This window comes from Phalangium opilio, unplaced genomic scaffold (genome assembly GCF_054372755.1).
Source record: "Phalangium opilio isolate 3A_F unplaced genomic scaffold, DU_Popi_V2 ptg000002l_1, whole genome shotgun sequence".
NCBI classification, from domain to species: Eukaryota; Metazoa; Arthropoda; class Arachnida; order Opiliones; family Phalangiidae; genus Phalangium; species Phalangium opilio.
In genome coordinates this window covers 16,601,289-16,673,377 of record NW_028324144.1, presented here as the reverse complement: position 1 = coordinate 16,673,377, position 72,089 = coordinate 16,601,289, and the positions used below count along the sequence as shown (strand labels likewise).

Sequence of the window (72,089 nt, the reverse complement as noted above, 5' to 3'; positions counted from 1 at the left end):
AAAATTCTCAAAATAAGCTATTCTGGTCGAGAAACGTCGATTTTGAAAATGGTATTAAAAATCGAGGTATATTTTTATTTATTGATCAATCAAGATGAAATCACTTTTATGGAGTATTTTATAGGTTATTAAGCTGAATTCGGTCAAAAATTTGTCCGGAAAAAAATGCATTCAAAAGTGTACCGAAAAAATCGCATGTTTTTTTTCTTCTAGATACAAAATCCGTGAACACGATTTCTTACTGAAAATTGAATTTGAACAGTTTTTTGAATGAATATCGTTACATTTGCTTGAATTAAAGCAAAAAATACAAAAATAATGGTTTCAGTGGTTATATTTGAAAATAATGAAAAAATTCTCAAAATAAGCTTCTCTGGTCGAGAAACGTCGATTTTGAAAATGGTATTAAAAATCGAGGTATATTTTTATTTATTGATCAATCAAGATGAAATCACTTTTAAGGAGTATTTTATAGGTTATTAAGCTGAATTCGGTCAAAAATTTGTCCAGAAAAAAATGCACTCAAAAGTGTACCGAAAAAATCGCATGTCTTTTTTTTCTAGATACAAAATCCGTGAACACGATTTCTTACTGAAAATTGAATTTGAACAGTTTTTTGAATGAATATCGTTACATTTGCTTGAATTAAAGCAAAAAATACAAAAATAATGGTTTCAGTGGTTATATTTGAAAATAGTGAAAAAATTCTCAAAATGTGCATCTTTGGTCGAGAAACGTCGATTTTGAAAATGGTATTTAAAATCGAGGTACATTTTTATTTATCGATCAATCGAGATGAAATAACTTTTAATGAGTATTTTTTAGGTAATTAAGCTGAATTCGGTCAAAAATTTGTTCAGAAAAAAATGCATTCAAAAGTGTACCGAAAAAATCGCATGTTTTTTTTCTTCTAGATACAAAATCCGTGAACACGATTTCTTACTGAAAATTGAATTTGAACAGTTTTTTGAATGAATATCGTTACATTTGCTTGAATTAAAGCAAAAAATACAAAAATAATGGTTTCAGTGGTTATATTTGAAAATAATGAAAAAATTCTCAAAATAAGCTTCTCTGGTCGAGAAACGTCGATTTTGAAAATGGTATTAAAAATTGAGGTATATTCTTATTTATTGATCAATCAAGATGAAATCACTTTAAAGGAGTATTTTATAGGTAATTAAGCTGAATTCGGTCTAAAATTTGTCCAGAAAAAAATGCATTCAAAAGTGTACCGAAAAAATCGCATGTTTTTTTTCTTCTAGATACAAAATCCGTGAACACGATTTCTTACTGAAAATTGAATTTGAACAGTTTTTTGAATGAATATCGTTACATTTGCTTGAATTAAAGCAAAAAATACAAAAATAATGGTTTCAGTGGGTATATTTGAAAATAATGATAAAATTCTCAAAATAAGCTTCTCTGGTCGAGAAACGTCGATTTTGAAAATGGTATTACAAATCGAGGTATAATTTTATTTATTGATCAATCAAGATGAAATCACTTTAAGGAGTATTTTATAGGTAATTAAGCTGAATTCGTTCAAAAATTTGTCAGGAAAAAATGCATTCAAAAGTGTACCGAAAAAATCGCATGTTTTTTTTCTTCTAGATACAAAATCCGTGAACACGATTTCTTACTGAAAATTGAATTTGAACAGTTTTTTGAATGAATATCGTTACATTTGCTTGAATTAAAGCAAAAAATACAAAAATAACGGTTTCAGTGGTTATATTTGAAAATAATGAAAAAATTCTCAAAATAAGCTTCTCTGGTCGAGAAACGTCGATTTTGAAAATGGTATTAAAAATCGAGGTATATTTTTATTTATTGATCAATCAAGATGAAATCACATTTAAGGAGTATTTTATAGGTTATTAAGCTGAATTCGGTCAAAAAGTTGTCCAGAAAAAAATGCATTCAAAAGTGTACCGAAAAAATCGCATGTTTTTTTTCTTCTAGATACAAAATCCGTGAACACGATTTCTTACTGAAAATTGAATTTGAATAGTTTTTTGAATGAATATCGTTACATTTGCTTGAATTAAAGCAAAAAATACAAAAATAATGGTTTCAGTGGTTATATTTGAAAATAATGAAAAAATTCTCAGAATAAGCTTTTCTGGTCGAGAAACGTCGATTTTGAAAATGGTATTAAAAATCGAGGTATATTTTTATTTATTGATCAATCAAGATGAAATCACTTTTAAGGAGTATTTTATAGGTTATTAAGCTGAATTCGGTCAAAAATTTGTCCAGAAAAAAATGCATTCAAAAGTGTGCCGAAAAAATCGCATGTTTTTTTCTTCTAGATACAAAATCCGTGACCACGATTTCTTACTGAAAATTGAATTTGAACAGTTTTTTGAATGAATATCGTTACATTTGCTTGAATTAAAGCAAAAAATACAAAAATAATGGTTTCAGTGGGTATATTTGAAAATAATGATAAAATTCTCAAAATAAGCTTCTCTGGTCGAGAAACGTCGATTTTGAAAATGGTATTACAAATCGAGGTATAATTTTATTTATTGATCAATCAAGATGAAATCACTTTAAGGAGTATTTTATAGGTAATTAAGCTGAATTCGTTCAAAAATTTGTCAGGAAAAAATGCATTCAAAAGTGTACCGAAAAAATCGCATGTTTTTTTTCTTCTAGATACAAAATCCGTGAACACGATTTCTTACTGAAAATTGAATTTGAACAGTTTTTTGAATGAATATCGTTACATTTGCTTGAATTAAAGCAAAAAATACAAAAATAACGGTTTCAGTGGTTATATTTGAAAATAATGAAAAAATTCTCAAAATAAGCTTCTCTGGTCGAGAAACGTCGATTTTGAAAATGGTATTAAAAATCGAGGTATATTTTTATTTATTGATCAATCAAGATGAAATCACATTTAAGGAGTATTTTATAGGTTATTAAGCTGAATTCGGTCAAAAAGTTGTCCAGAAAAAAATGCATTCAAAAGTGTACCGAAAAAATCGCATGTTTTTTTTCTTCTAGATACAAAATCCGTGAACACGATTTCTTACTGAAAATTGAATTTGAATAGTTTTTTGAATGAATATCGTTACATTTGCTTGAATTAAAGCAAAAAATACAAAAATAATGGTTTCAGTGGTTATATTTGAAAATAATGAAAAAATTCTCAGAATAAGCTTTTCTGGTCGAGAAACGTCGATTTTGAAAATGGTATTAAAAATCGAGGTATATTTTTATTTATTGATCAATCAAGATGAAATCACTTTTAAGGAGTATTTTATAGGTTATTAAGCTGAATTCGGTCAAAAATTTGTCCAGAAAAAAATGCATTCAAAAGTGTGCCGAAAAAATCGCATGTTTTTTTCTTCTAGATACAAAATCCGTGACCACGATTTCTTACTGAAAATTGAATTTGAATAGTTTTTTGAATGAATATCGTTACATTTGCTTGAATTAAAGCAAAAAATACAAAAATAATGGTTTCAGTGGTTATATTTGAAAATAGTGAAAAAATTCTCAAAATGTGCATCTTTGGTCGAGAAACGTCGATTTTGAAAATGGTATTTAAAATCGAGGTACATTTTTATTTATCGATCAATCGAGATGAAATAACTTTTAATGAGTATTTTTTAGGTAATTAAGCTGAATTCGGTCAAAAATTTGTTCAGAAAAAAATGCATTCAAAAGTGTACCGAAAAAATCGCATGTTTTTTTCTTCTAGATACAAAATCCGTGAACACGATTTCTTACTGAAAATTGAATTTGAACAGTTTTTTGAATGAATATCGTTACATTTGCTTGAATTAAAGCAAAAAATACAAAAATAATGGTTTCAGTGGTTATATTTGAAAATAATGAAAAAATTCTCAAAATAAGCTTCTCTGGTCGAGAAACGTCGATTTTGAAAATGGTATTAAAAATTGAGGTATATTTTTATTTATTGATCAATCAAGATGAAATCACTTTAAAGGAGTATTTTATAGATAATTAAGCTGAATTCGGTCTAAAATTTGTCCAGAAAAAAATGCATTCTAAATTGTACCGAAAAAATCGCATGTTTTTTTTCTTCTAGATACAAAATCCGTGAACACGATTTCTTACTGAAAATTGAATTTGAACAGTTTTTTGAATGAATATCGTTACATTTGCTTGAATTAAAGCAAAAAATACAAAAATAATGGTTTCAGTGGGTATATTTGAAAATAATGATAAAATTCTCAAAATAAGCTTCTCTGGTCGAGAAACGTCGATTTTGAAAATGGTATTACAAATCGAGGTATAATTTTATTTATTGATCAATCAAGATGAAATCACTTTAAGGAGTATTTTATAGGTAATTAAGCTGAATTCGTTCAAAAATTTGTCAGGAAAAAATGCATTCAAAAGTGTACCGAAAAAATCGCATGTTTTTTTTCTTCTAGATACAAAATCCGTGAACACGATTTCTTACTGAAAATTGAATTTGAACAGTTTTTTGAATGAATATCGTTACATTTGCTTGAATTAAAGCAAAAAATACAAAAATAATGGTTTCAGTGGTTATATTTGAAAATAATGAAAAAATTCTCAAAATAAGCTTCTCTGGTCGAGAAACGTCGATTTTGAAAATGGTATTAAAAATCGAGGTATATTTTTATTTATTGATCAATCAAGATGAAATCACATTTAAGGAGTATTTTATAGATTATTAAGCTGAATTCGGTCAAAAATTTGTCCAGAAAAAAATGCATTCAAAAGTGTACCGAAAAAATCGCATGTTTTTTTTCTTCTAGATACAAAATCCGTGAACACGATTTCTTACTGAAAATTGAATTTGAACAGTTTTTTGAATGAATATCGTTACATTTGCTTGAATTAAAGCAAAAAATACAAAAATAATGGTTTCAGTGGTTATATTTGAAAATAGTGAAAAAATTCTCAAAATGTGCATCTTTGGTCGAGAAACGTCGATTTTGAAAATGGTATTTAAAATCGAGGTACATTTTTATTTATCGATCAATCGAGATGAAATAACTTTTAATGAGTATTTTTTAGGTAATTAAGCTGAATTCGGTCAAAAATTTGTTCAGAAAAAAATGCATTCAAAAGTGTACCGAAAAAATCGCATGTTTTTTTCTTCTAGATACAAAATCCGTGAACACGATTTCTTACTGAAAATTGAATTTGAACAGTTTTTTGAATGAATATCGTTACATTTGCTTGAATTAAAGCAAAAAATACAAAAATAATGGTTTCAGTGGTTATATTTGAAAATAATGAAAAAATTCTCAAAATAAGCTTCTCTGGTCGAGAAACGTCGATTTTGAAAATGGTATTAAAAATTGAGGTATATTTTTATTTATTGATCAATCAAGATGAAATCACTTTAAAGGAGTATTTTATAGGTAATTAAGCTGAATTCGGTCTAAAATTTGTCCAGAAAAAAATGCATTCTAAATTGTACCGAAAAAATCGCATGTTTTTTTTCTTCTAGATACAAAATCCGTGAACACGATTTCTTACTGAAAATTGAATTTGAACAGTTTTTTGAATGAATATCGTTACATTTGCTTGAATTAAAGCAAAAAATACAAAAATAATGGTTTCAGTGGGTATATTTGAAAATAATGATAAAATTCTCAAAATAAGCTTCTCTGGTCGAGAAACGTCGATTTTGAAAATGGTATTACAAATCGAGGTATAATTTTATTTATTGATCAATCAAGATGAAATCACTTTAAGGAGTATTTTATAGGTAATTAAGCTGAATTCGTTCAAAAATTTGTCAGGAAAAAATGCATTCAAAAGTGTACCGAAAAAATCGCATGTTTTTTTTCTTCTAGATACAAAATCCGTGAACACGATTTCTTACTGAAAATTGAATTTGAACAGTTTTTTGAATGAATATCGTTACATTTGCTTGAATTAAAGCAAAAAATACAAAAATAATGGTTTCAGTGGTTATATTTGAAAATAATGAAAAAATTCTCAGAATAAGCTTTTCTGGTCGAGAAACGTCGATTTTGAAAATGGTATTAAAAATCGAGGTATATTTTTATTTATTGATCAATCAAGATGAAATCACTTTTAAGGAGTATTTTATAGGTTATTAAGCTGAATTCGGTCAAAAATTTGTCCAGAAAAAAATGCATTCAAAAGTGTACCGAAAAAATCGCATGTTTTTTTCTTCTAGATACAAAATCCGTGAACACGATTTCTTACTGAAAATTGAATTTGAACAGTTTTTTGAATGAATATCGTTACATTTGCTTGAATTAAAGCAAAAAATACAAAAATAATGGTTTCAGTGGTTATATTTGAAAATAATGAAAAAATTCTCAAAATAAGCTTCTCTGGTCGAGAAACGTCGATTTTGAAAATGGTATTAAAAATCGAGGTATATTTTTATTTATTGATCAATCAAGATGAAATCACATTTAAGGAGTATTTTATAGATTATTAAGCTGAATTCGGTCAAAAATTTGTCCAGAAAAAAATGCATTCAAAAGTGTACCGAAAAAATCGCATGTTTTTTTTCTTCTAGATACAAAATCCGTGAACACGATTTCTTACTGAAAATTGAATTTGAATAGTTTTTTGAATGAATATCGTTACATTTGCTTGAATTAAAGCAAAAAATACAAAAATAATGGTTTCAGTGGTTATATTTGAAAATAATGAAAAAATTCTCAGAATAAGCTTTTCTGGTCGAGAAACGTCGATTTTGAAAATGGTATTAAAAATCGAGGTATATTTTTATTTATTGATCAATCAAGATGAAATCACTTTTAAGGAGTATTTTATAGGTTATTAAGCTGAATTCGGTCAAAAATTTGTCCAGCAAAAAATGCATTCAAAAGTGTGCCGAAAAAATCGCATGTTTTTTTTCTTCTAGATACAAAATCCGTGAACACGATTTCTTACTGAAAATTGAATTTGAATAGTTTTTTGAATGAATATCGTTACATTTGCTTGAATTAAAGCAAAAAATACAAAAATAATGGTTTCAGTGGTTATATTTGAAAATAATGAAAAAATTCTCAGAATAAGCTTTTCTGGTCGAGAAACGTCGATTTTGAAAATGGTATTAAAAATCGAGGTATATTTTTATTTATTGATCAATCAAGATGAAATCACTTTTAAGGAGTATTTTATAGGTTATTAAGCTGAATTCGGTCAAAAATTTGTCCAGAAAAAAATGCATTCAAAAGTGTACCGAAAAAATCGCATGTTTTTTTCTTCTAGATACAAAATCCGTGAACACGATTTCTTACTGAAAATTGAATTTGAACAGTTTTTTGAATGAATATCGTTACATTTGCTTGAATTAAAGCAAAAAATACAAAAATAATGGTTTCAGTGGTTATATTTGAAAATAATGAAAAAATTCTCAAAATAAGCTTCTCTGGTCGAGAAACGTCGATTTTGAAAATGGTATTAAAAATCGAGGCATATTTTTATTTATTGATCAATCAAGATGAAATCACTTTTAAGGAGTATTTTATAGATTATTAAGCTGAATTCGGTCAAAAATTTGTCCAGAAATAAATGCATTCAAAAGTGTACCGAAAAAATCGCATGTTTTTTTCTTCTAGATACAAAATCCGTGAACACGATTTCTTACTGAAAATTGAAATTGAACAGTTTTTTGAATGAATATCGTTACATTTGCTTGAATTAAAGCAAAAAATACAAAAATAATGGTTTCAGTGGTTATATTTGAAAATAGTGAAAAAATTCTCAAAATGTGCTTCTTTGGTCGAGAAACGTCGATTTTGAAAATGGTATTTAAAATCGAGGTACATTTTTATTTATTGATCAATCGAGATGAAATAACTTTTAATGAGTATTTTATAGGTAATTAAGCTGAATTCGGTCAAAAATTTGTTCAGAAAAAAATGCATTCAAAAGTGTACCGAAAAAATCGCATGTTTTTTTTCTTCTAGATACAAAATCCGTGAACACGATTTCTTACTGAAAATTGAATTTGAACAGTTTTTTGAATGAATATCGTTACATTTGCTTGAATTAAAGCAAAAAATACAAAAATAATGGTTTCAGTGGTTATATTTGAAAATAATGAAAAAATTCTCAAAATAAGCTTCTCTGGTCGAGAAACGTCGATTTTGAAAATGGTATTAAAAATCGAGGTATATTTTTATTTATTGATCAATCAAGATGAAATCACATTTAAGGAGTATTTTATAGGTTATTAAGCTGAATTCGGTCAAAAATTTGTCCAGAAAAAAATGCATTCAAAAGTGTACCGAAAAAATCGCATGTTTTTTTTCTTCTAGATACAAAATCCGTGAACACGATTTCTTACTGAAAATTGAATTTGAATAGTTTTTTGAATGAATATCGTTACATTTGCTTGAATTAAAGCAAAAAATACAAAAATAATGGTTTCAGTGGTTATATTTGAAAATAATGAAAAAATTCTCAGAATAAGCTTTTCTGGTCGAGAAACGTCGATTTTGAAAATGGTATTAAAAATCGAGGTATATTTTTATTTATTGATCAATCAAGATGAAATCACTTTTAAGGAGTATTTTATAGGTTATTAAGCTGAATTCGGTCAAAAATTTGTCCAGAAAAAAATGCATTCAAAAGTGTACCGAAAAAATCGCATGTTTTTTTCTTCTAGATACAAAATCCGTGAACACGATTTCTTACTGAAAATTGAATTTGAACAGTTTTTTGAATGAATATCGTTACATTTGCTTGAATTAAAGCAAAAAATACAAAAATAATGGTTTCAGTGGTTATATTTGAAAATAATGAAAAAATTCTCAAAATAAGCTTCTCTGGTCGAGAAACGTCGATTTTGAAAATGGTATTAAAAATCGAGGCATATTTTTATTTATTGATCAATCAAGATGAAATCACTTTTAAGGAGTATTTTATAGATTATTAAGCTGAATTCGGTCAAAAATTTGTCCAGAAATAAATGCATTCAAAAGTGTACCGAAAAAATCGCATGTTTTTTTCTTCTAGATACAAAATCCGTGAACACGATTTCTTACTGAAAATTGAAATTGAACAGTTTTTTGAATGAATATCGTTACATTTGCTTGAATTAAAGCAAAAAATACAAAAATAATGGTTTCAGTGGTTATATTTGAAAATAGTGAAAAAATTCTCAAAATGTGCTTCTTTGGTCGAGAAACGTCGATTTTGAAAATGGTATTTAAAATCGAGGTACATTTTTATTTATTGATCAATCGAGATGAAATAACTTTTAATGAGTATTTTATAGGTAATTAAGCTGAATTCGGTCAAAAATTTGTTCAGAAAAAAATGCATTCAAAAGTGTACCGAAAAAATCGCATGTTTTTTTTCTTCTAGATACAAAATCCGTGAACACGATTTCTTACTGAAAATTGAATTTGAACAGTTTTTTGAATGAATATCGTTACATTTGCTTGAATTAAAGCAAAAAATACAAAAATAATGGTTTCAGTGGTTATATTTGAAAATAATGAAAAAATTCTCAAAATAAGCTTCTCTGGTCGAGAAACGTCGATTTTGAAAATGGTATTAAAAATCGAGGTATATTTTTATTTATTGATCAATCAAGATGAAATCACATTTAAGGAGTATTTTATAGGTTATTAAGCTGAATTCGGTCAAAAATTTGTCCAGAAAAAAATGCATTCAAAAGTGTACCGAAAAAATCGCATGTTTTTTTTCTTCTAGATACAAAATCCGTGAACACGATTTCTTACTGAAAATTGAATTTGAATAGTTTTTTGAATGAATATCGTTACATTTGCTTGAATTAAAGCAAAAAATACAAAAATAATGGTTTCAGTGGTTATATTTGAAAATAATGAAAAAATTCTCAGAATAAGCTTTTCTGGTCGAGAAACGTCGATTTTGAAAATGGTATTAAAAATCGAGGTATATTTTTATTTATTGATCAATCAAGATGAAATCACTTTTAAGGAGTATTTTATAGGTTATTAAGCTGAATTCGGTCAAAAATTTGTCCAGAAAAAAATGCATTCAAAAGTGTACCGAAAAAATCGCATGTTTTTTTCTTCTAGATACAAAATCCGTGAACACGATTTCTTACTGAAAATTGAATTTGAACAGTTTTTTGAATGAATATCGTTACATTTGCTTGAATTAAAGCAAAAAATACAAAAATAATGGTTTCAGTGGTTATATTTGAAAATAATGAAAAAATTCACAAAATAAGCTTCTCTGGTCGAGAAACGTCGATTTTGAAAATGGTATTAAAAATCGAGGTATATTTTTATTTATTGATCAATCAAGATGAAATCACATTTAAGGAGTATTTTATAGGTTATTAAGCTGAATTCGGTCAAAAATTTGTCCAGAAAAAAATGCATTCAAAAGTGTACCGAAAAAATCGCATGTTTTTTTTCTTCTAGATACAAAATCCGTGAACACGATTTCTTACTGAAAATTGAATTTGAATAGTTTTTTGAATGAATATCGTTACATTTGCTTGAATTAAAGCAAAAAATACAAAAATAATGGTTTCAGTGGTTATATTTGAAAATAATGAAAAAATTCTCAGAATAAGCTTTTCTGGTCGAGAAACGTCGATTTTGAAAATGGTATTAAAAATCGAGGTATATTTTTATTTATTGATCAATCAAGATGAAATCACTTTTAAGGAGTATTTTATAGGTTATTAAGCTGAATTCGGTCAAAAATTTGTCCAGCAAAAAATGCATTCAAAAGTGTGCCGAAAAAATCGCATGTTTTTTTTCTTCTAGATACAAAATCCGTGAACACGATTTCTTACTGAAAATTGAATTTGAATAGTTTTTTGAATGAATATCGTTACATTTGCTTGAATTAAAGCAAAAAATACAAAAATAATGGTTTCAGTGGTTATATTTGAAAATAATGAAAAAATTCTCAGAATAAGCTTTTCTGGTCGAGAAACGTCGATTTTGAAAATGGTATTAAAAATCGAGGTATATTTTTATTTATTGATCAATCAAGATGAAATCACTTTTAAGGAGTATTTTATAGGTTATTAAGCTGAATTCGGTCAAAAATTTGTCCAGAAAAAAATGCATTCAAAAGTGTACCGAAAAAATCGCATGTTTTTTTCTTCTAGATACAAAATCCGTGAACACGATTTCTTACTGAAAATTGAATTTGAACAGTTTTTTGAATGAATATCGTTACATTTGCTTGAATTAAAGCAAAAAATACAAAAATAATGGTTTCAGTGGTTATATTTGAAAATAATGAAAAAATTCTCAAAATAAGCTTCTCTGGTCGAGAAACGTCGATTTTGAAAATGGTATTAAAAATCGAGGCATATTTTTATTTATTGATCAATCAAGATGAAATCACTTTTAAGGAGTATTTTATAGGTTATTAAGCTGAATTCGGTCAAAAATTTGTCCAGAAATAAATGCATTCAAAAGTGTGCCGAAAAAATCGCATGTTTTTTTTCTTCTAGATACAAAATCCGTGAACACGATTTCTTACTGAAAATTGAATTTGAATAGTTTTTTGAATGAATATCGTTACATTTGCTTGAATTAAAGCAAAAAATACAAAAATAATGGTTTCAGTGGTTATATTTGAAAATAATGAAAAAATTCTCAGAATAAGCTTTTCTGGTCGAGAAACGTCGATTTTGAAAATGGTATTAAAAATCGAGGTATATTTTTATTTATTGATCAATCAAGATGAAATCACATTTAAGGAGTATTTTATAGGTTATTAAGCTGAATTCGGTCAAAAATTTGTCCAGAAAAAAATGCATTCAAAAGTGTACCGAAAAAATCGCATGTTTTTTTCTTCTAGATACAAAATCCGTGAACACGATTTCTTACTGAAAATTGAATTTGAATAGTTTTTTGAATGAATATCGTTACATTAGCTTGAATTAAAGCAAAAAATACAAAAATAATGGTTTCAGTGGTTATATTTGAAAATAATGAAAAAATTCTCAGAATAAGCTTTTCTGGTCGAGAAACGTCGATTTTGAAAATGGTATTAAAAATCGAGGTATATTTTTATTTATTGATCAATCAAGATGAAATCACTTTTAAGGAGTATTTTATAGGTTATTAAGCTGAATTCGGTCAAAAATTTGTCCAGAAAAAAATGCATTCAAAAGTGTGCCGAAAAAATCGCATGTTTTTTTTCTTCTAGATACAAAATCCGTGAACACGATTTCTTACTGAAAATTGAATTTGAATAGTTTTTTGAATGAATATCGTTACATTTGCTTGAATTAAAGCAAAAAATACAAAAATAATGGTTTCAGTGGTTATATTTGAAAATAATGAAAAAATTCTCAGAATAAGCTTTTCTGGTCGAGAAACGTCGATTTTGAAAATGGTATTAAAAATCGAGGTATATTTTTATTTATTGATCAATCAAGATGAAATCACTTTTAAGGAGTATTTTATAGGTTATTAAGCTGAATTCGGTCAAAAATTTGTCCAGAAAAAAAAGCATTCAAAAGTGTACCGAAAAAATCGCATGTTTTTTTCTTCTAGATACAAAATCCGTGAACACGATTTCTTACTGAAAATTGAATTTGAACAGTTTTTTGAATGAATATCGTTACATTTGCTTGAATTAAAGCAAAAAATACAAAAATAATGGTTTCAGTGGTTATATTTGAAAATAGTGAAAAAATTCTCAAAATGTGCTTCTTTGGTCGAGAAACGTCGATTTTGAAAATGGTATTTAAAATCGAGGTACATTTTTATTTATTGATCAATCGAGATGAAATAACTTTTAATGAGTATTTTATAGGTAATTAAGCTGAATTCGGTCAAAAATTTGTTCAGAAAAAAATGCATTCAAAAGTGTACCGAAAAAATCGCATGTTTTTTTTCTTCTAGATACAAAATCCGTGAACACGATTTCTTTCTGAAAATTGAATTTGAACAGTTTTTTGAATGAATATCGTTACATTTGCTTGAATTAAAGCAAAAAATACAAAAATAATGGTTTCAGTGGTTATATTTGAAAATAATGAAAAAATTCTCAAAATAAGCTTTTCTGGTCGAGAAACGTCGATTTTGAAAATGGTATTAAAAATCGAGGTATATTTTTATTTATTGATCAATCAAGATGAAATCACTTTTAAGGAGTATTTTATAGGTAATTAAGCTGAATTCGGTCAAACATTTGTCCTGACAAAAATGCATTCAAAAGAGTACCGAAAAAATCGCATGTTTTTTTCTTCTAGATACAAAATCCGTGAACACGATTTCTTACTGAAAATTGAATTTGAACAGTTTTTTGAATGAATATCGTTACATTTGCTTGAATTAAAGCAAAAAATACAAAAATAATGGTTTCAGTGGTTATTTTTGAAAATAATGAAAAAATTCTCAAAATAAGCTTCTCTGGTCGAGAAACGTCGATTTTGAAAATGGTATTAAAAATCGAGGTATATTTTTATTTATTGATCAATCAAGATGAAATCACTTTTAATGAGTATTTTATAGATTATTAAGCTGAATTCGGTCAAAAATTTGTCCAGAAAAAAATGCACTCAAAAGTGTACCGAAAAAATCGCATGTTTTTTTTTCTAGATACAAAATCCGTGAACACGATTTCTTACTGAAAATTGAATTTGAACAGTTTTTTGAATGAATATCGTTACATTTGCTTGAATTAAAGCAAAAAATACAAAAATAATGGTTTCAGTGGTTATATTTGAAAATAGTGAAAAATTTCTCAAAATGTGCTTCTTTGGTCGAGAAACGTCGATTTTGAAAATGGTATTTAAAATCGAGGTACATTTTTATTTATTGATCAATCGAGATGAAATAACTTTTAATGAGTATTTTATAGGTAATTAAGCTGAATTCGGTCAAAAATTTGTTCAGAAAAAAATGCATTCAAAAGTGTACCGAAAAAATCGCATGTTTTTTTTCTTCTAGATACAAAATCCGTGAACACGATTTCTTACTGAAAATTGAATTTGAACAGTTTTTTGAATGAATATCGTTACATTTGCTTGAATTAAAGCAAAAAATACAAAAATAATGGTTTCAGTGGTTATATTTGAAAATAATGAAAAAATTCTCAAAATAAGCTTCTCTGGTCGAGAAACGTCGATTTTGAAAGTGGTATTAAAAGTAGAGGTATATTTTTATTTGTTGATCAATCAAGATGAAATCACTTTTAAGGAGTATTTTATAGATTATTAAGCTGAATTCGGTCAAAAATTTGTCCAGAAAAAATGCATTCAAAAGTGTACCGAAAAAATCGCATGTTTTGTTTCTTCTAGATACAAAATCCGTGAACACGATTTCTTACTGAAAATTGAATTTGAATAGTTTTTTGAATGAATATCGTTACATTTGCTTGAATTAAAGCAAAAAATACAAAAATAATGGTTTCAGTGGTTATATTTGAAAATAATGAAAAAATTCTCAAAATAAGCTATTCTGGTCGAGAAACGTCGATATTGAAAATGGTATTAAAAATTGAGGTATATTTTTAATTATTGATCAATCAAGATGAAATCACTTTTAAGGAGTATTTTATACGTTATTAAGCTGAATTCGGTCAAACATTTGTCCGGAAAAAAATGCATTCAAAAGTGTACCGAAAAAATCGCATGTTTTTTTTCTTCTAGATACAAAATCCGTGAACACGATTTCTTACTGAAAATTGAATTTGAACAGTTTTTTGAATGAATATCGTTACATTTGCTTGAATTAAAGCAAAAAATACAAAAATAATGGTTTCAGTGGTTATATTTGAAAATAATGAAAAAATTCTCAAAATAAGCTTCTCTGGTCGAGAAACGTCGATTTTGAAAATGGTATTAAAAATCGAGGTATATTTTTATTTATTGATCAATCAAGATGAAATCACTTTTAAGGAGTATTTTATAGGTTATTAAGCTGAATTCGGTCAAAAATTTGTCCAGAAAAAAATGCACTCAAAAGTGTACCGAAAAAATCGCATGTCTTTTTTTTCTAGATACAAAATCCGTGAACACGATTTCTTACTGAAAATTGAATTTGAACAGTTTTTTGAATGAATATCGTTACATTTGCTTGAATTAAAGCAAAAAATACAAAAATAATGGTTTCAGTGGTTATATTTGAAAATAGTGAAAAAATTCACAAAATGTGCATCTTTGGTCGAGAAACGTCGATTTTGAAAATGGTATTTAAAATCGAGGTACATTTTTATTTATCGATCAATCGAGATGAAATAACTTTTAATGAGTATTTTTTAGGTAATTAAGCTGAATTCGGTCAAAAATTCGTTCAGAAAAAAATGCATTCAAAAGTGTACCGAAAAAATCGCATGTTTTTTTTCTTCTAGATACAAAATCCGTGAACACGATTTCTTACTGAAAATTGAATTTGAACAGTTTTTTGAATGAATATCGTTACATTTGCTTGAATTAAAGCAAAAAATACAAAAATAATGGTTTCAGTGGTTATATTTGAAAATAATGAAAAAATTCTCAAAATAAGCTTCTCTGGTCGAGAAACGTCGATTTTGAAAATGGTATTAAAAATTGAGGTGTATTTTTATTTATTGATCAATCAAGATGAAATCACTTTAAAGGAGTATTTTATAGGTAATTAAGCTGAATTCGGTCTAAAATTTGTCCAGAAAAAAATGCATTCAAAAGTGTACCGAAAAAATCGCATGTTTTTTTTCTTCTAGATACAAAATCCGTGAACACGATTTCTTACTGAAAATTGAATTTGAACAGTTTTTTGAATGAATATCGTTACATTTGCTTGAATTAAAGCAAAAAATACAAAAATAATGGTTTCAGTGGGTATATTTGAAAATAATGATAAAATTCTCAAAATAAGCTTCTCTGGTCGAGAAACGTCGATTTTGAAAATGGTATTACAAATCGAGGTATAATTTTATTTATTGATCAATCAAGATGAAATCACTTTAAGGAGTATTTTATAGGTAATTAAGCTGAATTCGTTCAAAAATTTGTCAGGAAAAAATGCATTCAAAAGTGTACCGAAAAAATCGCATGTTTTTTTTCTTCTAGATAAAAAATCCGTGAACACGATTTCTTACTGAAGATTGAATTTGAACAGTTTTTTGAATGAATATAGTTACATTTGCTTGAATTAAAGCAAAAAATACAAAAATAATGGTTTCAGTGGTTATATTTGAAAATAATGAAAAAATTCTCAAAATAAGCTTCTCTGGTCGAGAAACGTCGATTTTGAAAATGGTATTAAAAGTCGAGGTATATTTTTATTTGTTGATCAATCAAGATGAAATCACTTTTAAGGAGTATTTTATAGGTTATTAAGCTGAATTCGGTCAAAAATTTGTCCAGAAAAAATGCATTCAAAAGTGTACCGAAAAAATCGCATGTTTTTTTTCTTCTAGATACAAAATCCGTGAACACGATTTCTTACTGAAAATTGAATTTGAATAGTTTTTTGAATGAATATCGTTACATTTGCTTGAATTAAAGCAAAAAATACAAAAATAATGGTTTCAGTGGTTATATTTGAAAATAATGAAAAAATTCTCAAAATAAGCTATTCTGGTCGAGAAACGTCGATTTTGAAAATGGTATTAAAAATCGAGGTATATTTTTATTTATTGATCAATCAAGATGAAATCACTTTTAAGGAGTATTTTATAGGTTATTAAGCTGAATTCGGTCAAAAATTTGTCCGGAAAAAAATGCATTCAAAAGTGTACCGAAAAAATCGCATGTTTTTTTTCTTCTAGATACAAAATCCGTGAACACGATTTCTTACTGAAAATTGAATTTGAACAGTTTTTTGAATGAATATCGTTACATTTGCTTGAATTAAAGCAAAAAATACAAAAATAATGGTTTCAGTGGTTATATTTGAAAATAATGAAAAAATTCTCAAAATAAGCTATTCTGGTCGAGAAACGTCGATTTTGAAAATGGTATTAAAAATCGAGGTATATTTTTATTTATTGATCAATCAAGATGAAATCACTTTTAAGGAGTATTTTATAGGTTATTAAGCTGAATTCGGTCAAAAATTTGTCCGGAAAAAAATGCATTCAAAAGTGTACCGAAAAAATCGCATGTTTTTTTTCTTCTAGATACAAAATCCATGAACACGATTTCTTACTGAAAATTGAATTTGAACAGTTTTTTGAATGAATATCGTTACATTTGCTTGAATTAATGCAAAAAATACAAAAATAATGGTTTCAGTGGTTATATTTGAAAATAATGAAAAAATTCTCAAAATAAGCTTCTCTGGTCGAGAAACGTCGATTTTGAAAATGGTATTAAAAATCGAGTTATATTTTTATTTATTGATCAATCAAGATGAAATCACTTTTAAGGAGTATTTTATAGGTTATTAAGCTGAATTCGGTCAAAAATTTGTCCAGAAAAAAATGCACTCAAAAGTGTACCGAAAAAATCGCATGTTTTTTTTCTTCTAGATACAAAATCCGTGAACACGATTTCTTACTGAAAATTGAATTTGAATAGTTTTTTGAATGAATATCGTTACATTTGCTTGAATTAAAGCAAAAAATACAAAAATAATGGTTTCAGTGGTTATATTTGAAAATAATGAAAAAATTCTCAAAATAAGCTATTCTGGTCGAGAAACGTCGATATTGAAAATGGTATTAAAAATTGAGGTATATTTTTAATTATTGATCAATCAAGATGAAATCACTTTTAAGGAGTATTTTATACGTTATTAAGCTGAATTCGGTCAAACATTTGTCCGGAAAAAAATGCATTCAAAAGTGTACCGAAAAAATCGCATGTTTTTTTTCTTCTAGATACAAAATCCGTGAACACGATTTCTTACTGAAAATTGAATTTGAACAGTTTTTTGAATGAATATCGTTACATTTGCTTGAATTAAAGCAAAAAATACAAAAATAATGGTTTCAGTGGTTATATTTGAAAATAATGAAAAAATTCTCAAAATAAGCTTCTCTGGTCGAGAAACGTCGATTTTGAAAATGGTATTAAAAATCGAGGTATATTTTTATTTATTGATCAATCAAGATGAAATCACTTTTAAGGAGTATTTTATAGGTTATTAAGCTGAATTCGGTCAAAAATTTGTCCAGAAAAAAATGCACTCAAAAGTGTACCGAAAAAATCGCATGTCTTTTTTTTCTAGATACAAAATCCGTGAACACGATTTCTTACTGAAAATTGAATTTGAACAGTTTTTTGAATGAATATCGTTACATTTGCTTGAATTAAAGCAAAAAATACAAAAATAATGGTTTCAGTGGTTATATTTGAAAATAGTGAAAAAATTCACAAAATGTGCATCTTTGGTCGAGAAACGTCGATTTTGAAAATGGTATTTAAAATCGAGGTACATTTTTATTTATCGATCAATCGAGATGAAATAACTTTTAATGAGTATTTTTTAGGTAATTAAGCTGAATTCGGTCAAAAATTCGTTCAGAAAAAAATGCATTCAAAAGTGTACCGAAAAAATCGCATGTTTTTTTTCTTCTAGATACAAAATCCGTGAACACGATTTCTTACTGAAAATTGAATTTGAACAGTTTTTTGAATGAATATCGTTACATTTGCTTGAATTAAAGCAAAAAATACAAAAATAATGGTTTCAGTGGTTATATTTGAAAATAATGAAAAAATTCTCAAAATAAGCTTCTCTGGTCGAGAAACGTCGATTTTGAAAATGGTATTAAAAATTGAGGTGTATTTTTATTTATTGATCAATCAAGATGAAATCACTTTAAAGGAGTATTTTATAGGTAATTAAGCTGAATTCGGTCTAAAATTTGTCCAGAAAAAAATGCATTCAAAAGTGTACCGAAAAAATCGCATGTTTTTTTTCTTCTAGATACAAAATCCGTGAACACGATTTCTTACTGAAAATTGAATTTGAACAGTTTTTTGAATGAATATCGTTACATTTGCTTGAATTAAAGCAAAAAATACAAAAATAATGGTTTCAGTGGGTATATTTGAAAATAATGATAAAATTCTCAAAATAAGCTTCTCTGGTCGAGAAACGTCGATTTTGAAAATGGTATTACAAATCGAGGTATAATTTTATTTATTGATCAATCAAGATGAAATCACTTTAAGGAGTATTTTATAGGTAATTAAGCTGAATTCGTTCAAAAATTTGTCAGGAAAAAATGCATTCAAAAGTGTACCGAAAAAATCGCATGTTTTTTTTCTTCTAGATAAAAAATCCGTGAACACGATTTCTTACTGAAGATTGAATTTGAACAGTTTTTTGAATGAATATAGTTACATTTGCTTGAATTAAAGCAAAAAATACAAAAATAATGGTTTCAGTGGTTATATTTGAAAATAATGAAAAAATTCTCAAAATAAGCTTCTCTGGTCGAGAAACGTCGATTTTGAAAATGGTATTAAAAGTCGAGGTATATTTTTATTTGTTGATCAATCAAGATGAAATCACTTTTAAGGAGTATTTTATAGGTTATTAAGCTGAATTCGGTCAAAAATTTGTCCAGAAAAAATGCATTCAAAAGTGTACCGAAAAAATCGCATGTTTTTTTTCTTCTAGATACAAAATCCGTGAACACGATTTCTTACTGAAAATTGAATTTGAATAGTTTTTTGAATGAATATCGTTACATTTGCTTGAATTAAAGCAAAAAATACAAAAATAATGGTTTCAGTGGTTATATTTGAAAATAATGAAAAAATTCTCAAAATAAGCTATTCTGGTCGAGAAACGTCGATTTTGAAAATGGTATTAAAAATCGAGGTATATTTTTATTTATTGATCAATCAAGATGAAATCACTTTTAAGGAGTATTTTATAGGTTATTAAGCTGAATTCGGTCAAAAATTTGTCCGGAAAAAAATGCATTCAAAAGTGTACCGAAAAAATCGCATGTTTTTTTTCTTCTAGATACAAAATCCGTGAACACGATTTCTTACTGAAAATTGAATTTGAACAGTTTTTTGAATGAATATCGTTACATTTGCTTGAATTAAAGCAAAAAATACAAAAATAATGGTTTCAGTGGTTATATTTGAAAATAATGAAAAAATTCTCAAAATAAGCTATTCTGGTCGAGAAACGTCGATTTTGAAAATGGTATTAAAAATCGAGGTATATTTTTATTTATTGATCAATCAAGATGAAATCACTTTTAAGGAGTATTTTATAGGTTATTAAGCTGAATTCGGTCAAAAATTTGTCCGGAAAAAAATGCATTCAAAAGTGTACCGAAAAAATCGCATGTTTTTTTTCTTCTAGATACAAAATCCATGAACACGATTTCTTACTGAAAATTGAATTTGAACAGTTTTTTGAATGAATATCGTTACATTTGCTTGAATTAATGCAAAAAATACAAAAATAATGGTTTCAGTGGTTATATTTGAAAATAATGAAAAAATTCTCAAAATAAGCTTCTCTGGTCGAGAAACGTCGATTTTGAAAATGGTATTAAAAATCGAGTTATATTTTTATTTATTGATCAATCAAGATGAAATCACTTTTAAGGAGTATTTTATAGGTTATTAAGCTGAATTCGGTCAAAAATTTGTCCAGAAAAAAATGCACTCAAAAGTGTACCGAAAAAATCGCATGTTTTTTTTCTAGATACAAAATCCGTGAACACGATTTCTTACTGAAAATTGAATTTGAACAGTTTTTTGAATGAATATCGTTACATTTGCTTGAATTAAAGCAAAAAATACAAAAATAATGGTTTCAGTGGTTATATTTGAAAATAGTGAAAAAATTCTCAAAATGTGCATCTTTGGTCGAGAAACGTCGATTTTGAAAATGGTATTTAAAATCGAGGTACATTTTTATTTATCGATCAATCAAGATGAAATAACTTTTAATGAGTATTTTATAGGTTATTAAGCTGAATTCGGTCAAAAATTTGTTCAGAAAAAAATGCATTCAAAAGTGTACCGAAAAAATCGCATGTTTTTTTTCTTCTAGATACAAAACCGTGAACACGATTTCTTACTGAAAATTGAATTTGAACAGTTTTTTGAATGAATATCGTTACATTTGCTTGAATTAAAGCAAAAAATACAAAAATAATGGTTTCAGTGGTTATATTTGAAAATAATGAAAAAATTCTCAAAATAAGCTTCTCTGGTCGAGAAACGTCGATTTTGAAAATGGTATTAAAAATTGAGGTATATTTTTATTTATTGATCAATCAAGATGAAATCACTTTAAAGGAGTATTTTATAGGTAATTAAGCTGAATTCGGTCTAAAATTTGTCCAGAAAAAAATGCATTCAAAAGTGTACCGAAAAAATCGCATGTTTTTTTTCTTCTAGATACAAAATCCGTGAACACGATTTCTTACTGAAAATTGAATTTGAACAGTTTTTTGAATGAATATCGTTACATTTGCTTGAATTAAAGCAAAAAATACAAAAATAATGGTTTCAGTGGTTATATTTGAAAATAGTGAAAAAATTCTCAAAATGTGCTTCTTTGGTCGAGAAACGTCGATTTTGAAAATGGTATTTAAAATCGAGGTACATTTTTATTTATCGATCAATCGAGATGAAATAACTTTTAATGAGTATTTTATAGGTAATTAAGCTGAATTCGGTCAAAAATTTGTTCAGAAAAAAATGCATTCAAAAGTGTACCGAAAAAATCGCATGTTTTTTTTCTTCTAGATACAAAATCCGTGAACACGATTTCTTACTGAAAATTGAATTTGAACAGTTTTTTGAATGAATATCGTTACATTTGCTTGAATTAAAGCAAAAAATACAAAAATAATGGTTTCAGTGGTTATATTTGAAAATAATGAAAAAATTCTCAAAATAAGCTTCTCTGGTCGAGAAACGTCGATTTTGAAAATGGTATTAAAAATTGAGGTATATTTTTATTTATTGATCAATCAAGATGAAATCACTTTAAAGGAGTATTTTATAGGTAATTAAGCTGAATTCGGTCTAAAATTTGTCCAGAAAAAAATGCATTCAAAAGTGTACCGAAAAAATCGCATGTTTTTTTTCTTCTAGATACAAAATCCGTGAACACGATTTCTTACTGAAAATTGAATTTGAACAGTTTTTTGAATGAATATCGTTACATTTGCTTGAATTAAAGCAAAAAATACAAAAATAATGGTTTCAGTGGTTATATTTGAAAATAGTGAAAAAATTCTCAAAATGTGCTTCTTTGGTCGAGAAACGTCGATTTTGAAAATGGTATTTAAAATCGAGGTACATTTTTATTTATCGATCAATCGAGATGAAATAACTTTTAATGAGTATTTTATAGGTAATTAAGCTGAATTCGGTCAAAAATTTGTTCAGAAAAAAATGCATTCAAAAGTGTACCGAAAAAATCGCATGTTTTTTTTCTTCTAGATACAAAATCCGTGAACACGATTTCTTACTGAAAATTGAATTTGAACAGTTTTTTGAATGAATATCGTTACATTTGCTTGAATTAAAGCAAAAAATACAAAAATAATGGTTTCAGTGGTTATATTTGAAAATAGTGAAAAAATTCTCAAAATGTGCTTCTTTGGTCGAGAAACGTCGATTTTGAAAATGGTATTTAAAATCGAGGTACATTTTTATTTATCGATCAATCGAGATGAAATAACTTTTAATGAGTATTTTATAGGTAATTAAGCTGAATTCGGTCAAAAATTTGTTCAGAAAAAAATGCATTCAAAAGTGTACCGAAAAAATCGCATGTTTTTTTTCTTCTAGATACAAAATCCGTGAACACGATTTCTTACTGAAAATTGAATTTGAACAGTTTTTTGAATGAATATCGTTACATTTGCTTGAATTAAAGCAAAAAATACAAAAATAATGGTTTCAGTGGTTATATTTGAAAATAATGAAAAAATTCTCAAAATAAGCTTCTCTGGTCGAGAAACGTCGATTTTGAAAATGGTATTAAAAATTGAGGTATATTTTTATTTATTGATCAATCAAGATGAAATCACTTTAAAGGAGTATTTTATAGGTAATTAAGCTGAATTCGGTCTAAAATTTGTCCAGAAAAAAATGCATTCAAAAGTGTACCGAAAAAATCGCATGTTTTTTTTCTTCTAGATACAAAATCCGTGAACACGATTTCTTACTGAAAATTGAATTTGAACAGTTTTTTGAATGAATATCGTTACATTTGCTTGAATTAAAGCAAAAAATACAAAAATAATGGTTTCAGTGGGTATATTTGAAAATAGTGAAAAAATTCTCAAAATGTGCTTCTTTGGTCGAGAAACGTCGATTTTGAAAATGGTATTTAAAATCGAGGTACATTTTTATTTATCGATCAATCGAGATGAAATAACTTTTAATGAGTATTTTATAGGTAATTAAGCTGAATTCGGTCAAAAATTTGTTCAGAAAAAAATGCATTCAAAAGTGTACCGAAAAAATCGCATGTTTTTTTTCTTCTAGATACAAAATCCGTGAACACGATTTCTTACTGAAAATTGAATTTGAACAGTTTTTTGAATGAATATCGTTACATTTCCTTGAATTAAAGCAAAAAATACAAAAATAATGGTTTCAGTGGTTATATTTGAAAATAATGAAAAAATTCTCAAGATAAGCTTCTCTGGTCGAGAAACGTCGATTTTGAAAATGGTATTAAAAATCGAGGTATATTTTTATTTATTGATCAATCAAGATGAAATCACTTTAAAGGAGTATTTTATAGGTAATTAAGCTGAATTCGGTCTAAAATTTGTCCAGAAAAAAATGCATTCAAAAGTGTACCGAAAAAATCGCATGTTTTTTTTTCTTCTAGATACAAAATCCGTGAACACGATTTCTTACTGAAAATTGAATTTGAACAGTTTTTTGAATGAATATCGTTACATTTGCTTGAATTAAAGCAAAAAATACAAAAATAATGGTTTCAGTGGTTATATTTGAAAATAATGAAAAAATTCTCAAAATAAGCTTCTCTGGTCGAGAAACGTCGATTTTGAAAATGGTATTAAAAATCGAGGTATATTTTTATTTATTGATCAATCAAGATGAAATCACTTTTAAGGAGTATTTTATAGGTTATTAAGCTGAATTCGGTCAAAAATTTGTCCAGAAAAAAATGCACTCAAAAGTGTACCGAAAAAATCGCATGTTTTTTTTTCTAGATACAAAATCCGTGAACACGATTTCTTACTGAAAATTGAATTTGAACAGTTTTTTGAATGAATATCGTTACATTTGCTTGAATTAAAGCAAAAAATACAAAAATAATGGTTTCAGTGGTTATATTTGAAAATAGTGAAAAAATTCTCAAAATGTGCATCTTTGGTCGAGAAACGTCGATTTTGAAAATGGTATTTAAAATCGAGGTACATTTTTATTTATCGATCAATCGAGATGAAATAACTTTTAATGAGTATTTTATAGGTAATTAAGCTGAATTCGGTCAAAAATTTGTTCAGAAAAAAATGCATTCAAAAGTGTACCGAAAAAATCGCATGTTTTTTTTCTTCTAGATACAAAATCCGTGAACACGATTTCTTACTGAAAATTGAATTTGAACAGTTTTTTGAATGAATATCGTTACATTTGCTTGAATTAAAGCAAAAAATACAAAAATAATGGTTTCAGTGGTTATATTTGAAAATAATGAAAAAATTCTCAAAATAAGCTTCTCTGGTCGAGAAACGTCGATTTTGAAAATGGTATTAAAAATCGAGGTATATTTTTATTTATTGATCAATCAAGATGAAATCACTTTAAAGGAGTATTTTATAGATAATTAAGCTGAATTCGGTCTAAAATTTGTCCAGAAAAAAATGCATTCAAAAGTGTACCGAAAAAATCGCATGTTTTTTTTCTTCTAGATACAAAATCCGTGAACACGATTTCTTACTGAAAATTGAATTTGAACAGTTTTTTGAATGAATATCGTTACATTTGCTTGAATTAAAGGAAAAAATACAAAAATAATGGTTTCAGTGGTTATATTTGAAAATAGTGAAAAAATTCTCAAAATGTGCTTCTTTGGTCGAGAAACGTCGATTTTGAAAATGGTATTTAAAATCGAGGTACATTTTTATTTATCGATCAATCGAGATGAAATAACTTTTAATGAGTATTTTATAGATAATTAAGCTGAATTCGGTCTAAAATTTGTTCAGAAAAAAATGCATTCAAAAGTGTACCGAAAAAATCGCATGTTTTTTTCTTCTAGATACAAAATCCGTGAACACGATTTCTTACTGAAAATTGAATTTGAACAGTTTTTGAATGAATATCGTTACATTTGCTTGAATTAAAGCAAAAAATACAAAAATAATGGTTTCAGTGGTTATATTTGAAAATAATGAAAAAATTCTCAAAATAAGCTTCTCTGGTCGAGAAACGTCGATTTTGAAAACGGTATTAAAAGTCGAGGTATATTTTTATTTATTGATCAATCAAGATGAAATCACTTTTAAGGAGTATTTTATAGGTTATTAAGCTGAATTCGGTCAAAAATTTGTCCAGAAAAAATGCATTCAAAAGTGTACCGAAAAAATCGCATGTTTTTTTCTTCTAGATACAAAATCCGTGAACACGATTTCTTACTGAAAATTGAATTTGAATAGTTTTTTGAATGAATATCGTTACATTTGCTTGAATTAAAGCAAAAAATACAAAAATAATGGTTTCAGTGGTTATATTTGAAAATAATGAAAAAATTCTCAAAATAAGCTTTTCTGGTCGAGAAACGTCGATTTTGAAAATGGTATTAAAAATCGAGGTATATTTTTATTTATTGATCAATCAAGATGAAATCACTTTTAAGGAGTATTTTATAGGTTATTAAGCTGAATTCGGTCAAAAATTTGTCCGGAAAAAAATGCATTCAAAAGTGTACCGAAAAAATCGCATGTTTTTTTTCTTCTAGATACAAAATCCGTGAACACGATTTCTTACTTAAAATTGAATTTGAACAGTTTTTTGAATGAATATCGTTACATTTGCTTGAATTAAAGCAAAAAATACAAAAATAATGGTTTCAGTGGTTATATTTGAAAATAATGAAAAAATTCTCAAAATAAGCTTCTCTGGTCGAGAAACGTCGATTTTGAAAATGGTATTAAAAATCGAGGTATATTTTTATTTATTGATCAATCAAGATGAAATCACTTTTAATTCGCGTTCGGCTTTTAACCGGTAGTTTGGTGGTTCAAGCCCATCCGGGAGCGGTGTTGTGAGATCTCAAATGTAGAGTAAAAAGCTAGTTTTTCCACAATACTTGACGACCATTTAATTTTTGGGCTTCCGTGGCTCAATGAAATTCGCGTTCAGCTTTCAACCGATAGTTTGGTGGTTCAAGCCCATCCGGGAGCGGTATTGCGAGGTCTCAGATGTAATGTAAAAAGTCAGAGTTTTTCCAAAATACCTGACGAACATTTCATTTTTGGGCTTCCGTGGCTGAATGGTTAGCACGTTCGGCTGTTAACCGAATGGTTGGTGGTTCGAGCCCACCCGGGAGCGGTGTTGTGAGATCTCAAATGTAACGTAAAAAGCCAAAGTTTTTCCACAATACCTGACGACCATTTAATTTTTGGGCTTCCGTGGCGCAATGGTTAGCGCGTTCGGCTGTTACTCGAAAGGTTGGTGGTTCAGCCCATCCGGGAACGGTGTTGTGAGGTCTCAGCTGTAACCCAAATATAAAAGTTTTTCCACCTGACGACCATTTAATTTTTGGGCTTCCGTGGCGCAATGGTTAGCGCGTTCCGCTGTTAACCGAAATGTTGGTGGTTCGAGACCACCCGGGAGCAGTGTTGTGAGATATCAAATGTAACGTAAAAAGCCTAAGTTTTTCCACAATACCTGACAACATTTTATATTCTAAGCTTTCGTGGCGCAATGGTTAGTGTGTTCGGCTGTTAAACGAAAGGTTGATGGTTCAAGCCCATCCGGGAGCGGTATTGTGAGGTCTCAGATGTAACGTAAAAATCAGAGTTTTTCCAAAATATCTGACGAACATTTAATTTTTGGGCTTCCGTGGCTGAATGGTTAGCGCGTTCGGCTGTTATTCGAAAGGTTGGTGGCTCATGCCCACCAGGGAACGTTGGTGTTAATTTTTATAAGTAACGTAAAAAGTCAAAGTTTTTCCACAATACCTGAAGACCATTTAATTTTTGGGCTTCCGTTGCGCAATGGTTATCACGTTCATCTGTTAACCGAAAGGTTGGTGGTTCGAGCCCACCCGGGAGCGGTGTTGTGTGATATCAAATGTAACGTAAAAAGCCAAAGTTTTTCCACAATACATGACAACATTTTATATTCTAAGCTTCCGTGGCGCAATGCTTAGTGTGTTCGGCTGTTAACCGAAAGGTTGGTGGTTCGAGCGCATTCGGTAGCGGTGTTGTGAGGTCTCAGATGTGACGTAAAAAGTCAAAGTTTTTGCACAATACCTGAAGACCATTTAATTTTTGGGCTTCCGTTGCGCAATGTTATCGCGTTCATCTGTTAACCGAAAGGTTGGTGGTTCGAGCCCACCCGGGAGCGGTGTTGTGAGATCTCAAATGTAACGTAAAAAGCCAAAGTTTTTCCACAATACCTGACGACCATTTAATTTTTGGGCGTCCGTGGCGCAATGGTTAGCGCGTTCGGCTGTTAACCAAAAGGTTGGTGGTTCGAGCCCACCCAGGAGCGGTGTTGTGAGATCTCAAATGTAACGTAAAAAGCCAAAGTTTTTCCACAATACCTGACGACCATTTAATATTTGGGCTTCCGTGGCTCAATAAAATTCGCGTTCGGCTTTTAACCGATAGTTTGGTGGTTCAAGCCCATCCGGGAGAGGTATTGTGAGGTCTCAGATGTAACGTAAAATTTTAGAGTTTTTCCACCATACCTGACGAATCTTTTAATTTTTGGGCTTTCGTGGTTCAATGAAATTCGCGTTCGGCTTTTAACCGATAGTTTGTTGGTTCAAGCCCATCCGGGAGCGGTATTGTGAGGTCTCAGATGTAACGTAGAAATCAGAGTTTTTCCAAAATACCTGACGAACATTTAATTTTTGGGCTTCCGTGGCTCAATGGTTAGCACGTTCGGCTGTTAACCGAATGGTTGGTGGTTCGAGCCAACCCGGGAGCGGTGTTTTGAAATCTCAAATGTAACGTAAAAAGCCAAAGTTTTTCCACAATACCTGACGACCATTTAATTTGTGGGCTTCCGTGGCGCAATGGTTAGCGCGTTCGGCTGTTACCCGAAAGGTTGGTGGTTCAGCCCATCCGGGAACGGTGTTGTGAGGTCTCAGCTGTAACCCAAAATGTAAAAGTTTTTCCACCTGACAAACATTTAATTTTTGGGCTTCCGTGGCGCAATGGTTAGCGCGTTCCGCTGTTAACCGAAATGTTGGTGGTTCGAGCCCACCCGGGAGCAGTGTTGTGAGATATCAAATGTAAAGTAAAAAGCCTAAGTTTTTCCACAATACCTGACAACATTTTATCTTCTAAGCTTTCGTGGCGCAATGCTTAGTGTGTTCGGCTGTTAACCGAAAGGTTGATGGTTCGAGCCCATCCGGTAGCGGTGTTGTGAGGTCTCAGATGTGACGTAAAAATTCAGAGTTTTTCCACAATACCTGACGACCATTTAATTTTTGGGCTTCCGTGGCGCAATGGTTAGCGCGTTCGGCTGTTAACCGAAAGGTTGGTGGTTCGAGCCCACCCGGGAGCGGTGTTGTGTGATATCAAATGTAACGTAAAAAGCTAAAGTTTTTCCACTATACCTGACAACATTTTATATTCTAAGCTTCCGTGGCGCAATGCTTAGTGTGTTCGGCTGTTAACCGAAAGGTTGGTGGTTCGAGCCCATCCGGTGGCGGTGTTGTGAGGTCTCAAATGTAACGTAAAAAGTCAGAGTTTTTCCACAATAGCTGACGAACATTTAATTTTTGGGCTTCCGTGGCTCAGTGAAATTCGCGTTCGGCTTTTAACCGATAGTTTGGTGGTTCAAGCCCATCCGTGAGCGGTGTTGTGAGATCTCAAATGTAACGTAAAAGGTTAAGTTTTTCCACAATACCTGACGACCATTTAATATTTGGGCTTCCGTGGCTCAATAAAATTCGCGTTCGGCTTTTAACCGATAGTTTGGTGGTTCAAGCCCATCCGGGAGAGGTATTGTGAGGTCTCAGATGTAACGTAAAATTTTAGAGTTTTTCCACCATACCTGACGAATCTTTTAATTTTTGGGCTTTCGTGGTTCAATGAAATTCGCGTTCGGCTTTTAACCGATAGTTTGTTGGTTCAAGCCCATCCGGGAGCGGTATTGTGAGGTCTCAGATGTAACGTAAAAATCAGAGTTTTTCCAAAATACCTGACGAACATTTAATTTTTGGGCTTCCGTGGCTCAATGGTTAGCACGTTCGGCTGTTAACCGAATGGTTGGTGGTTCGAGCCAACCCGGGAGCGGTGTTTTGAAATCTCAAATGTAACGTAAAAAGCCAAAGTTTTTCCACAATACCTGACGACCATTTAATTTGTGGGCTTCCGTGGCGCAATGGTTAGCGCGTTCGGCTGTTACCCGAAAGGTTGGTGGTTCAGCCCATCCGGGAACGGTGTTGTGAGGTCTCAGCTGTAACCCAAAATATAAAAGTTTTTCCACCTGACGACCATTTAATTTTTGGGCTTCCGTGGCGCAATGGTTAGCGCGTTCCGCTGTTAACCGAAATGTTGGTGGTTCGAGCCCACCCGGGAGCAGTGTTGTGAGATATCAAATGTAAAGTAAAAAGCCTAAGTTTTTCCACAATACCTGACAACATTTTATCTTCTAAGCTTTCGTGGCGCAATGCTTAGTGTGTTCGGCTGTTAACCGAAAGGTTGATGGTTCGAGCCCATCCGGTAGCGGTGTTGTGAGGTCTCAGATGTGACGTAAAAATTCAGAGTTTTTCCACAATACCTGACGACCATTTAATTTTTGGGCTTCCGTGGCGCAATGGTGAGCGCGTTCGGCTGTTAACCGAAAGGTTGGTGGTTCGAGCCCACCCGGAAGCGGTGTTGTGTGATATCAAATGTAACGTAAAAAGCTAAAGTTTTTCCACAATACCTGACAACATTTTATATTCTAAGCTTCCGTGGCGCAATGCTTAGTGTGTTCGGCTGTTAACCGAAAGGTTGGTGGTTCGAGCCCATCCGGTGGCGGTGTTGTGAGGGCTCAGATGTGACGTAAAAAGTCAAAGTTTTTGCACAATACCTGAAGACCATTTAATTTTTGGGCTTCCGTTGCGCAATGTTATCGCGTTCATCTGTTAACCGAAAGGTTGGTGGTTCGAGCCCACCCGGGAGCGGTGTTGTGAGATCTCAAATGTAACGTAAAAAGCCAAAGTTTTTCCACAATACCTGACGACCATTTAATTTGTGGGCTTCCGTGGCGCAATGGTTAGCGCGTTCGGCTGTTACCCGAAAGGTTGGTGGTTCAGCCCATCCGGGAACGGTGTTGTGAGGTCTCAGCTGTAACCCAAAATGTAAAAGTTTTTCCACCTGACAAACATTTAATTTTTGGGCTTCCGTGGCGCAATGGTTAGCGCGTTCCGCTGTTAACCGAAATGTTGGTGGTTCGAGCCCACCCGGGAGCAGTGTTGTGAGATATCAAATGTAAAGTAAAAAGCCTAAGTTTTTCCACAATACCTGACAACATTTTATCTTCTAAGCTTTCGTGGCGCAATGCTTAGTGTGTTCGGCTGTTAACCGAAAGGTTGATGGTTCGAGCCCATCCGGTAGCGGTGTTGTGAGGTCTCAGATGTGACGTAAAAATTCAGAGTTTTTCCACAATACCTGACGACCATTTAATTTTTGGGCTTCCGTGGCGCAATGGTTAGCGCGTTCGGCTGTTAACCGAAAGGTTGGTGGTTCGAGCCCACCCGGGAGCGATGTTGTGTGATATCAAATGTAACGTAAAAAGCTAAAGTTTTTCCACTATACCTGACAACATTTTATATTCTAAGCTTCCGTGGCGCAATGCTTAGTGTGTTCGGCTGTTAACCGAAAGGTTGGTGGTTCGAGCCCATCCGGTGGCGGTGTTGTGAGGTCTCAAATGTAACGTAAAAAGTCAGAGTTTTTCCACAATAGCTGACGAACATTTAATTTTTGGGCTTCCGTGGCTCAGTGAAATTCGCGTTCGGCTTTTAACCGATAGTTTGGTGGTTCAAGCCCATCCGTGAGCGGTGTTGTGAGATCTCAAATGTAACGTAAAAGGTTAAGTTTTTCCACAATACCTGACGACCATTTAATATTTGGGCTTCCGTGGCTCAATAAAATTCGCGTTCGGCTTTTAACCGATAGTTTGGTGGTTCAAGCCCATCCGGGAGAGGTATTGTGAGGTCTCAGATGTAACGTAAAATTTTAGAGTTTTTCCACCATACCTGACGAATCTTTTAATTTTTGGGCTTTCGTGGTTCAATGAAATTCGCGTTCGGCTTTTAACCGATAGTTTGTTGGTTCAAGCCCATCCGGGAGCGGTATTGTGAGGTCTCAGATGTAACGTAAAAATCAGAGTTTTTCCAAAATACCTGACGAACATTTAATTTTTGGGCTTCCGTGGCTCAATGGTTAGCACGTTCGGCTGTTAACCGAATGGTTGGTGGTTCGAGCCAACCCGGGAGCGGTGTTTTGAAATCTCAAATGTAACGTAAAAAGCCAAAGTTTTTCCACAATACCTGACGACCATTTAATTTGTGGGCTTCCGTGGCGCAATGGTTAGCGCGTTCGGCTGTTACCCGAAAGGTTGGTGGTTCAGCCCATCCGGGAACGGTGTTGTGAGGTCTCAGCTGTAACCCAAAATATAAAAGTTTTTCCACCTGACGACCATTTAATTTTTGGGCTTCCGTGGCGCAATGGTTAGCGCGTTCCGCTGTTAACCGAAATGTTGGTGGTTCGAGCCCACCCGGGAGCAGTGTTGTGAGATATCAAATGTAAAGTAAAAAGCCTAAGTTTTTCCACAATACCTGACAACATTTTATCTTCTAAGCTTTCGTGGCGCAATGCTTAGTGTGTTCGGCTGTTAACCGAAAGGTTGATGGTTCGAGCCCATCCGGTAGCGGTGTTGTGAGGTCTCAGATGTGACGTAAAAATTCAGAGTTTTTCCACAATACCTGACGACCATTTAATTTTTGGGCTTCCGTGGCGCAATGGTGAGCGCGTTCGGCTGTTAACCGAAAGGTTGGTGGTTCGAGCCCACCCGGAAGCGGTGTTGTGTGATATCAAATGTAACGTAAAAAGCTAAAGTTTTTCCACAATACCTGACAACATTTTATATTCTAAGCTTCCGTGGCGCAATGCTTAGTGTGTTCGGCTGTTAACCGAAAGGTTGGTGGTTCGAGCCCATCCGGTGGCGGTGTTGTGAGGTCTCAGATGTGACGTAAAAAGTCAAAGTTTTTGCACAATACCTGAAGACCATTTAATTTTTGGGCTTCCGTTGCGCAATGTTATCGCGTTCATCTGTTAACCGAAAGGTTGGTGGTTCGAGCCCACCCGGGAGCGGTGTTGTGAGATCTCAAATGTAACGTAAAAAGCCAAAGTTTTTCCACAATACCTGACGACCATTTAATTTTTGGGCTTCCGTGGCGCAATGGTTAGCGCGTTCGGCTGTTATCCGAAAGGTTGGTGGTTCAAGCCCATCCGGGAGAGGTATTGTGAGGTCTCAGATGTAACGTAAAAAGTTAGAGTTTTTCCACAATACCTGACGAATCTTTTAATTTTTGGGCTTCCGTGGCTCAATGAAATTCGCGTTCGGCTTTTAACCGATAGTTTGGTGGTTCAAGCCCACCCGGGAGCGGTGTCGTGAGATCTCAAATGTAACGTAAAAAGCTAAAGTTTTTCCACAATACCTGACGACCATTTAATTTGTGGGCTTTCGTGGTTCAATGAAATTCGCGTTCGGCTTTTAACCGATAGTTTGTTGGTTCAAGCCCATCCGGGAGCGGTATTGTGAGGTCTCAGATGTAACGTAAAAATCAGAGTTTTTCCAAAATACCTGACGAACATTTAATTTTTGGGCATCCGTGGCTCAATGGTTAGCACGTTCGGCTGTTAACCGATTGGTTGGTGTTTCGAGCCAACCCGGGAGCGGTGTTTTGAAATCTCAAATGTAACGTAAAAAGCCAAAGTTTTTCCACAATACCTGACGACCATTTAATTTGTGGGCTTCCGTGGCGCAATGGTTAGCGCGTTCGGCTGTTACCCGAAAGGTTGGTGGTTCGAGCCCACCCGGGATCGTTGGTGTTAAGTTTTATAAGTAACGTAAAAAGTCAAAAATTTTCCAGAATACCTGAAGACCATTTAATTTTTGGGCTTCCGTGGCTCAATGGTTATCGCGTTCATCTGTTAACCGAAAGGTTGGTGGTTCGAGCCCACCCGGGAGCGGTGTTGTGAGATCTCAAATGTAACGTAAAAAGCCAAAGTGTTTCCACAATACCTGACGCCCATTTAATTTTTGGGCTTCCATGGCGTAATGGTTAGCGCGTTCGGCTGTTAACCGAAAGGTTGCTGGTTAGGGCCCATCCGGGAGCGGTGTTGTGAGGTCTCAGATGTAACGTAAAAAGTCAGAGTTTTTCCACAATAGCTGACGAACATTTAATTTTTGGGCTTCCGTGGCTCAATGAAATTCGCGTTCGGCTTTAAACCGATAGTTTGGTGGTTCAAGCCCATCCGGGAGCGGTATTCTGAGGTCTCAGATGTAATGTGAAAAGTCAGAGTTTTTCCACAATAGCTGACGAACATTTAATTTTTGGGCTTCCGTGGCTCAAAGAAATTCGCGTTCGGCTTTTAACCGGTAGTTTGGTGGTTCAAGCCCATCCGGGAGCGGTGTTGTGAGATCTCAAATGTAAAGTAAAAAGCTAAAGTTTTTCCACAATACCTGACGACCATTTAATTTTTGGGCTTCCGTGGCTCAATGAAATTCGCGTTCAGCTTTCAACCGATAGTTTGGTGGTTCAAGCCCATCCGGGAGCGGTGTTGTGAGATCTCAAATGTAAAGTAAAAAGCTAAAGTTTTTCCACAATACCTGACGACCATTTAGTTTTTGGCCTTCCGTGGCGCAATGGTTAGCGCGTTCGGCTGTTACTCGAAAGGTTGGTGGCTCATGCCCACCAGGGAACGTTGGTGTTAATTTTTATAAGTAACGTAAAAAGTCAAAGTTTTTCCACAATACCTGAAGACCATTTAATTTTTGGGCTTCCGTTGCGCAATGGTTATCGCGTTCATCTGTTAACCGAAAGGTTGGTGGTTCGAGCCCACCCGGGAGCGGTGTTGTTTGATATCAAATGTAACGTAAAAAGCCAAAGTTTTTCCACAATACATGACAATATTTTATATTCTAAGCTTCCGTGGCGCAGTGCTTAGTGTGTTCGGCTGTTAACGAAAGGTTGGTGGTTCGAGCCCATCCGGTGGCGGTGTTGTGAGGTCTCAGATGTGACGTAAAAAGTCAAAGTTTTTGCACAATACCTGAAGACCATTTAATTTTTGGGCTTCCGTTGCGCAATGTTATCGCGTTCATCTGTTAACCGAAAGGTTGGTGGTTCGAGCCCACCCGGGAGCGGTGTTGTGAGGTCGCAGATGTAACGTAAAAATTCAGAGTTTTTCCACAATACCTGACGACCATTTAATTTTTGGGCGTCCGTGGCGCAATGGTTAGCGCGTTCGGCTGTTAACCGAAAGGTTGGTGGTTCGAGCCCATCCGGGAGCGGTGTTGTGAGGTCGCAGATGTAACGTAAAAACTCAGAGTTTTTCCACAATACCTGACGACCATTTAATTTTTGGGCTTCCGTGGCGCAATGGTTAGCGCGTTCGGCTGTTAACCGAAAGGTTGGTGGTTCGAGCCCACCCGGGAGCGGTGTTGTGTGATATCAAATGTAACGTAAAAAGCTAAAGTTTTTCCACAATACCTGACAACATTTTATATTCTAAGCTTCCGTGGCGCAATGCTTAGTGTGTTCGGCTGTTAACCGAAAGGTTGGTGGTTCGAGCCCATCCGGTGGCGGTGTTGTGAGGTCTCAGATGTGACGTAAAAAGTCAAAGTTTTTCCACAATACCTGAAGACCATTTAATTTTTGGGCTTCCGTTGCGCAATGGTTATCGCGTTCATCTTTTAACCGAAAGGTTGGTGGTTCGAGCCCACCCGGGAGCGGTGTTGTGTGATATCAAATGTAATTTAAAAAGCCAAAGTTTTTCCACAATACATGACAATATTTTATATTCTAAGCTTCCGTGGCGCAATGCTTAGTGTGTTCGGCTGTTAACCGAAAGGTTGGTGGTTCGAGCCCATCCGGGAGCGGTGTTGTGAGGTCGCAGATGTAACGTAAAAATTCAGAGTTTTTCCACAATACCTGACGAACATTTAATTTTTGGGCTTCCGTGGCTCAGTGAAATTCGCGTTCGGATTTAACCGATAGTTTGGTGGTTCAAGCCCATCCGTGAGCGGTGTTGTGAGATCTCAAATGTAACGTAAAAAGTTAGAGTTTTTCCACAATACCTGACGAATCTTTTAATTTTTGGGCTTCCGTGGCTCAAAGAAATTCGCGTTCGGCTTTTAACCGATAGTTTGGTGGTTCAAGCCCATCCGGGAGCGGTGTCGTGAGATCTCAAATGTAACGTAAACAGCTAAAGTTTTTCCACAATACCTGACGACCATTTAATTTTTGGGCTTTCGTGGTTCAATGAAATTCGCGTTCGGCTTTTAACCGATAGTTTGTTGGTTCAAGCCCATCCGGGAGCGGTATTGTGAGGTCTCAGATGTAACGTTAAAATCAGAGTTTTTCCAAAATACCTGACGAACATTTAATTTTTGGGCATCCGTGGCTCAATGGTTAGCACGTTCGGCTGTTAACCGAATGGTTGGTGGTTCGAGCCAACCCGGGAGCGGTGTTTTGAAATCTCAAATGTAACGTAAAAAGCCAAAGTTTTTCCAACATACCTGACGACCATTTAATTTTTGGGCTTCCGTTGCGCAATGTTATCGCGTTCATCTGTTAACCGAAAGGTTGGTGGTTCGAGCCCACCCGGGAGCGGTGTTGTGAGATCTCAAATGTAACGTAAAAAGCCAAATTTTTCCACAATACATGACAATATTTTATATTCTAAGCTTCCGTGGCGCAATGCTTAGTGTGTTCGGCTGTTAACCGAAAGGTTGGTGGTTCGAGCCCATCCGGTAGCGGTGTTGTGAGGTCTCAGATGTGACGAAAAAAGTCAAAGTTTTTGCACAATACCTGAAGACCATTTAATTTTTGGGCTTCCGTTGCGCAATGTTATCGCGTTCATCTGTTAACCGAAAGGTTGTTGGTTCGAGCCCACCCGGGAGCGGTGTTGTGAGGTCGCAGATGTAACGTAAAAATTCAGAGTTTTTCCACAATACCTGACGACCATTTAATTTTTGGGCGTCCGTGGCGCAATGGTTAGCGCGTTCGGCTGTTAACCGAAAGGTTGGTGGTTCGAGCCCATCCGGGAGCGGTGTTGTGAGGTCGCAGATGTAACGTAAAAATTCAGAGTTTTTCCACAATACCTGACGATAATTTAATTGTTGGGCTTCCGTGGCGCAATGGTTAGCGCGTTCGGCTGTTAACCGAAAGGTTGGTGGTTCGAGCCCACCCGGGAGCGGTGTTGTGTGATATCAAATGTAACGTAAAAAGCTAAAGTTTTTCCACAATACCTGACAACATTTTATATTCTAAGCTTCCGTGGCGCAATGCTTAGTGTGTTCGGCTGTTAACCGAAAGGTTGGTGGTTCGAGCCCATCCGGTGGCGGTGTTGTGAGGTCTCAGATGTGACGTAAAAAGTCAAAGTTTTTGCACAATACCTGAAGACCATTTAATTTTTGGGCTTCCGTTGCGCAATGTTATCGCGTTCATCTATTAACCGAAAGGTTGGTGGTTCGAGCCCACCCGGGAGCGGTGTTGTGAGATCTCAAATGTAACGTAAAAAGCCATAGTTTTTCCAGAATACCTGACGACCATTTAATTTTTGGGCTTCCGTGGCGCAATGGTTAGCGCGTTCGGCTGTTAACCGAAAGGTTGGTGGTTCGAGCCCACCCGGGAGCGGTGTTGTGTGATATCAAATGTAACGTAAAAAGCTAAAGTTTTTCCACAATACCTGACAACATTTTATATTCTAAGCTTCCGTGGCGCAATGCTTAGTGTGTTCGGCTGTTAACCGAAAGGTTGGTGGTTCGAGCCCATCCGGTGGCGGTGTTGTGAGGTCTCAGATGTGACGTAAAAAGTCAAAGTTTTTGCACAATACCTGAAGACCATTTAATTTTTGGGCTTCCGTTGCGCAATGTTATCGCGTTCATCTATTAACCGAAAGGTTGGTGGTTCGAGCCCACCCGGGAGCGGTGTTGTGAGATCTCAAATGTAACGTAAAAAGCCATAGTTTTTCCAGAATACCTGACGACCATTTAATTTTTGGGCTTCCGTGGCGCAATGGTTAGCGCGTTCGGCTGTTAACCGAAAGGTTGGTGGTTCGAGCCCATCCGGGAGCGGTGTTGTGAGGTCGCAGATGTAACGTAAAAATTCAGAGTTTTTCCACAATACCTGACGAACATTTAATTTTTGGGCTTCCGTGGCTCAGTGAAATTCGCGTTCGGATTTAACCGATAGTTTGGTGGTTCAAGCCCATCCGTGAGCGGTGTTGTGAGATCTCAAATGTAACGTAAAAAGTTAGAGTTTTTCCACAATACCTGACGAATCTTTTAATTTTTGGGCTTCCGTGGCTCAAAGAAATTCGCGTTCGGCTTTTAACCGATAGTTTGGTGGTTCAAGCCAATCCGGGAGCGGTGTCGTGAGATCTCAAATGTAACGTAAAAAGCTAAAGTTTTTCCACAATACCTGACGACCATTTAATTTTTGGGCTTTCGTGGTTCAATGAAATTCGCGTTCGGCTTTCAACCGATAGTTTGTTGGTTCAAGCCCATCCGGGAGCGGTATTGTGAGGTCTCAGATGTAACGTTAAAATCAGAGTTTTTCCAAAATACCTGACGAACATTTAATTTTTGGGCATCCGTGGCTCAATGGTTAGCACGTTCGGCTGTTAACCGAATGGTTGGTGGTTCGAGCCAACCCGGGAGCGGTGTTTTGAAATCTCAAATGTAACGTAAAAAGCCAAAGTTTTTCCAACATACCTGACGACCATTTAATTTTCGGGCTTCCGTGGCGCAATGGTTAGCGCGTTCGGTTATTACCCGAAAGGTTGGTGGTTCGAGCCCACCCGGGAACGTTGGTGTTAAGTTTTATAAGTAACGTAAAAAGTCAAAAATTTTCCAGAATACCTGAAGACCATTTAATTTTTGGGCTTCCGTGGCTCAATGGTTATCGCGTTCATCTGTTAACCGAAAGGTTGGTGGTTTGAGCCCACCCGGGAGCGGTGTTGTGAGATCTCAAATGTAACGTAAAAAGTTAGAGTTTTTCCACAATACCTGACGAATCTTTTAATTTTTGGGCTTCCGTGGCTCAAAGAAATTCGCGTTCGGCTTTTAACCGATAGTTTGGTGGTTCAAGCCAATCCGGGAGCGGTGTCGTGAGATCTCAAATGTAACGTAAAAAGCTAAAGTTTTTCCACAATACCTGACGACCATTTAATTTTTGGGCTTTCGTGGTTCAATGAAATTCGCGTTCGGCTTTCAACCGATAGTTTGTTGGTTCAAGCCCATCCGGGAGCGGTATTGTGAGGTCTCAGATGTAACGTTAAAATCAGAGTTTTTCCAAAATACCTGACGAACATTTAATTTTTGGGCATCCGTGGCTCAATGGTTAGCACGTTCGGCTGTTAACCGAATGGTTGGTGGTTCGAGCCAACCCGGGAGCGGTGTTTTGAAATCTCAAATGTAACGTAAAAAGCCAAAGTTTTTCCAACATACCTGACGACCATTTAATTTTCGGGCTTCCGTGGCGCAATGGTTAGCGCGTTCGGCTATTACCCGAAAGGTTGGTGGTTCGAGCCCACCCGGGAACGTTGGTGTTAAGTTTTATAAGTAACGTAAAAAGTCAAAAATTTTCCAGAATACCTGAAGACCATTTAATTTTTGGGCTTCCGTGGCTCAATGGTTATCGCGTTCATCTGTTAACCGAAAGGTTGGTGGTTTGAGCCCACCCGGGAGCGGTGTTGTGAGATCTCAAATTTTACGTAAAAAGCCAAAGTGTTTCCACAATACCTGACGCCCATTTAATTTTTGGGCTTCCATGGCGTAATGGTTAGCGCGTTCGGCTGTTAACCGAAAGGTTGGTGGTTAGGGCCAATCCGGGAGCGGTGTTGTGAGGTCTCAGATGTAACGTAAAAAGTCAGAGTTTTTCCACAATAGCTGACGAACATTTAATTTTTGGGCTTCCGTGGCTCCATGAAATTCGCGTTCGGCTTTAAACCGATAGTTTGGTGGTTCAAGCCCATCCGGGAGCGGTATTGTGAGGTCTCAGATGTAACGTAAAAAGTCAGAGTTTTTCCACAATACCTGACGAACATTTAATTTTTGGGCTTCCTAGGCTCAGTGAAAATCGCGTTCAGCTTTTAACCGATAGTTTGGTGGTTCAAGCCCATCCGGGAGAGGTGTTGTAAGATCTCAAATGTAACGTAAAAAGGTAAAGTTTTTCCACAATACGTGACGACCATTTAATTTTTGGGCTTCCGTGGTTCAATGAAATTCGCGTTCGGCTTTTAACCGATAGTTTGTTGGTTCAAGCCCATCCGGGAGCGGTATTGTGAGGTCTCAGATGTAACGTAAAAATCAGAGTTTTTCCAAAATACCTGACGAACATTTAATTTTTGGGCTTCCGTGGCTCAATGGTTAGCACGTCCGGCTGTTAACCGAATAGTTGGTGGTTCGAGCCAACCCGGGAGCGGTGTTTTGAGGTCTCAGATGTGACGTAAAAAGTCAAAGTTTTTCCAACATACCTGACGACCATTAAAACTTAACATCAACGTTCCCGGGTGGGCTTGAGCCACCAACCTTTCGGATAAAAGCCGATTGCGCTAACCATTGAGCCACGGAAGCTCAGAAACCTAATTGTTGTCAGGTATTTTGGAAAAACTTTGACTTTTTACGTCACATCTGCGACCTCACAACAACGCTCCCGGATGGGCTCGAACCACCAACCTTTCGGTTAAAAGCCGAACGCACTAAGCATTGCGCCACGGAGGCTTAGAATTTAAAATGTTGTCAGGTATTGTGGAAAAACTTTGACTTTTTACGTTACTTATAAAACTTAACACCAACGTTCCCGCGTGGGCTTGAGCCACCAACCTTTAAGATAACAGCCGAATGCGCTAACCATTGCACCACAAAAGCCCAAAAATTAAATTGTCGTCAGGTATTGTGGAAAAACTTTTATATTTTGGGTTACATCTGACACCTCACAACACCGCTTCCGGTTCGGCTCGAACCACCAACCTTTCAGTTAACAGATGAACGCGCAAACCATTGCGCCACGGAAGCCCAAAAATTAAATAGTCTTCAGGTATTGTGGAAAAACTCTGACTTTTTACGTAACATCTGAAACCTCACAGCACCACTCCCGGGTGCGCTCGAACAAACAACCTTTCGGTTAACAGATGAACGCGATAACCATTGCGCAACGGAAGCCCAAAAATTAAATGGTCTTCAGGTATTGTGGAAAAACTTTGACTTTTTACGTTACTTATAAAACTAAACACCAACGTTCCCGGGTGGGCTTGAGCCAACAACCTTTCGGATAACAGCCGAACGCGCTAACCATTGAACCACGGAATCCCAGAAATTAAATGGTCTTCAGGTTTTGTGGAAAAACTTTAATATTCTAGGTTACAGCTGACACCTCACAACACCGCTCCCGGATGGGCTCGAACCACCAACCTTTCGGTTAAAAGCCGAACGCACTAAGCATTGCGCCACAGAAGCCTACAACTTAAATGGTCGTCAGGTATTGTGGAAAAACTTTAGCTTTTTACGTTACATTTGAGATCTCACAACACCGCTCCCGGATGGGCTTGAACCACCAAACTATCGGTTAAAAGCCGAAGGCGAATTTCATTGAGCCACGGAAGCCCAAAAATTAAATGGTCGTCAGGTACTGTGGAAAAACTTTTATATTTTGGGTTACAGCTGACACCTCACAACACCGCTCCCGGATGGGCTCGAACCACCAACCTTTCGGGTAACAGCCGAACGCGCTAACCATTGCGCCACGGAAGCCCAAAAATTAAATGTCGTCATATACTGTGGAAAAACTTTTATATTTTGGGTTACAGCTGACACCTCACAACACCTCACAACACCGCTCCCGGATGGGCTCGAACCACCAGCCTTTCGGATAACAGCCGAACGCGCTAACCATTGCATCACAGAATCCCAAAAATTAAATGGTCGTCATATACTGTGGAAAAACTTTTATATTTTGGGTTACAGCTGACACCTCACAACACCGCTCCCGGATGGGCTCGAACCACCAACCTTTCGGGTAACAGCCGATCGCGCTAAACATTGCGCCACGGAAGCCCAAAAATTAAATGGTCTACATGTATTTTGGAAAAACTTTGACTTTTTACGTCACATATGAGACCTCACAACACCGCTCCCGGATGGGCTCGCACCACCAACCTTTCGGTTAAAAGCCGAACGTGCTAAACCTTGCGCCACAGAAGCCCACAAATTAAATGGTCGTCAGGTATTGTGGAAAAACATTGGCTTTTAACGTTACATTTGAGATCTCACAACACCGCTCCCGGATGGGCTTGAACCACCAAACTATCGGTTAAAAGCCGAACGCGAATTTCATTGAGCCACGGAAGCCCAGAAATTAAATGGACGTCAGGTATTGTGGAAAAACTTTAGCTTTTTACGTTACATCTGACACCTCACAACACCGCTCCCGGATGGGCTCGAACCACCAACCTTTCGGTTAACAGCCGAACGCGCTAACCATTGCGCCACGGAAGCCCAAAAATTAAATGGTCGTCAGGTATTGTGGAAACACTTCGGCTTTTTACGTTACATTTGAGATCTCACAACACCGCTCCCGGATGGGCTCGAACCACCAACCTTTCGGTTAACAGGTGAACGCGAAAACCATTGCGCAACGGAAACCCAAAAATTAAATGGTCTTCAGGTATTGTGGAAAAACTTTGGCTTTTTACGTTACATTTGAGATCTCACAACACCGCTCCCGGGTGGACTCGAACCACCAACCTTTCGGTTAACAGCCGAACGCACTATCCACTGAGCCACGGAAGCTCAGAAATTAAATGATTGTTAGTTGCTATTTTTGAAAGTGGCTGCGAGTCAGAGCAATCATCATCATCATCTTCATTAAGTGTAGTATCCTGCTCCAGTTCACCACGAATATAACTGATCACACTAGATCGCTGCTCTTCAGGAATTGATTTCATTAGTTTCATTTTAGGGTTTAAGAAAACTGCCATTTTATGGTACTTGTTGATCGTGAACTTTTGAAGCTCTGCAAAGAGTAGCTCTTTGCACTACGAAATACAATTATAACAAGTGTTTCGTTTTACTGTACGTGAAGTTCTTAAAACACCAATTTTTGGAAAAGAACTATACCTTTTTAATTTCTGGATGATCATCTTCTTTTTTGAGTCTGTCCAGCCATGGAATAACAAGGTGCAAAGTAGGTTTTTTTTCCTGACAAAGATCATTACTGCAAGATCTGTAACATTCCAGTATCTTGATGGTGGATTTTAACATTTCCATGTCTATTTGGAAAAAAAGTCTCTCCTCTCCTCGTTCTGACAATAATTTTCTAATTTGGTCTTTCGCCTCGTAAACGGACTCAATCATTTCCAACCGCGAATTCCATCGAGTACACACTTCTTGTTTCAGAGTTTTCACCAACTTTCTTTGCAATCCAGACTTTTTGAAGTAGGTTACGTGGTCCAAAATCAGGTTTAATTGGTGTGCGGCGCACCAAAACCATGGATACTTTCTCAAATCTGACACCATATTGGCAGCACCGTCGGAAACAAAATAAATATCCTTGTTCTCTAATTCAAATTCTTTCAATACCTCTAATAAAACAAGCTCACGGATATTATCGCCTGATTTTTTTTATCAATTTCTCTTGTACCTAAAACTTTGCACTAAAGTCTAAAGTCTTCCTGGTAAAAATGAACCGTTACAGAAATGTACTACACCATTCTGAAACTGTCTGTCCAGCCGTCTGTTGTGAGTGCTATAGATTTAACTGAATCCAAATCCATAATTAGTTTCTTCTTCACTTTACGGTAGAGATCCTCGCAGTTTCTGCTAACTGTAGGTGGGTTTGGAAGTACTAACGACGCGTCGATATTTCCATGCTGAGCACCAACAGATATTAGTGAATTTGCTAATATGCGAAAACCTTCACCTTGGATTGATCTGAAGGGTCGAATGTCCATTGTAACCATTTTAGAGCAATCTGATAGTACTCGTTTTTTGGTTCTTGAGCTTATTGACGATTGTCCATGACTCAGAAAATTTGTAATCTTAAAGCATTTCACATGGTTATTATTATGAAGTAGTCATTATTTTATCACTTAAACATAATTAGAAAGAATTTCTTTCTTACACAGAAAAAAGTGTTTAAGTTTGCAACATATGAACATGTTATAAAGTTAAACATTGGTGTGAGGTAATGTTTATTGCTTCAATGTAGATGTCTAATTACATCTCTGTTTCTCTATAAGGATCCTTAAAATGTGTTGCAAATAGAAACACTTCTTATTTTATCACGTTTAAGAGGTAAACACAGAATAATCTTAACACTAAGCTAAACATCAACGTTTGCCGGGTGTTATTTAATGTAACATGTTTTTAATACTTTGGTATGAGGTTTCAATTTTTTAAATCATTATTTTATGAAGAATTATATTTTAGAAAAACAATTAAAAAGTGGAGGTATATTTTACCACAAGGTGGTTTATTCATAATGAAACCCATAATGGTTTTCATTTTATATTGAGAAAAGGACTTCTTTACTCAAATTTTGAGCAAAATATATGTTTAAAGTGATGGTACGACATGAAAAATAAATAAGCTTTCTTGGCTTTAATAATAGAACATTTCCAACAGGTCGGCTAGATTTGTTTAAATAGGTATATTTCCATTGCGTAGAATTCCGTTAGACCGAATCCCGCCAAAGTTTCTAATGAATTTAGCCCAACCGCGGGTTTCGTATTTACAATTCAAACGAAGCTATTTATCGAATTAAGCGACCTCAAAAGTCCTAACGTTTTCAATACATTCGTACTGCCTAGGAAGCGCCACTATATTTGACAACTATGTAACAAGATGATAATAAAAAACGACCTCAGGAAGTTTTCAACACCGTGTTTTCAAAATATATAATATAATAGTATACAGAAAAAGCGAAAATTGGACTCGGGTTAAGCATTTAACAAAAACAATTTCTTCCAAAAAAAAACGTTTTCGTTCAAAACCGGGTTAGGTTAGTAATATTTTATAAATCATTTAACATTGTTACGCCTTTTCCAAAATATTGATGTTTATCTTCATTGACTTCTCAAATAATATTCCTATTCCAAAACGTTACTGTTCGGTTAGGTTTGGTTTGGCTTGGTAAGAAGTACGTCTCTTCCTCATTGGGGCGGTTATGCACTTCAAGTAAAGTAATACTGCTGGCTTAAAGTATTTTCATAAAGAATATAACATAAAAAATAAATAAATATTGGCAATTGGTTTTTTTATGTCACTTTTTTATGGACAGGAACGTAGAGATTCGAGACACTAGGAATTACGATAGTGTTTCAAATCCTCTGTATTGAGGGCTTAAAGGCTTGGAGTGAGTCGAAAGATAAATACACATCCTATTTTTTAGTTGTACCATGCGTACCACAATGTTGCCAGGCGTTTATTGAAGGATGCTTGGGTACTTGGTACAGACTGTTACGTCTACCAAGTTTCCTAGCATCCAAGAATAAATAGGATTCATAGAAGCCAGTGTTATGGGCATGTCATGGGTCAAGTCGTTAAATATATTGACGCAGTTAAATAGCTGATGGCATTATTTTATCCACTTTCCCATTGCCTTTCGAGTGGAAGTTCAACTTTGGCACGGACGACAGATGGCGCTCTTAAATTTCTACCGCCAAAAATCGTTGTTGTCTGCTCGTTTTCCCCTTCCGCGTTTTTTCGTTATAAACTTATGATTTAACGAACTGTTAAGATAAAATTTCATATTTCCTAAGACAGATAAGCTTCTACTCCTTTCATCTTACTCCCAGTTAGATTACAAGCTGGTGTTAAAAAAAATTCAACGGCGAAAAAAGTATTTGACAATCTTATCTAAGAATATTTTTTAAATATAAAAAAAAATGTTTACATTATACGCCCCCTATTTGTGAAAGACCTTATTTTCGCACTTTTATCATTCTTTATTTGAATTTGAAAGGTAGTGCTTCATAATTCAATCTTCTGTAATAACTTTCTTCGGAAAATAATATTTCAAACGTTACAGAGTCTTGCAAGGGGATTGCTTTTGCGGATTTTTGTGAGTATTTAACTGAATAATAAAATGGAGGAGGATAATAATTTAAGTAAAGAGGAAATCAGGAAACGTAAAGCAAGGGAAAGAATGAGGGCAAAAAGGTTAGATCCTGAATTTAGGAAACGAGAAAATGAAAGGAGAAGAGTGTTAGCAGCTGAAAAAAAGGCTGTTTCGGGAACAGGTTCTAGCACACCCAATGTTGGTCCTACCGCGAGGCCAGTTGGCCATGATTCTGCGAAAGATGACGCATTAAATAAAAGCTCTATTGAAAGTACCGTAAGCGTAGGCATATCTATTAATGAGGAACCCAATAATGTACAAAATGATAATGCTAATATTAGTGAAATAATCGAAGGCGATGAACAAGTACGAGCCTAGCTTATGTGTGATTGGGTTGTGGCTTCCATGTTTTGGGGACATTTGCTTTTTGTGTGGCGAGGTATGATTCAGCTTTGATATGGACAAATGTTACAAATCATACTGGTAGACTAAGAATACGGTTGAGGTATAGCGAGAGATTAGAGTTTCCACAGCAATTGAGAGATATTGAAAAGGCTTGAACAATTGACTATTTTAAAATTGAATTCCTGCACTTGCAAAGAATTAAAAAAAGCGATAGATGCATATATTTAGGTTGTTTATGGGGTAGTGATAGTCATCTCCACTCGGAGAGGTAATATTTTGGCTTTCCCAACTTGTTTACGTTACATTTGAGATCTCACAACACCGCTCCCGGGTGTGCTTGAACCACCAACCTTTCGGTTCACAGATTAACGCGATAACCATTGCGCAACGGAAGCCCAAAAATTAAGTGGTCTTCACGTATTGTGGAAAAACGTTGACTTTTTACGTCACATCTGAGACCTCACAACACAGCTACCGGATGGGCTCGAACCACCAACCTCTCGGTTAACAGCCGAACACACTGAGCATTGCGCCACGGAGGCTTAGAATATAAAATGTTGTCAGGTATTGTGGAAAAACTTTGGCTTTTTACGTTACATTTGAGATCTCACAACACCGCTCCTGGGTGGGCTCGAAACACCAACCTTTCGGTTAACAGATGAACGCGATAACTATTGCGCAACGGAAGCCCAAAAATTATATGGTCTTCAGGTATTGTGGAAACACTTGGGCTTTTTACGTTACATTTGAGACCTCACAACACCGCTCCCGGATGGGCTCGAACCACCAACCTTTCGGTTAACTGCCGAACGCGCTAACCATTGCGCCATGGAAGCCCAAAAATTAAATAGTCTTCAGGTATTGTGGAAACACTTTGGCTTTTTACGTTACACTTGAGATCTCACAACACCGCTCCCGGGTGGGCTCGAACCACCAACCTTTCGGTTAACAGATGAACGCGATAACCATTGCGCCACGGAATCCCAAAAATGAAATGTTCGTCAGGTATTTTGGAAAAACTCTGACTTTTTACATTACATCTGAGACCTCACAATACCGCTCCCGGATGGGCTTGAACCACCAAACTATCGGTTAAAAGCCGAACGCGAATTTCATTGAGCCACGGAAGCCCAAAAATTAAGTGTTCGTCAGGTATTGTGGAAAAACTCTGACTTTTTACGTTACATCTGAGACCTCACAACACCGCTCCCGGATGGGCTCGAACCGCCAACCTTTCGGTTAACAGCCGAACGCGCTAACCATTGCGCCACGGAAGCCCAAAAATTAAATGGTCGTCAGGTATTGTGGAAACACTTTGGCTTGTTACGTCACATTTGAGACCTCACAACACCGCTCCCGGATGGGCTCGAACCACCAACCTTTCGGTTAACAGCCGAACGCGCTAACCATTGCGCCATGGAAGCCCAAAAATTAAATGGTCGTCAGGTATTGTGGAAACACGTTGGCTTTTTACGTTACATTTGAGACCTCACAACACCGCTCCCGGATGGGCTCGAACCACCAACCTTTCGGTTAACAGCCGAACACACTAAGCATTGCGCCACGGAAGCTTAGAATATAAAATGTTGTCTGGTATTATGGAAAAACTTTGGCTTTTTACGTTACATTTGAGATCTCACAACACCGCTCCCGGGTGGGCTCGAACCACCAACCATTCGGTTAACAGCCGAACGTGCCACGGAAGCCCAAAAATGAAATGTTCGTCAGGTATTTTGGAAAAACTCTGACTTTTTACATTACATCTGAGACCTCACAATACCGCACCCAGAAGGGCTTGAACCACCAAACTATCGGTTGAAAGCCGAACGCGAATTTCATTGAGCCACGGAAGCCCAAAAATTAAATGGTCGTCAGGTATTGTGGAAAAACTTTAGCTTTTTGCGTCACATTTGAGATCTCACAACACCGCTCCCGCTATCGGTTAAAAGCCGAAAGCAATTTCATTGAGCCACGGAAGCCCAAAAATTAAATGTTCGTCAGGTATTGTAAAAAACTCTGACTTTTTACGTTACATCTGAGACCTCACAACACCGCTCCCGGATGGGCTCGAACCACCAACCTTTCGGTTAACAGCCGAACGCGCTAACCATTGTGCCACGGAAGCCCAAAAATTAAGTGGTCTTCAGGTATTGTGGAAAAACGTTGACTTTTTACGTCACATCTGAGACCTCACAACACAGCTACCGGATGGGCTCGAACCACCAACCTCTCGGTTAACAGCCGAACACACTGAGCATTGCGCCACGGAGGCTTAGAATATAAGATGTTGTCAGGTATTGTGGAAAAAATTTGGCTTTTTACGTTACATTTGAGATCTCACAACACCGCTCCTGGGTGGGCTCGAAACACCAACCTTTCGGTTAACAGATGAACGCGATAACCATTGCGCAACGGAAGCCCAAAAAATATATGGTCTTCAGGTATTGTGGAAACACTTTGGCTTTTTACGTTACACTTGAGATCTCACAACACCGCTCCCGGGTGGGCTCGAACCACCAACCTTTCGGTTAACAGATGAACGCCATAACCATTGCGCAACGGAAGCCCAAAAATTAAATGGTCTTCAGGTGGAAAAAATTTTATATTTTGGGTTACAGCTGAGACCTCACAACACCGTTCCCGGATGGGCTGAACCACCAACCTTTCGGGTAACAGCCGAACGCGCTAACCATTGCGCCACGGAAGCCCAAAAATTAAATGGTCGTCAGTTATTGTGGAAACACTTTGGCTTTTTACGTTACATTTGAGACCTCACAACACCGCTCCCGGATGGGCTCGAACCACCAACCTTTCGGTTAACAGCCGAACGCGCTAACCATTGCGCCATGGAAGCCCAAAGATTAAACGGTCGTCAGGTATTGTGGAAACACTTTGGCTTTTTACGTTACATTTGAGACCTCACAACACCGCTCCCGGATGGGCTCGAACCACCAACCATTCGGTTAACAGCCGAACGTGCTAACCATTCAGCCACGGAAGCCCAAAAATGAAATGTTCGTCAGGACTTTTGGAAAAACTTTAGCTTTTTACGTTACATTTGAGATCTCACAACACGCTCCCGGATGTGCTTGAACCACCAAACTATCGCTTTAAAGCCGAACGCGAATTTCATTGAGCCACGGAAGCCCAAAAATTAAATGTTCGTCAGGTATTGTGGAAAAACTCTGACTTTATACGTTACATCTGAGACCTAACAACACCGCTCCCGGATGGGCTCGAACCACCAGCCTTTCGGTTAACAGCCGAACGCGCTAACAATTGCGCCACGGAAGCCCGAAAATTAAATGGTCGTCAGGTATTGTGGAAACACTTTGGCTTTTTACGTTACGTTTGATATCTCACAACACCGCTCCCGGGTGGGCTCGAACCACCAACCTTTCGGTTAACAGATGAACGCGATAACCATTCAGCCACGGAAGCCCAAAAATGAAATGGTCTTCAGGTATTGTGGAAAAACTTTGACTTTTTACGTTGCTTATAAAAATTAACACCAACGTTCCCGGGTGGGCTTGAGCCACCAACCTTTCGGATAACAGCCGAACGCGCTAACCATTGCGCAACGGAAGCCCAAAAATTAAATGGGCGTCAGGTGGAAAAAATTTTATATTTTGGGTTACATTTGAGATCTCACAACACAGCTCCCGGGTGGGCTCGAACCACCAACCATTCGGTTAACAGATGAACGCGATAACCATTGCGCAACGGAAGCCCAAAAATTAAATGGTCTTCAGGTATTGTGGAAAAACTCTGATTTTTACGTTACATCTGAGACCTCACAATACCGCTCCCGGATGGGCTTGAACCAACAATCTATCGGTTAAAAGCCGAACGCGAATTTCATTGAGCCACGGTAGCCCAAAACTTAAATGTTCGTCAGGTATTTTAAAAAAGTCTGACTTTTTACGTTACATCTGAGACCTCACAACACCGCTCCCGGATGGGCTCGAACCACCAACCTTTCGGTTAACAGCCGAACGCGCTAACCATTGTGCCACGGAAGCCCGAAAATTAAATGGTCGTCAGGTATTGTGGAAACACTTTGGTTTTTTACGTTACATTTGAGATCTCACAACACCGCTCCCGGGTGTGCTTGAACCACCAAACTTTCGGTTCACAGATGAACGCGATAACCATTGCGCAACGGAAGCCCAAAAATTAAGTGGTCTTCAGGTATTGTGGAAAAACGTTGACTTTTTACGTCACATCTGAGACCTCACAACACAGCTACCGGATGGGCTCGAACCACCAACCTCTCGGTTAACAGCCGAACACACTGAGCATTGCGCCACGGAGGCTTAGATTATAAAATGTTGTCAGGTATTGTGGAAAAACTTTGGCTTTTTACGTTACATTTGAGATCTCACAACACCGCTCCCGGATGGGCTCGAACCACCAACCTTTCGGTTAACAGCCGAACGCGCTAACCATTGCGCCATGGAAGCCCAAAAATCAAATGGTCTTCAGGTATTGTGGAAACACTTTGGCTTTTTACGTTACACTTGAGATCTCACAACACCGCTCCCGGGTGGGCTCGAACCACCAACCTTTCGGTTAACAGATGAACGCGATAACCATTGCGCCACGGAAGCCCAAAAATGAAATGTTCGTCAGGTATTTTGGAAAAACTCTGACTTTTTACATTACATCTGAGACCTCACAATACCGCTCCCGGATGGGCTTGAACCACCAAACTATCGGTTAAAAGCCGAACGCGAATTTCATTGAGCCACGGAAGCCCAAAAATTAAGTGTTCGTCAGGTATTGTGGAAAAACTCTGACTTTTTACGTTACACCTGAGACCTCACAACACCGCTCCCGGATGGGCTCGAACCACCAACCTTTCGGTTAACAGCCGAACGCGCTAACCATTGCGCCACGGAAGCCCAAAAATTAAATGGTCGTCAGGTATTGTGGAAAAACTTTGGCTTTTTACGTCACATTTGAGACCTCACAACACCGCTCCCGGATGGGCTCGAACCACCAACCTTTCGGTTAACAGCCGAACGCGCTTACCATTGCGCCATGGAAGCCCAAAAATTAAATGGTCGTCAGGTATTGTAGAAACACTTTGGCTTTTTACGTTACATTTGAGACCTCACAACACCGCTCCCGGATGGGCTCGAACCACCAACCTTTCGGTTAACAGCCGAACACACTAAGCATTGCGCCACGGAAGCTTAGAACATAAAATGTTGTCTGGTATTGTGGAAAAACTTTGGCTTTTTACGTTACATTTGAGATCTCACAACACCGCTCCCGGGTGGGCTCGAACCACCAACCATTCGGTTAACAGCCGAACGTGCCACGAAAGCCCAAAAATGAAATGTTCGTCAGGTATTTTGGAAAAACTCTGACTTTTTACATTACATCTGAGACCTCACAATACCGCACCCAGACGGGCTTGAACCACCAAACTATCGGTTGAAAGCCGAACGCGAATTTCATTGAGCCACGGAAGCCCAAAAATTAAATGGTCGTCAGGTATTGTGGAAAAACTTTAGCTTTTTACGTTACATTTGAGATCTCACAACACCGCTCCCGCTATCGGTTAAAAGCCGAACGCAATTTCATTGAGCCACGGAAGCCCAAAAATTAAATGTTCGTCAGGTATTTTGGAAAAACTCTGATTTTTACGTTACATCTGAGACCTCACAACACCGCTCCCGGATGTGCTCGAACCACCAACCTTTCGGTTAACAGCCGAACGCGCTAACCATTGTGCCACGGAAGCCCGAAAATTAAATGGTCGTCAGGTATTGTGGAAACACTTTGGTTTTTTACGTTACATTTGAGATCTCACAACACCGCTCCCGGGTGTGCTCGAACCACCAACCTTTCGGTTCACAGATGAACGCGATAACCATTGCGCAACGGAAGCCCAAAAATTAAGTGGTCTTCAGGTATTGTGGAAAAACGTTGACTTTTTACGTCACATCTGAGACCTCACAACACAGCTACCGGATGGGCTCGAACCACCAACCTCTCGGTTAACAGCCGAACACACTGAGCATTGCGCCACGGAGGCTTAGAATATAAAATGTTGTCAGGTATTGTGGAAAAACTTTGGCTTTTTACGTTACATTTGAGATCTCACAACACCGCTCCTGGGTGGGCTCGAAACACCAACCTTTCGGTTAACAGATGAACGCGATAACCATTGCGCAACGGAAGCCCAAAAATTATATGGTCTTCAGGTATTGTGGAAACACTTTGGCTTTTTACGTTACACTTGAGATCTCACAACACCGCTCCCGGGTGGGCTCGAACCACCAACCTTTCGGTTAACAGATGAACGCCATAACCATTGCGCAACGGAAGCCCAAAAATTAAATGGTCTTCAGGTGGAAAAAATTTTATATTTTGGGTTACAGCTGAGACCTCACAACACCGTTCCCGGATGGGCTGAACCACCAACCTTTCGGGTAACAGCCGAACGCGCTAACCATTGCGCCACGGAAGCCCAAAAATTAAATGGTCGTCAGGTATTGTGGAAACACTTTGGCTTTTTACGTTACATTTGAGACCTCACAACACTGCTCCCGGATGGGCTCGAACCACCAACCTTTCGGTTAACAGCCGAACGCGCTAACCATTGCGCCATGGAAGCCCAAAGATTAAACGGTCGTCAGGTATTGTGGAAACACTTTGGCTTTTTACGTTACATTTGAGACCTCACAACACCGCTCCCGGATGGGCTCGAACCACCAACCATTCGGTTAACAGCCGAACGTGCTAACCATTCAGCCACGGAAGCCCAAAAATGAAATGGTCTTCAGGTATTGTGGAAAAACTTTGACTTTTTACGTTGCTTATAAAAATTAACACCAACGTTCCCGGGTGGGCTTGAGCCACCAACCTTTCGGATAACAGCCGAACGCGCTAACCATTGCGCAACGGAAGCCCAAAAATTAAATGGTCGCCAGGTGGAAAAAATTTTATATTTTGGGTTACATTTGAGATCTCACAACACAGCTCCCGGGTGGGCTCGAACCACCAACCATTCGGTTAACAGATGAACGCGATAACCATTGCGCAACGAAAGCCCAAAAATTAAATGGTCTTCAGGTATTGTGGAAAAACTCTGATTTTTACGTTACATCTGAGACCTCACAACACGCTCCCGGATGTGCTTGAACCACCAAACTATCGCTTTAAAGCCGAACGCGAATTTCATTGAGCCACGGAAGCCCAAAAATTAAATGTTCGTCAGGTATTGTGGAAAAACTCTGACTTTTTACGTTACATCTGAGACCTAACAACACCGCTCCCGGATGGGCTCGAACCACCAGCCTTTCGGTTAACAGCCGAACGCGCTAACAATTGCGCCACGGAAGCCCGAAAATTAAATGGTCGTCAGGTATTGTGGAAACACTTTGGCTTTTTACGTTTGATATCTCACAACACCGCTCCCGGGTGGGCTCGAACCACCAACCTTTCGGTTAACAGATGAACGCGATAACCATTCAGCCACGGAAGCCCAAAAATGAAATGGTCTTCAGGTATTGTGGAAAAACTTTGACTTTTTACGTTGCTTATAAAAATTAACACCAACGTTCCCGGGTGGGCTTGAGCCACCAACCTTTCGGATAACAGCCGAACGCGCTAACCATTGCGCAACGGAAGCCCAAAAATTAAATGGTCGCCAGGTGGAAAAAATTTTATATTTTGGGTTACATTTGAGATCTCACAACACAGCTCCCGGGTGGGCTCGAACCACCAACCATTCGGTTAACAGATGAACGCGATAACCATTGCGCAACGAAAGCCCAAAAATTAAATGGTCTTCAGGTATTGTGGAAAAACTCTGATTTTTACGTTACATCTGAGACCTCACAACACGCTCCCGGATGTGCTTGAACCACCAAACTATCGCTTTAAAGCCGAACGCGAATTTCATTGAGCCACGGAAGCCCAAAAATTAAATGTTCGTCAGGTATTGTGGAAAAACTCTGACTTTTTACGTTACATCTGAGACCTAACAACACCGCTCCCGGATGGGCTCGAACCACCAGCCTTTCGGTTAACAGCCGAACGCGCTAACAATTGCGCCACGGAAGCCCGAAAATTAAATGGTCGTCAGGTATTGTGGAAACACTTTGGCTTTTTACGTTTGATATCTCACAACACCGCTCCCGGGTGGGCTCGAACCACCAACCTTTCGGTTAACAGATGAACGCGATAACCATTCAGCCACGGAAGCCCAAAAATGAAATGGTCTTCAGGTATTGTGGAAAAACTTTGACTTTTTACGTTGCTTATAAAAATTAACACCAACGTTCCCGGGTGGGCTTGAGCCACCAACCTTTCGGATAACAGCCGAACGCGCTAACCATTGCGCAACGGAAGCCCAAAAATTAAATGGTCGCCAGGTGGAAAAAATTTTATATTTTGGGTTACATTTGAGATCTCACAACACAGCTCCCGGGTGGGCTCGAACCACCAACCATTCGGTTAACAGATGAACGCGATAACCATTGCGCAACGAAAGCCCAAAAATTAAATGGTCTTCAGGTATTGTGGAAAAACTCTGATTTTTACGTTACATCTGAGACCTCACAACACGCTCCCGGATGTGCTTGAACCACCAAACTATCGCTTTAAAGCCGAACGCGAATTTCATTGAGCCACGGAAGCCCAAAAATTAAATGTTCGTCAGGTATTGTGGAAAAACTCTGACTTTTTACGTTACATCTGAGACCTAACAACACCGCTCCCGGATGGGCTCGAACCACCAGCCTTTCGGTTAACAGCCGAACGCGCTAACAATTGCGCCACGGAAGCCCGAAAATTAAATGGTCGTCAGGTATTGTGGAAACACTTTGGCTTTTTACGTTTGATATCTCACAACACCGCTCCCGGGTGGGCTCGAACCACCAACCTTTCGGTTAACAGATGAACGCGATAACCATTCAGCCACGGAAGCCCAAAAATTAAATGGTCTTCAGGTATTGTGGAAAAACTTTGACTTTTTACGTTGCTTATAAAAATTAACACCAACGTTCCCGGGTGGGCTTGAGCCACCAACCTTTCGGATAACAGCCGAACGCGCTAACTATTGCGCAACGGAAGCCCAAAAATTAAATGGTCGCCAGGTGGAAAAAATTTTATATTTTGGGTTACATTTGAGATCTCACAACACAGCTCCCGGGTGGGCTCGAACCACCAACCATTCGGTTAACAGATGAACGCGATAACCATTGCGCAACGAAAGCCCAAAAATTAAATGTTCGTCAGGTATTTTGGAAAAACTCTGATTTTTACGTTACATCTGAGACCTCACAATACCGCTCCCGGATGGGCTTGAACCAACAAACTATCGGTTAAAAGCCGAACGCGAATTTCATTGATCCACGGTAGCCCAAAACTTAAATGGTCCACAGGTATTGTGGAAAAACTTTAGCTTTTTACGTTACATTTGAGATCTCACAACACCGCTCCCGGATGGGCTTGAACCACGAAGCTATCGGTTGAAAGCCGAACGCGAATTTCTTTGAGCCACGGAAGCCCAAAAATTAAATGTTCGTCAGGTATTGTGGAAAAACTCTGACTTTTACGTTACATCTGAGACCTCACAACACCGCTACCGGATGGGCTCGAACCACCAGCCTTTCGGTTAACAGCCGAACGCGCTAACAATGGCGCCACGGAAGCCCGAAAATTAAATGGTCGTCAAGTATTGTGGAAACACTTTGGCTTTTTACGTTACATTTGATATCTCACAACACCGCTCCCGGGTGGGCTCGAACCACCAACCTTTCGGTTAACAGATGAACGCGATAACCATTCAGCCACGGAAGCCCAAAAATGAAATGTTCGTCAGGTCTTTTGGAAAAACTTTAGCTTTTAACGTTACATTTGAGATCTCACAACACAGCTCCCGGGTGGGCTCGAACCACCAACCTTTCGGTTAACAGATGAACGCGATAACCATTGCAAAACGGAAGCCCAAAAATTAAATGGTCGTCAGGTGGAAAAAATTTTATATTTTGGGTTACAGCTGAGACCTCTCAACACCGTTCCCGGATGGGCTGAACCACCAACCTTTCGGGTAACAGCCGAACGCGCTAACTATTGCGCCACGGAAGCCCAAAAATTTTATATTTTGGGTTACAGCTGAGACCTCACAACACCGTTCCCGGATGGGCTGAACCACCAACCTTTCGGGTAACAGCCGAACGCGCTAACTATTGCGCCACGGAAGCCCAAAAATTAAATAGTCGTCAGGTATTGAGGAAAAACACTGCCTTTTTACTTTACATCTGAGACCTCACAACACCACTCCCGGGTGGGCTGGAACCACCAACATTTCGTTTAACAGCTGAACGCGCTAACCATTGCGCCACTGAAGCCCAAAAATTAAATGTTCGTCAGGTACTGTGGAAACACTTTGGCTTTTTACGTTACACTTGAGATCACACAACACCGCTCCCGGGTGGGCTCGAACCACCAACCTTTCGGTTAACAGATGAACACGATAACCATTGCGCAACGGAAGCCCAAAAATTAAATGGTCTTCAGGTATGGTGGAAAAACTTTGACTTTTTACGTTAAATCTGAGACCTCACAACACCGCTCCCGGATCGGCTCGAACCACCAGCCTTTCGGTTAACAGCCGAACGCGCTAGCCATTGCGCCACGGAAGCACGAAAATTAAATGGTCGTCAGGTGGAAAAAATTTTATATTTTGGGTTACAGCTGAGACCTCACAACACCGTTCCCGGATGGGCTGAACCACCAACCTTTCGGGTAACAGCCGAACGCGCTAACCATTGCGCCACGGAAGCCCAAAAATTAAATGGTCGTCAGGTATTGTGGAAAAACTTTGGCTTTTTACGTTACTTTTGAGATCTCACAACACAGCTCCCGGGTGGGCTCGAACCACCAACCATTCGGTTAACAGATGAACGCGATAACCATTGCAAAACGGAAGCCCAAAAATTAAATGGTCTTCAGGTATTGTGGAAAAACTTTGACTTTTTACGTTAAATCTGAGACCTCACAACACCGCTCCCGGATCGGCTCGAACCACCAGCCTTTCGGTTAACAGCCGAACGCGCTAGCCATTGCGCCACGGAAGCACGAAAATTAAATGGTCGTCAGGTATTGTGGAAACACTTTGGCTTTTTACGTTACATTTGATATCTCACAACACGGCTCCCGGGTGGGCTGGAACCACCAACCTTTCGGTTAACAGATGAACGCGATAACCATTGCAAAACGGAATCCCAAAAACTAAATGGTCTTCAGGTATTGTGGAAAAACTTTGACTTTTTACGTTGCTTATAAAAATTAACACCAACGTTCCCGGGTGGGCTTGAGCCACCAACCTTTCGGATAACAGCCGAACGCGCTAACCAATGCGCAACGGAAGCCCAAAAATTAAATGGTCGTCAGGTGGAAAAAATTTTATATTTTGGGTTACAGCTGAGACCTCTCAACACCGTTCCCGGATGGGCTGAACCACCAACCTTTCGGGTAACAGCCGAACGCGCTAACTATTGCGCCACGGAAGCCCAAAAATTTTATATTTTGGGTTACAGCTGAGACCTCACAACACCGTTCCCGGATGGGCTGAACCACCAACCTTTCGGGTAACAGCCGAACGCGCTAACTATTGCGCCACGGAAGCCCAAAAATTAAATAGTCGTCAGGTATTGAGGAAAAACACTGCCTTTTTACTTTACATCTGAGACCTCACAACACCACTCCCGGGTGGGCTGGAACCACCAACATTTCGTTTAACAGCTGAACGCGCTAACCATTGCGCCACTGAAGCCCAAAAATTAAATGTTCGTCAGGTACTGTGGAAACACTTTGGCTTTTTACGTTACACTTGAGATCACACAACACCGCTCCCGGGTGGGCTCGAACCACCAACCTTTCGGTTAACAGATGAACACGATAACCATTGCGCAACGGAAGCCCAAAAATTAAATGGTCTTCAGGTATGGTGGAAAAACTTTGACTTTTTACGTTAAATCTGAGACCTCACAACACCGCTCCCGGATCGGCTCGAACCACCAGCCTTTCGGTTAACAGCCGAACGCGCTAGCCATTGCGCCACGGAAGCACGAAAATTAAATGGTCGTCAGGTGGAAAAAATTTTATATTTTGGGTTACAGCTGAGACCTCACAACACCGTTCCCGGATGGGCTGAACCACCAACCTTTCGGGTAACAGCCGAACGCGCTAACCATTGCGCCACGGAAGCCCAAAAATTAAATGGTCGTCAGGTATTGTGGAAAAACTTTGGCTTTTTACGTTACTTTTGAGATCTCACAACACAGCTCCCGGGTGGGCTCGAACCACCAACCATTCGGTTAACAGATGAACGCGATAACCATTGCAAAACGGAAGCCCAAAAATTAAATGGTCTTCAGGTATTGTGGAAAAACTTTGACTTTTTACGTTAAATCTGAGACCTCACAACACCGCTCCCGGATCGGCTCGAACCACCAGCCTTTCGGTTAACAGCCGAACGCGCTAGCCATTGCGCCACGGAAGCACGAAAATTAAATGGTCGTCAGGTATTGTGGAAACACTTTGGCTTTTTACGTTACATTTGATATCTCACAACACGGCTCCCGGGTGGGCTCGAACCACCAACCTTTCGGTTAACAGATGAACGCGATAACCATTGCGCAACGGAAGCCCAAAAATTATATGGTCCTCAGGTATTGTGGAAACACTTTGGCTTTTTACGTTACACTTGAGATCACACAACACGGCTCCCGGGTGGGCTCGAACCACCAACCTTTCGGTTAACAGATGAACGCGCTAGCCATTGCGCCACGGAAGCACGAAAATTAAATGGTCGTCAGGTGGAAAAAATTTTATATTTTGGGTTACAGCTGAGACCTCACAACACCGTTCCCGGATGGGCTGAACCACCAACCTTTCGGGTAACAGCCGAACGCGCTAACCATTGCGCCACGGAAGCCCAAAAATTAAATGGTCGTCAGGTATTGTGGAAAAACTTTGGCTTTTTACGTTACTTTTGAGATCTCACAACACAGCTCCCGGGTGGGCTCGAACCACCAACCATTCGGTTAACAGATGAACGCGATAACCATTGCAAAACGGAAGCCCAAAAATTAAATGGTCTTCAGGTATTGTGGAAAAACTTTGACTTTTTACGTTAAATCTGAGACCTCACAACACCGCTCCCGGATCGGCTCGAACCACCAGCCTTTCGGTTAACAGCCGAACGCGCTAGCCATTGCGCCACGGAAGCACGAAAATTAAATGGTCGTCAGGTATTGTGGAAACACTTTGGCTTTTTACGTTACATTTGATATCTCACAACACGGCTCCCGGGTGGGCTCGAACCACCAACCTTTCGGTTAACAGATGAACGCGATAACCATTGCGCAACGGAAGCCCAAAAATTATATGGTCCTCAGGTATTGTGGAAACACTTTGGCTTTTTACGTTACACTTGAGATCACACAACACGGCTCCCGGGTGGGCTCGAACCACCAACCTTTCGGTTAACAGATGAACGCGATAACCATTGCGCAACGGAAGCCCAAAAATTAAATGGTCTTCAGGTATGGTGGAAAAACTTTGACTTTTTACGTTACTTATAAAAATTAACACCTACGTTCCCGGGTGGGCTTGAGCCACCAACCTTTCGGATAACAACCGAACGCGCTAACCATTGCGCCACGGAAGCCCAAAAATTGAATGGTCGTCAGGTGGAAAAAATTTTATATTTTGGGTTACAGCTCAGACCTCACAACACCGTTCCCGGATGGGCTGAACCACCAACCTTTCGGGTAACAGTCGAACGGGCTAACCATTGCGCCACCGAAGCCCAAAACTTAAATGGTCGTCAGGTATTGTGGAAAAACTTTGGCTTTTTACGTTACATTAGAGATCTCACAACACAGCTCCCGGGTGGGCTCGAACCACCAACCACTCGGTCAACAGCCGAACGTGCTAACCATTCAGCCACGGAAGCCCAAAAATGAAATATTCGTCAGCTATTTTGGAAAAACTCTGACTTTTTACATTACATCTGAGACCACACAGTACCGCTCCCGGATGGGCTTGAACCACCAAACTATCGGTTAAAAGCCGAACGCGAATTTCATTGAGCCACGGAAGCCCAAAAATTAAATTGTCGTCAGGTATTGTGGAAAAACTTTAGCTTTTTACGTTACATTTGAGATCTCACAACACCGCTCCCGCTATCGGTTAAAAGCCGAACGCGAATTTTATTGAGCCACGGAAGCCCAAATATTAAATGATCGTCAGGTATTGTGGAAAAACTTTAGCTTTTTACGTTACATTTGAGATCTCACAACACCGCTCCCGGGTGGGCTCGAACCACCAACCTTTCGGTTAACAGATGAACGCAATAACCATTGCGCAACGGAAGCCCAAAAATTAAATGGTCTTCAGGTATTGTGGAAAAACTTTGACTTTTTACGTTACTTATAAAAATTAACACCAACGTTCCCGGGTGGGCTTGAGCCACCAACATTTCGGATAACAGCCGAACGCGCTAACCATTGCGCCACGGAAGCCCAAAAATTAAATGGTCGTCAGGTGGAAAAACCATTATATTTTGGGTTACAGCTGAGACCTCACAACATCGTTCCCGGATGGGCTGAACCACCAACCTTTCGGGTAACAGCCGAACGCGCTAACTATTGCGCCACGGAAGCCCAAAAATTAAATGGTCGTCAGGTATTGTGGAAAAACTTTGGCTTTTTACGTTATATTTGAGATCTCACATCACCGCTCCCGGGTGGGCTCGAAGCACCAACCATTCGGTTAACAGATGAACGCGATAACCATTGCGCAACGGAAGCCCAAAAATTAAATGTTCTTCAGGTATTGTGGAAAAACTTTGACTTTTTACGTCACATCTGGGACCTCACAACACCGCTACCGGTTGGGCTCGAACCAACAACCTTTCGGTTAACAGCCGAATGCGCTAACCATTGCGCCACGGAAGCCCACAAATTAAATGGTCGTCAGGAATTGTGGAAAAACTTTAGCTTTTTCGTTACATTAGAGATCTCACAACACGCTCCCGGATGTGCTTGAACCACCAGACTATCGGTTAAAAGCCGAACGCGAATTTCATTGAGCCACTGAAGCCCACAAATTAATTGGTCGTCAGCGAGGGGGAAACCACTTGTGAAATCAGGTGTACAAAATTTTTGAAATCACGATTGAAGTCCATAAATTATTTTTGAATTCTCTATAAATTAATGTGATTCACTTCGAAGTTAATTTAGAGCGCTCTGTAAATTTTGTGTTTTGTTTTATTCTTTTTATGTATTGTGGTTAATATGTTTAAAGACTAGAGTCTATTTTTTTTTAAAATGATTTCGTAAAGTATCATAATGTTGTTAGTCCATATAATGATTGATTATTCGTGTGGACTTTTGTTTAGGTTACAGTTAACTGGATAGCGCTGCTCTTGATCTGTTTTTAAGATGATAATTTGCTTATGTTTATTTTTGATATTATTTTGATGAACATTAATACTTTTCAAGTAAATATGTTTTGGATTTCATTTAATCGCTATCGCTGGTGCTATGTTTTAGTAGTTTTGTTTATGATCAGTGAACGAATTTCTGTTTAGTTTTTGGTTATGCTGAACTAGCGTTTAGTTTTTGCGTTTGCTAGTACCGGAGTCGAACTTAGTCCCACCAGGAGTTCATAATAACCCGAAATACGAAACTGGTTAAAAAGCCCGTAACAACAAAGTTTCAGCGGATTCATACACCGCTTAGCTCCCAAAGAAATAGTTACCACATTTTTTTGCGCCCACGCGCATTAACTTACACACATCCGGTTTAGAACTATTTTTATCTTGTGATTTTGGGAGCGAAAACGGCTCACGTCTGATTCTGCCGGAATGGTGTAAATTAAGCCTTGTTTCTACTAAACATTTAAACGATCGTCAATGATGTTTTGTTGTGATATGTGTGAGTGAGAATTCCGTGGTTAAATTAAAACAGTTTGGACAAATTTATTCCCAGTATCTTTAATATAAGAATTGCAACGTGTTTCTACGTCCACCATATCGCCATTTTTCTTTTCGACGGAGATCCCAGCCAACGGAAGTTTTGGAACGGAAAACCAAGGAGCAGAGATACCACTACGATATACTGTAAGGTTTAGAGAGCTGCATTTCTGTTCCAAACGTTACCATTTCCATACCACTCTTTTTCAAATTTTTGTTTACCAATTCCACCCATAGATTTCATCAACCTCCCCATACGTTACCGATCCGTGGTTTCCAAATACCAACCCTTCCCATTCCCGATTAAGAAACGTTATCTCATTTCCAACCATTACCGAAATCAAATATAGCAGAGAACCATTTCCATACCATTACCGATATTCAATATTATAAATGAACAACGTAATTTGTACCATTGAATGACAAACAAGGAGAACTCACCTGCAACTTCTACACTAGTCGAAGCATTCTTTTGAAATCTGCCCTATTTTTCCTTCACAAAATGAGCCACAACAAAAATATAAATTTGTTTCGAATCAGGGTTCATACAAACCTGGAAAACTGGGAAAATCTGGAAAAATCAGGGAAATAAATAGTTGACAAAAACCTCAGGGAAACTTCATGGACATAAGGGCCTAGCAATTAAGCAAAATGTTCGTGAACATACACTCCAAAGGATTAACATTACACTATACTTTGGAGGCTCGTAACTCTGGTTTTACTAGACATACGGGGATGTCATTTGAGTATGTTATAGTCCAATTTGTCCCCCATCCACCCATACTAAAAGCTTAGGGCTACGACAAACATGGCTCTCTCATTTGGCTAAACTCATCCTGTCGCCCTCGTTTAGCTAACCCACCCTGTCGCACTCGTTTAGCTAATCCACCCTGTCGCACTCGTTTATCTAACCCACCCTGTCGCACTCGTTTAGCTAACCCACCCTGTCGCACTCGTTTAGCTAACCCACCCTGTCGCACTCGTTTAGCTAACCCATCCTGTAGCACTCGTTTAGCTAACCCACCCTGTCGCACTCGTTTAGTTAACCCACCCTGTCGCACTCGTTTAGCTAACCCACCCTGTCGCACTCGTTTAGCTAACCCACCCTGTCGCACTCGTTTAGCTAACCCACCCTGTCGCACTCGTTTAGCTAACCCACCCTGTCGCACTCGTTTAGCTAACCCACCCTGTCGCACTCGTTTAGCTAACCCACCCTGTCGCACTCGTTAAGCTAACCCACCCTGTCGCACTCGTTTAGCTAACCCACCCTGTCGCACTCGTTAAGCTAACCCACCCTGTCGCACTCGTTTAGCTAACCCACCCTGTCGCACTCGTTTAGCTAACCCACCCTGTCGCACTCGTTTAGCTAACCCACCCTGTCGCACTCGTTTAGCTAACCCACCCTGTCGCTTTCGTTTAGCTAACCCACCCTGTTGCACTCGTTTACCCTCTGGTTCTACAAGAGATACAGGGATGAACTTTGAGTGTGTTATAGTCCAATTTGTCCGCCCATCCAACCATACTATTTACACCACAAGCATGGGCCGAGTAATTAAGCGAAAAGTTCAAAAACATGCCATAACTCAGGTTCTACTAGAGATACGGGGATGTTATAGTCCAATTTGTTCCCCATCCAATGATACTAAAAACTTAGGGCGACGAAAAACTGGAGCCAAGTAATTAAGGTGCTAACCATGTTAGTTTTGGCTATTTTTGAAAGTGGCTGCGAGACAGAGCAATCATCATCATCATCTTCTTTAAGTGTAGTTTCCTGCTCCACACTGTAAAAAGTTGTGGTGTCTAAATAGCGCCATAATGGTGTTAAAACAATGTGCACTATTTGAGCACCTTGACAAGGTGCGGAAATAGTACGAAAATGGTTCGATATTTTAAAACACCATTAGCTTAAACGAATGGTGAAGAAATGGGTTTATAAAGCATAATTCTTTAAAAGGTTTGCAAATGATAACTTAATTATATAAAATAACCCCATGGAATACCCCATTAAATGGTGCTCAAATGGCATAGAATTAGTGCGATATTTTTTATACACCATTCGCTTAAATAAACGGTGAGAAAGAGGGTTGAAAAAGCCTCATTCATTAAAAGGCGCACAAATGATACCCAAACGATATAAAATAACACCTTTCGGATAACAGCCGAACGCGCTAAGCATTGCGCCAAGGAAGCCCAAAAATTAAATGGTCGTCAGGTACTGTGGAAAATCTTTTATATTTTGGGTTACAGCTGACACCTCACAACACCGCTCCCGGATGGGCTCGAACCACCAACCTTTCGGTTAGCAGCCGAACGTGCTAACCATTGAGCCACGGAAGCCCAAAAATTAAATGGTCGTCAGGTATTGTGGAAAAACTTTGGCTTTTTACGCTACATTTGAGATCTCACAACACCACTCCCAGGTGGGCTCGAGCCACCAACCTTTCGGTTAACAGATGAACGCGATAACATTGCGCAACGGAAGCCCAAAAATTAAATGGTCTTCAGGTATTGTGGAAAAACTTTGACTTTTTACGTCACGTCTGACACCTCACAACACCGCTACCGGATGGGCACGAACCACCAACATTTCGGTTAACAGCCGAACACACTAAGCATTGCGCCACGGAAGCTTAGAATATAAAATGTTGTCAGGTATTGTGGAAAAACTTTGGCTTTTTACGTTACATTTGATATTTCACAACACCGCTCCCGGGTGGGCTCGAACCACCAACCTTTCGGTTAACAGATGCACGCGATAACCATTGCGCAACGGAAGCCCAAAAATTAAATGGTCTACAGGTATTGTGGAAAAACTTTGACTTTTTACGTTACTTATAAAACTTAACACCAACGTTCCCGGGTGGGCTCGAACCACCAACCCTTCGGTTAACAGCCGAACGCGCTAACCATTGCGCAACGGAAGCCCACAAATTAAATGGTCGTCAGGTATTGTGGAAAAACTTTGGCTTTTACGTTACAATTGAGATCTCACATCACCGTTCCCGGGTGGGCTCGAACCACCAACCATTCGGTTAACAGCCGAACGTGCTAACCATTGAGCCACGGAAGCCCAAAAATTAAATGTTCGTCAGGTATATTGGAAAAACTCTGATTTTTACGTTACATCTGAGACCTCACAATACCGCTCCCGGATGGGCTTGAACCAACAAACTATCGGTTAAAAGCCGAACGCGAGTTTCATTGAGCCACGGAAGCCCAAAAATTAAATGGTCGTCAGGTACTGTGGAAAAACTTTAGCTTTTACGTTACATTTGAGATCTCACAACACCGCTCCCGGATGGGCTTGAACCACCAAACTATCGGTTCATAGCCGAACGCGAATTTCATTGAGCCACGGAAGCCCAAAAATTAAATGTTCGTCAGGTATTGTGGAAAAACTCTGACTTTTTACGTTACATCTGCGACCTCAAAACACCGCTCCCGGATGGGCTCGAACCACCAACCTTTCGGTTAACAGCTGAACGCGCTAACCATTGCGCCACGGAAGGCCATAAATTAAATGGTCGTTAGGTATTGTGGAAACACTTTGGCTTTTTACGTTACATTTTAGATCTCACAACACCGCTCCCGGGTGGTCTCGAACCACCAACCTTTCGGTTAACAGATGAACGCGATAACATTGCGCAACGGAAGCCCAAAAATTAAATGGTCTTCAGGTATTGTGGAAAAACTTTGACTTTTTACGTCACGTCTGAGACCTCACAACACCGCTACCGGATGGGCGCGAACCAACAAACTATCGGTTAAAAGCCGAACGCGAATTTCATTGAGCCACGGAAGCCCAAAAATTAGATGGTCGTCAGGTACTGTGGAAAAACTTTAGCTTTTTACGTTACATTTGAGATCTCACAACACCGCTCCCGGATGGGCTTGAACCACCAAACTATCGGCTAAAAGCCGAACGCGAATTTCATTGAGCCACGGAAGCCCAAAAATTAAATGTTCGTCAGGTATTGTGGAAAAACTCTGACTTTTTACGTTACATCCGAGACCTTAAAACACCGCTCCCGGATGGGCTCGAACCACCAACCTTTCGGTTAACAGCCGAACGCGCTAACCATTGCGCCACGCAAGGCCAAAAATTAAACGGTCGTCAGGTATTGTGGAAACACTTTGGCTTTTTACGTTACATTTTAGATCTCACAACACCGCTCCCGGGTGGGCTCGAACCACCAACCTTTCGGTTAACAGATGAACGCGATAACATTGCGCAACGGAAGCCCAAAAATTAAATGGTCTTCAGGTATTGTGGAAAAACTTTGACTTTTTACGTTACGTCTGACACCTCACAACACCGCTACCGGATGGGCTCGAACCACCAACCTTTCGGTTAACAGCCGAACACACTAAGCATTGCGGCACGGAAGCTTAGAATATAAAATGTTGTCAGGTATTGCTGAAAAACTTTGGCTTTTTACGTTACATTTGATATTTCACAACACCGCTCCCGGGTGGGCTCGAACCACCAACCTTTCGGTTAACAGATGAACGCGATAACCATTGCGCAACGGAAGCCCAAAAATTAAATGGTCTTCAGGAATTGTGGAAAAACTTTGACCTTTTACGTTACTTATAAAACTTAACACCAACGTTCCCGGGTGGGCTCGAACCACCAACCTTTCGGTTAACAGCCGAACGCGCTAACCATTGCGCAACGGAAGCCCACAAATTAAATGGTCGTCAGGTATTGTGGAAAAACTTTGGCTTTTACGTTACATTTGAGATCTCACAACACCGTTCCCGGGTGGGCTCGAACCACCAACCATTCGGTTAACAGCCGAACGTGCTAACCATTGAGCCACGGAAGCCCAAAAATTAAATGTTCGTCAGGTATTTTGGAAAAACTCTGATTTTTACGTTACATCTGAGACCTCAAAACACCGCTCCCAGATGGGCTCGAACCACCAACCTTTCGGTTAACAGCTGAACGCGCTAACCATTGCGCCACGGAAGGCCATAAATCAAATGGTCGTTAGGTATTGTGGAAACACTTTGGCTTTTTACGTTACATTTTAGATCTCACAACACCGCTCCCGGGTGGTCTCGAACCACCAACCTTTCGGTTAACAGATGAACGCGATAACATTGCGCAACGGAAGCCCAAAAATTAAATGGTCTTCAGGTATTGTGGAAAAACTTTGACTTTTTACGTCACGTCTGAGACCTCACAACACCGCTACCGGATGGGCGCGAACCAACAAACTATCGGTTAAAAGCCGAACGCGAATTTCATTGAGCCACGGAAGCCCAAAAATTAGATGGTCGTCAGGTACTGTGGAAAAACTTTAGCTTTTTACGTTACATATGAGATCTCACAGCACCGCTCCCGGATGGGCTTGAACCACCAAACTATCGGCTAAAAGCCGAACGCGAATTTCATTGAGCCACGGAAGCCCAAAAATTAAATGTTCGTCAGGTATTGTGGAAAAACTCTGACTTTTTACGTTACATCTGAGACCTTAAAACACCGCTCCCGGATGGGCTCGAACCACCAACCTTTCGGTTAACAGCCGAACGCGCTAACCATTGCGCCACGCAAGGCCAAAAATTAAACGGTCGTCAGGTATTGTGGAAACACTTTGGCTTTTTACGTTACATTTTAGATCTCACAACACCGCTCCCGGGTGGGCTCGAACCACCAACCTTTCGGTTAACAGATGAACGCGATAACATTGCGCAACGGAAGCCCAAAAATTAAATGGTCTTCAGGTATTGTGGAAAAACTTTGACTTTTTACGTCACGTCTGACACCTCACAACACCGCTACCGGATGGGCTCGAACCACCAACCTTTCGGTTAACAGCCGAACACACTAAGCATTGCGGCACGGAAGCTTAGAATATAAAATGTTGTCAGGTATTGTGGAAAAACTTTGGCTTTTTACGTTACATTTGATATTTCACAATACCGCTCCCGGGTGGGCTCGAACCACCAACCTTTCGGTTAACAGATGAACGCGATAACCATTGCGCAACGGAAGCCCAAAAATTAAATGGTCTTCAGGAATTGTGGAAAAACTTTGACCTTTTACGTTACTTATAAAACTTAACACCAACGTTCCCGGGTGGGCTCGAACCACCAACCTTTCGGTTAACAGCCGAACGCGCTAACCATTGCGCAACGGAAGCCCACAAATTAAATGGTCGTCAGATATTGTGGAAAAACTTTGGCTTTTACGTTACATTTGAGATCTCACAACACCGTTCCCGGGTGGGCTCGAACCACCAACCATTCGGTTAACAGCCGAACGTGCTAACCATTGAGCCACGGAAGCCCAAAAATTAAATGTTCGTCAGGTATTGTGGAAAAACTCTGACTTTTTACGTTACTTCTGAGACCTTAAAACACCGCTCCCGGATGGGCTCGAACCACCAACCTTTCGGTTAACAGCCGAATGCCCTAACCATTGCGCCACGCAAGGCCAAAAACTAAACGGTCGTCAGGTATTGTGGAAACACTTTGGCTTTTTACGTTACATTTTAGATCTCACAACACCGCTCCCGGGTGGGCTCGAACCACCAACCTTTCGGTTAACAGATGAACGCGATAACATTGCGCAACGGAAGCCCAAAAATTAAATGGTCTTCAGGTAGTGTGGAAAAACTTTGACTTTTTACGTCACGTCTGACACCTCACAACACCGCTACCGGATGGGCTCGAACCACCAACCTTTCGGTTAACAGCCGAACACACTAAGCATTGCGGCACGGAAGCTTAGAATATAAAATGTTGTCAGGTATTGTGGAAAAACTTTGGCTTTTTACGTTACATTTGATATTTCACAACACCGCTCCCGGGTGGGCTCGAACCACCAACCTTTCGGTTAACAGATGAACGCGATAACCATTGCGCAACGGAAGCCCAAAAATTAAATGGTCTTCAGGAATTGTGGAAAAACTTTGACCTTTTACGTTACTTATAAAACTTAACACCAACGTTCCCGGGTGGGCTCGAACCACCAACCTTTCGGTTAACAGCCGAACGCGCTAACCATTGCGCAACGGAAGCCCACAAATTAAATGGTCGTCAGGTATTGTGGAAAAACTTTGGCTTTTACGTTACATTTGAGATCTCACAACACCGTTCCCGGGTGGGCTCGAACCACCAACCATTCGGTTAACAGCCGAACGTGCTAACCATTGAGCCACGGAAGCCCAAGAATTAAATGTTCGTCAGGTATTTTGGAAAAACTCTGATTTTTACGTTACATCTGAGACCTCAAAACACCGCTCCCAGATGGGCTCGAACCACCAACCTTTCGGTTAACAGCCGAACGCGCTAACCATTGCGCCACGGAAGGCCATAAATTAAATGGTCGTTAGGTATTGTGGAAACACTTTGGCTTTTTACGTTACATTTTAGATCTCACAACACCGCTACCGGGTGGTCTCGAACCACCAACCTTTCGGTTAACAGATGAACGCGATAACATTGCGCAACGGAAGCCCAAAAATTAAATGTTCTTCAGGTATTGTGGAAAAACTTTGACTTTTTACGTCACGTCTGAGACCTCACAACACCGCTACCGGATGGGCGCGAACCACCAACCTTTCGGTTAACAGCCGAACACACTAAGCATCATGCCACGGAAGCTTAGAATATAAAATGTTGTCAGGTATTGTAGAAAAACTTTGGCTTTTTACATTACATTTGATATCTCACTACACCGCTCCCGGGTGGGCTCGAACCACCAACCTTTCGGTTAACAGCCGAACGCGCTAACCATTGCGCCACGGAAGGCCAAAAATTAAATGGTCGTCAGGTATTGCGGAAACACATTGGCTTTTTACGTTACATTTTAGATCTCACAACACAGCTCCCGGGTGGGCTCGAACCACCAACCTTTCGGTTAACAGATGAACGCGATAACATTGCGCAACGGAAGCCCAAAAATTAAATGGTCTTCAGGTATTGTGGAAAAACTTTGACTTTTTACGTCACGTCTGACACCTCACAACACCGCTACCGGATGGGCTCGAACCACCAACCTTTCGGTTAACAGCCGAACACACTAAGCATTGCGCCACGGAAGCTTAGAATATAAAATGTTGTCAGGTATTGTGGAAAAACTTTGGCTTTTTACATTACATTTGATATCTCACAGCTCCGCTTACGGGTGGGCTCGAACCACCAACCTTTCGGTTAACAGATGAAAGCGATAACCATTGCGCAACGGAAGCCCAAAAGCTAAATGGTCTTCAGGTATTGTGGAAAAGCTTTGACTTTTTACGTTACTTATAAAACTTAACACCAACGTTTCCGGGTGGGCTCGAAGCACCAACCATTCGGTTAACAGCCGAACTCGCTAACCATTGCGCAACGGAAGCCCACAAATTAAATGGTCGTCAGGTATTGTGGAAAAACTTTCGCTTTTACGTTACATTTGAGATCTCACAACACCGCTCCCGCGTGGGCTCGAACCACCAACCATTCGGTTAACAGCCGAACGTGCTAACCATTGAGCCACGGAAGCCCAAAAATTAAATGTTCGTCAGGTATTTTGGAAAAACTCTGATTTTTACGTTACATCTGAGACCTCACAATACCGCTCCCGGATGGGCTTGAACCAACAAACTATCGGTTAAGAGCCGAACGCGAATTTCATTGAGCCACGGAAGCCCAAAAATTAAATGGTCGTCAGCTACTGTGGAAAAACTTTAGCTTTTTACGTTACATTTGAGATCTCACAACACCGCTCCCGGATGGGCTTGAACCACCAAACTATCGGTTAAAAGCCGAACGCGAATTTCATTGAGCCACGGAAGCCCAAAAATTAATTGTTCGTCAGGTATTGTGGAAACACTTTGGCTTTTTACGTTTTATTCTAGATCTCACAACACCGCTCCCGGGTGGGCTCGAACCACCAACATTTCGGTTAACAGATGAACGCGATAACATTGCGCAACGGAAGCCCAAAAATTAAATGGTCTTCAGGTATTGTGGAAGAACTTTGGCTTTTACGATACATTTGAGATATCACAACACCGCTCCCGGGTGGGCTCGAACCACCAACCATTCGGTTAACAGCCGAACGTGCTAACCATTGAGCCACGGAAGCCCAAAAACTAAATGTTCGTCAGGTATTTTGGAAAAACTCTGATTTTTACGTTACATCTGAGACCTCACAATGCCGCTCCCGGATGGGCTTGAACCAACAAACTATCGGTTAAAAGCCGAACGCGAACTTTATTGAGCCACGGAAGCCCAAAACTTCAATGGTCGTCAGGTACTGTGGAAAAACTTTAGCTTTTTACGTTACATTTGAGATCTCACAACACCGCTCCGGGATGGGCTTGAACCACCAAACTATCGGTTAAAAGCCGAACGCGAATTTCATTGAGCCACGGAAGCCCAAAAATTAAATGTTCGTCAGGTATTGTGGAAAAACTCTGATTTTTACGTTACATCTGAGACCTCACAATACCGCTCCCGGATGGGCTTGAACCAACAAACTATCGGTTAAAAGCCGAACGCGAATTTCATTGAGCTACACAAGCCCAAAAATTAAATGTTCGTCAGGTATTGTGGAAAAACTCTGAATTTTTACGTTACATCTGAGACCTCACGATACCGCTCCCGTATGGGCTCGAACCACCAACCTTTCGGTTAACAGCCGAACGCTCTAACCATTGCGCCACGGAAGCCCGAAAATTAAATGGTCTTCAGGTATTGTGGAAAAACTTTGACTTTTTACGTCACGTCTGAGACCTCACAACACCGCTCCCGGGTGGGCTCGAACCACCAACCTTTCGGTTAACAGATGAACGCGATAACCATTGCGCAACGGAAGCCCAAAAATTAAATGGTCTTCAGGTATTGTGGAAAAACTTTGAATTTTTACGTCACATCTGAGACCTCACAACACCGCTACCGGATGGGCTCGAACCACCAACCTTTCGGTTAACAGCCGAACACACTAAGCATTGCGCCACGGAAGCTTAGAATAAAAAATGTTGACAGGTATTTTGGAAAAACTCTGACTTTTTACGTTACATCTGAGACCTCACAACAGCGCTCCCGGATGGGCTCGAACCACCAACCTTTCGGTAAACAGCCGAACGCGCTAACCATTGCGCCACGGAAGCCCAAAAATTAAATGGTCGTCAGGTATTGTGGAAACACTTTGGCTTTTTACGTTACATTTTAGATCTCACAACACAGCTCCCGGGTGGGCTCGAACCACCAACCTTTCGGTTAACAGATGAACGCGATAACATTGCGCAACGGAAGCCCAAAAATTAAATGGTCTTCAGGTATTGTGGAAAAACTTTGACTTTTTACGTCACGTCTGACACCTCACAACACCG

General features: G+C 38.2%; 5 non-coding genes across 5 annotated transcripts; 4 read left to right on the top strand and 1 right to left on the bottom strand.

The window, feature by feature from the left end:
- Positions 1-29,819: 29,819 nt before the first annotated feature.
- TRNAN-GUU (transfer RNA asparagine (anticodon GUU)) lies at positions 29,820-29,892 on the top strand. The gene has a single exon. It is a non-coding gene; the product is annotated as a tRNA-Asn (tRNA).
- A 2,118-nt stretch (positions 29,893-32,010) lies between these two features.
- TRNAN-GUU (transfer RNA asparagine (anticodon GUU)) lies at positions 32,011-32,083 on the top strand. The gene has a single exon. It is a non-coding gene; the product is annotated as a tRNA-Asn (tRNA).
- A 5,944-nt stretch (positions 32,084-38,027) lies between these two features.
- Positions 38,028-38,100, top strand: TRNAN-AUU (transfer RNA asparagine (anticodon AUU)). The gene has a single exon. It is a non-coding gene; the product is annotated as a tRNA-Asn (tRNA).
- A 662-nt stretch (positions 38,101-38,762) lies between these two features.
- Positions 38,763-38,835, top strand: TRNAN-AUU (transfer RNA asparagine (anticodon AUU)). The gene has a single exon. It is a non-coding gene; the product is annotated as a tRNA-Asn (tRNA).
- Positions 38,836-64,025: 25,190 nt separating this feature from the next.
- TRNAS-GCU (transfer RNA serine (anticodon GCU)) lies at positions 64,026-64,098 on the bottom strand. The gene has a single exon. It is a non-coding gene; the product is annotated as a tRNA-Ser (tRNA).
- Between the last annotated feature and the right edge of the window lie 7,991 nt (positions 64,099-72,089).